At 36.5% G+C, this 72,089-nt stretch overlaps 2 protein-coding genes across 7 annotated transcripts; both read left to right on the top strand.

Annotated features, from left to right (window-relative positions):
- Nucleotides 1-17,782: 17,782 nt before the first annotated feature.
- LOC131037939 (uncharacterized) lies at nucleotides 17,783-62,763 on the top strand. Of its 5 annotated transcripts, XM_057970203.1 has the most exons (12): nucleotides 17,816-17,940; nucleotides 18,208-18,328; nucleotides 26,026-26,202; nucleotides 26,385-26,455; nucleotides 27,008-27,057; nucleotides 59,494-59,567; nucleotides 59,733-59,795; nucleotides 60,227-60,317; nucleotides 60,425-60,490; nucleotides 60,631-60,710; nucleotides 62,205-62,276; nucleotides 62,364-62,763. In XM_057970203.1, exons 3-12 carry the CDS (start codon nucleotides 26,171-26,173, stop codon nucleotides 62,443-62,445), a joined length of 681 nt encoding a protein of 226 aa, XP_057826186.1. In that variant the 5' UTR covers nucleotides 17,816-17,940; nucleotides 18,208-18,328; nucleotides 26,026-26,170; the 3' UTR covers nucleotides 62,446-62,763. The 5 variants fall into 5 exon arrangements, with proteins under 5 accessions (XP_057826187.1, XP_057826185.1, XP_057826184.1 ...); XM_057970204.2 differs by lacking the exon at nucleotides 18,208-18,328 and having other exon boundaries at nucleotides 17,783-17,940; nucleotides 60,230-60,317; XM_057970202.2 differs by lacking the exon at nucleotides 18,208-18,328 and having other exon boundaries at nucleotides 17,783-17,940.
- On the top strand, nucleotides 38,308-54,006 carry LOC131037938 (uncharacterized). 2 transcript variants are annotated; one of them, XM_057970199.2, is made up of 2 exons: nucleotides 38,308-39,949; nucleotides 47,747-54,006. In XM_057970199.2, exon 2 carries the CDS (start codon nucleotides 47,758-47,760, stop codon nucleotides 48,694-48,696), a length of 939 nt encoding a protein of 312 aa, XP_057826182.1. In that variant the 5' UTR covers nucleotides 38,308-39,949; nucleotides 47,747-47,757; the 3' UTR covers nucleotides 48,697-54,006. Both variants share the same exon structure in this region; 1 of them encodes a protein (XP_057826182.1).
- Nucleotides 62,764-72,089: the final 9,326 nt, after the last annotated feature.

The raw sequence follows: 72,089 nt of genomic DNA, 5'->3' as shown, positions 1-72,089 counted from the left end.
GTTTGATTCGGACTCCATATGCCCAATGTTTGGTTCAGACTCCATATGCCCAATGTTGAGATATGGAATCTTCTCTATTAGGACCATAATTTTGATAGATATATCTATTGATCATATTATCATGAAATTGTCCTAGCGTCATTTTCCACAAAACTCTTGGATAACATGAATATTCAAATTGAAGATATTCATATGGGTATGGACACTGAAATAAATCTCTAATATATTTCATACCCTTTTCTTGATGTAACCATCTCTTAGGTCTCTGAATATGAGGATTCAAAAATTGAATGGTTATTTGAAATCTGATCTCAGGTGTCAATAAATATTTTTTTATTTGTTCATTCACTTCTTCTGATTCTTCTGAGATATGGAAGAAACTATTTTCAGTCCAAATGCTTGGAGTTGTGGGTGTCTATTTTGCATGGATCATTCTTTGTCTATCAAAGAGATAATCATTTGCAAGGTTAAAATTTCTTTGATCCCTTTGATTGAAAGGATTGGTATTGTATTCATGGCAAATTTCCTCATACCATTATTCTTCTTTGATTCTCATTACACAAACATTACTAGTTGCCTATTGATAGCCTTCTCAAGAGAGAAAGACTACAAAGATATTTTTATTTCCTGACAAATGCTTTATTTCAAAATCAAAGGTGTTTAAAAATTGATCCCACCTGAGATGTCATCCTCTGATTACCTTATCTTTAGATTATTTCTTGAAAAATACTTTGAGGTTTTGGAGATCACTTCAGATCGGGAAATTCTTCTTTGCCACAAACATATGGAAATCCTTCCAAGGAATTTATCACAATAAGGATTCATTTTTGTGTATTGTGATAGTTTAATTCACTGCCCTTAAAACTGCTAGAGATATCTAACAATTTCCTCTTGATCATGGAATGTTTTCTCCTTTAGTATTCTTGCCCATACTATTTCATTTGCATCTTTTTCTATAATTTTGTCACCATTACCTGACAGACGCAAAGGTGGTAAAGAAGGACATTTCTTCTTAATTCTTTCAATTTCATCATCATGCTTTGTTGTCCAAGATGGATGATTCTTTCTTAAAAATTTATTTAGCTCCATTCTATCTTGAGCTATATTAGAATATAATCCTGAAATATAATCAACTAAATCAAGAAATCTTTGAAGCTCCTTAAGATTAGTTACCTGTAAATTGGCAATTCATGTTAGAATATGTTGTTGGGCCTCCATTCTCCTCCCTCGAATAAGATGAATGCCAATGAAGATAATAGACTCCTGAACAAAGTGACTCTTATTAGATTGACTACAAGACCAATCTCTTGACAAAACTAAAGAAACTGTTAGAAGTGCTTAGGATGACTACTTGGTGTTAGACTTGTGTGAATATTGTCATTCTTGTCATCGATGTCAAACCTGGTTATTCAGTTATGACCGAATGGTGTATGTCGTTGAAGCAGTTTTGGTATTGTTGATCGAGCATTAATGGAAGAAAGGTATGAGATATGGAGTAGAAAGGCATAAATGATCTACTAGAGTCATTTCCGAAAGATCTTCATCTCCTGAATCCTAAGTTGTGCTTATTTTGGTTTGTACCCTGTTCGGGTATCAACTATGTGAGGTTCAGTATCAGTGACATCAATTATATCAACTATATATGTTGTATCCATCATGGTTTATGTTCTGGCATATAGGATATCTGTATCTTGGAGTTAGGAGTTGATGTGCTTGAAGTTTTGTGCATATGGGTTTGTATCTATAGGTCTGGTTGACCCCTATTTTGTCTCAGTAATTAAGGTGTATCAGTAAATAAAATGAGTGAAGGAAGTGTGTAGAAGATAAAGTGGAAGCTAACTTTGTTATCATGTTCTTTTTAGTTAAGGCTTTATTGGATAACGTATTGGTCCGAGCAACATATTATTATGTAAATCACTTTTTGTTTGGCCAATATATAATCTTGGGTGTGTAAAGAGTTTGATATAGAAAGGAGAGTGTGTATCACAGAGTAAGAAGTGTGCAGATGACAAAGTTGTGGACAATGAAGAAGTTGCAGTTAGAAAAGAAGTTGCATGAGCGAATGAGTATATAGAAGAGTCATTATGTAGGGAGTGTTGTAGTAATCCTTAACTAGATGTGCTACAAGTGATTGGTTCAACAGAGTAGTGTAGTAATCCCTTACTGAATTTGTTGTTGGTGATTGTGGACAGTGCAACAATAATCCTTTATTGGATCTGTTGTGAATTTTGGAAGTTGTTATATGAGATTAACTTGGAACTGACCTCATGCATTAGGAGATACAGTTTTTCTCAATTCAATTCTTTTATATTGTAGTGAGCATTCTGATAGTAAGCTTCTTTTTGTAATTTAGCAATGAGCCACCCATTTTGTAAACACCATATAACTAGTTATATTATCTTGAGAGCTAACACTCTCTATGGTTTTTCCCATTTGGGTTTTCCATGTATAGAATTTGGTGTTTCATTTGTGGTTGTTTTATTTGTTTATTCTGCAATTTCTATTTCATGTTGATGAGTTTAATTGATGAAATTAACATATCAGTAAAAGCTTGTTGAAAGTTTTAGATTCTATGGAAATATTGATTCACCCTCCTCTTATTATTTTGGTCCTTTCAACCAATTCAACAATTGGTATCAGAGCTTTGGTCCCTTGCTTGAAAGCTTAATCGCTTGAGGAAGATACTTGTTGGTTGAATTGTGGCATCGATGAGCATGACTAGAGAATATCAGTTGGATGAAGAATTGCAGACAACTCTTGAAGATCTGGAAAGTGTTGAATTTGAGAATGAGGAATTGAAAGAGAATGTGAAGGTAGTGAATGAATGTGTGTAGAAGCTGAGAGAACAAATCCAAAAGTTCATGCCGAGACATAAGAAAGTTAACAATCAGTTGAAGTAGGCGAATGAAATAGTTAAAGATCTGATGCAAAAGATTGAGGAGAAGAACGAGATAGAAATTAACATATCAATAAAAGCTTGTGGAAAGTTTTATATTCTATGGGAATATAGATACACTCTCCCTCTCAATATTTCATTCCTTTCAACCAATTAAACAATTGGTATCAAAGCTTTGGTCCCTTTCTTGAAAGATTAACTGCTTGAAGAAGATCCTTGTTGGTTTAATCATGGGACCAATGAGTATGATTGGAGAATATTAGTTGGATGAAGAATTGCTGACAACTTTGGAAGATCTAGAAAGTGTTGAATCTGAGAATAAGAATTTGAAAGAGAGTGTGAAGGTAGCGAATGAATGTGTGTAGAAGTTGAGAGAACAAATCTGAAAGTTCAAGTTGAGACATAAGAAAGCTAACAATTAGTTCAAGTAGGCGAATGAAACAGTTAAAGATATGATGCAGAAGATTGAGGTAAAAGCTTGTGGAAAGTTTTAGATTCTATGGGAATACTAATTCACTCCCCCTCTCAGTATTTCGGTCCTTTCAACCAATTCAATAATTGGTATTAGAGATTTGGTCCCTTGCTTGAAAGCTTAACCACTTGAGGAAGATCCTTGTTGGTTGAATCATGGCACCGATGAGTATGACTGGAGAATATCAGTTGGATGAAGAATTGCAGACAACTCTTAAATATCTAGAAAGTGTTGAATCTGAGAATGAGAAATTGAAAGAGAATGCGAAGGTAGCGAATGAATGTGTGTAGAAGCTAAGAGAACAAATCCAAAAGTTCAAGTCGAGACATAAGAAAGTTAACAATCAGTTGAAGAAGGTGAATGAAACAGTTAAAGATCTGATGCAGAAGATTGGGGAGAAGAAAGAGATAGAAATTAACATATCAATAAAAGCTTGAGGAAAGTTTTATATTCTATGGGAATACAAATTCACTCTCCCTCTCAGTATTTCATTCCTTCCAACCAATTAAACAATTGGTATCAAATCTTTGGTCCCTTGCTTGAAAGATTAACTGCTTGAGGAAGATCCTTGTTGGTTTAATCATGGGACTAATGAGTATGACTGGAGAATATTAGTTGGATGAAGAATTGCTGACAACTCTTGAAGATCTAGAACGTGTTGAATCTGAGAATAAGAATTTGAAAAAGAGTGTGAAGGTAGCGAATGAATGTGTGTAGATGTTGAGAGAACAAATCTGAAAGTTCAAGTTGAGACATAAGAAAGTTAACAATTAGTTCAAGTAGGCAAATGAAACAGTTAAAGATCTGATGTAGAAGATTGAGGTAAAAGCTTGTGGAAAGTTTTAGATTCTATGGGAATACTGATTCACCCCCCCTCTTAGTATTTCAGTCCTTTCAACCAATTCAATAATTGGTATTAGAGATTTGGTCCCTTGCTTGAAAGCTTAACAACTTGAGGAAGATCCTTGTTGGTTGAATCATGGTACCAATGAGTATGACTGGAGAGTATCAGTTGGATGAAGAATTGCAGACAACTCTTAAAGATCTGGAAAGTGTTGAATCTAAGAATGAGAAATTGAAAGAGAATGCGAAGGTAGCGAATGAATGTGTGTAGAAGCTGAGAGAACAAATATAAAAGTTCAAGTTGAGACATAAGAAAGTTAACAATCATTCAAGTAGGCGAATGAAACAGTTAAAGATCTGATGCAGAAGATTGAGGTAAAAGCTTGTGGAAAGTTTTAGATTATATGGGAATACCGATTCACCCCCCCCTCTTAGTATTTCGGTCCTTTCAACCAATGCAAAGAGAAAAAAGGAGACCCATCAGTAAGGTGTGATCTTGATAAGGAAGTGATGGAGCCAGAAAAGGAGGTGAAGAAGGATGTGAATAGTAATAATGAAAAACCTGCTTCTGCTTGTGTATATTCTAATAATCAAATAGAAAGTACTAAAGAAGATGAGAAAAGAAGAGAGTTAAATAATATAAATGATCGAGAGTACCAGGAGGTTGGATCAGTCAGTCAGGAGAAAGTAGAAGAAAGTCCCAATGATGATGTGTCTACATCATCTTACTCAAAAGAAATTGAGGAAGACTTTAATGAAGCACAGGATTTTAACCTTTCTGATGTTGAGCCTTTGTTGCTTCTAACCAATGGAAGCCCAAAGTCATCCCAATGCAAAACCCCATCACATAGTTTGGAAATGGAAATCCTGGAAGGAAATCTTAGGAATCTTGGTACAAAAGAGGGAAAATCGAATAAGGAGGGACTCAATGGAGGTATTGCAACTAGAAGCAAGAATAAGAAAAAGGCAGATGTTGGAAGCCAAAACAAAAAGCAGGGGAGACCATCTCTAAAACATCAGAGGGAATAGGAAAGTTGGAAGAACTGTGCTGATGGAACACAGTGTTCCATTGAGTCAGCCCTATCTCCGATTAAAGTATGAAGATAATTTCCTGGAATATAAGAGGATTGAATACCCCTCACAAGCAGGATGTGTTACGTAACATTATAAGAGATCATAAACCAGATGTGGTCCTTGTTCAGGAAACCAAGATGTGTAAGGATAAAGTTGAAAAGATCAGAATATTCAAAAATAATGGAGTAATAGGATCTAGCTTGGAGGGGGCCTCTAGAGGAACTGTGATTTTTCGGAACCAAAAAACTATAAAAGGGAAGGAAATCATCTCTGAATTTAATAGGATCTATGTGCAGCTTGAGCATATCAAGGATAACTTTGTCTGGGTTTTATCCAATGTATATGCGCCTAATACCAAAACTGGGAGAGCTAAATATTGGAGAAGCCTTGCTGAAGACAGACTTAATTTTGCTGATCAAAGCTAGATTATAATGGGAGATTTCAATACTCCGCTTAAAGAGGATGAGAAGATGGGAGGCCTTCCCTTGCAGCTTGATGGTAAACAAGATCTTTTTTATTTCATTAATGATCAAGCTCTTATGGATGTGGATCTCCAAGGGATTAACTATACCTGGACTAATAGAAGAATTGGAGTTGATCTTATTCAAGTTAAGTTAGATAGAACTTTAATTTCTCCTGAGTGGTTATCTAAGTATAGTTGTTCTCTTGCATCTATTATCAAGATTGGTTCTGATCATTATCCTATTTCTTTTACTGCCAATTCGTTTTTTGCTAAGAGAAACTTCACTTTGAGATTTGAAAAAGTTTGGTTATCCCATCCTTCCCTGGAAGCTTGTGTTGCTGATTGGTGGAATTCTAAGGTTGAAGGAACGACTCTTTTCAGAATAGCTAAAAAGCTCAATATTATAAAGGCTAAAATTAAAATCTGGAACAAAGAGATTTTTGGGGATATCTTCAAGAGTAAAATTCAAATAAAATCTGAAATAAAAGAAGTTCAAGACAAAATCCAAGAGGAGGGGCTTTCTGAAGAGACGAGATCTATGGAAAATGGTTTGTTATCTAAATACCACACTATTATTTCCAATGAAGAGACATTCTGGAGACAAAGATCAAGAGCCTTGTACTTGAAGGAAGGTGATAAAAATACCCGGTTTTTCCACTTAACTGCTCTTAAGCATAGGGCAGCTAACAGGATATCCAGGTTATCCTGTAATAAAGGGATTTTAATGGAGGATAATGATATTAGAAAGGAAGCTCTGGATTATTTTGGTACCCTTCTGGGAGAAGTGGATAACCTTGACACTAGGAACCAAAATCTCCTGTTGCAAGCTATTCCTCCTACCTTGACTAAGGAAAACAATAAACATCTGTCCAGAATTCCTAATAATCAGGAAATAAAAAAGGCGGTGTTCTCTTTTCAAGGAGATAAGTCTCCTGGACCGAATGGTTTCCCTATGTTCTTTTTCCAATCTTTTTGGCATATTGTGGAGACTGATATTTGTAATGGTGTTAAATAATTCTTTGGCTCTAGAAGGCTTCTCAAATAACTGAATGCTACCTTCATTGTCCTTATTCCGAAGATCCCTGGAGCCGATTCTCTTAATAAGTTTAGACCCATTAGTCTCTACAACTTTGTTTACAAGATTTTGTCTAAGGTTCTTACCTCCAGACTGCTAGATATTCTTCCAAGAATTATCTCAGCCCAACAAAATGGTTTTGTCCCCAGTAGACAGATTCTGGATTCCATTATTTCAGTTCATGAAAATAGTCATTCTCTCTAAAAGCGGCTAACAATCAGGTTTTCTTTTTGGAGTTAGATATGGCAAAAGCTTATCATAGAGTGAACTGACAGTTTCTCTTAAGGATTATGAAAGCGTTTGGATTTGGAGAAAAATTTATTCAGCTCTGCTCTCAATTGATGGAAACTTCCTCTTCGATTGTTATTGTTAATGGATCCCCTTCTAGTTTTTTCAAAAGTACCAGAGGTCTTAGACAAGGGGATCCCATTTCCCCTATCTTGTTTACCATTTTAGCTGAAAGTTTGGGTAGATTCATCTTTAAAAATGTGGAAGAAGGCAATCTCAGAGGACTGAAACCTTCCTCTGCCAATTTTATCTTTACCCATGAACAGTTTGTTGATGAGTCAATTACTATGGGGGAAGATACCATTAGGGAAGCTAAAAATATGAAGAACGTTTTGAATATTTATGAATCTGCCTCTGGTCAAAAAATTTATTGGGATAAGAGCTCTTTGTTCTTCATCAATACCCCTGTTCAAAGACAATTAAGGATTGAAAGAATTCTTGGCTATAAAATTGATGAGATTCCCTCTACTTATTTGGGGCTTCCCCTTTGTATCAAGCCTATGGATAATTTTTGGATTAAGTTGGTTGACAGATTCAACTCCAAACTGGCTGGTTGGAAAGGGGTTGTCCTTAGCCAAGCGGGCAAAGTTACTTTTCTCAAAGCTTCTCTCCAAAACCTGCCTATTTATGCCCTCAGTTTGTTTAAAATTCCTAGAAAGTTTGTGGAAGCAATTGAAAGAATCCAAAAAAAGTTTCTTTGGTCGGGAGTGGAAGTCAAGAACAGAATTCCTCTTATTGCCTGGAATAAAATATGTTCTCCTAAGGCCTCTGGAGGGTTGGGTTTAAGGAATATTAGTTCTATGAACAATTCCTTATTAGCTAAACAAATTTGGAGAATGAAAGGGGAGGAAAGAGAGTGGAATTTAATCTAGAGAAACAAATATCTTCACATGAAACCCTCTGAGGAAGAATTCTTAGATAAGTCTTTTATTATTGAAGGCTATGCAATATGGAATGCAGTTCAATCAGCAAAAAGTTTGGCTGCTGCTGGTAGATTGTGGAATCTGGGAAATGGTAGAAGTATAAGATTTTGGGAAGACAAATGGATAATGGATAAACCTGTGGAGGAAATTCCAATCCTTTATGATTGGACAAATTGGTTCAAATGTAGGTTTGGGGGTCTGGTCAAAGATTACTGGAGAAATGGGAAATGGATTAATTTTAGCCAGTAGAGTCTAGAGTTAAAGTTTCTCAAGGTTGTGCTTTCTTCTAAAATTCTTAGAGACAACAAAGAGGATAGTCTGATATGGAAGGAAACCCCGGATGGGAAGTATTCTGTGTCCTTGGTCATGGCTATCCAAAACAAAGTGGAAGAAACTCCTATTTGGGCTAAAGTTTGGAACAAAAAGTTAGTTCCTAAAGTTAATAACTGTTTTTGGATCTTTATCCAAAACAAGGTATTAACTTTGGACAACCTTCAAAAGCGAGGATTTGTTTTTCCTAACAGGTGTTCTCTTTGTTGCAGGGAAGAAGAGTCTGCTTGCCATATCCTCCATCAATGTACCTTCAACCAGGAAATTTGGAAAATTATTTTAAGTAGGTGGAAGTTGAGTTGGGTCTTTCCAAACTCTCTTGGGGAATCTTGGCAGCAATGGCAATACCCTAATTCCAACCCAAAGATAGTGGAGCTTTGGAAACTTATCTTCCCAAATGTTATCTGAAATATCTAGAAAGAGCATAATAATAGGATCTTTAGGGATAAAAGTGCCATCCCTGAAGTGGTGGTGGATAAAATTTACAGGAGTATCTTTGAATGCATCAATGGTACTAATGATGGACCGGTTGCTAAAGAAGACTTCAATGACAAGTGGAACCTCTCAACTACCAAGCCTAGTAAGGAGAAGGGCAAAGAAGGTCTTGTTTAGTGTTTTCCACCTCAGGGATGGCTAAAGGCCAACTTTGATGGGGCTTCTAAGGGGAATCTAGGTAAAGCTGGTTATGGGGGCATTGTCAGGAATTTTGCTGGAAGTTGCCTAGTGGCGGTTGCTGGTCCTTTGGGGAGTCAAACCAGTCATTTTGTTGAAGCCTCAGCTGCATTGAACACTCTTATTATAGCTAAGGACCTAAATCATGATAAATTATGGCTTGAGGGAGACTCACTTAATATCATTAAGTGTTTGAAGGGGGAAACCGAGCCATCGTGGTATATTGAAAACATTATTTTTAAAGCTAGGGAAATCATTGCTAGTTTTAAAGCTATTATCATTGAACATGCCTTTAGAGAGGAAAATATGGTGGCGGACTGTCTGGCAAACCTAGGCGTTAACTCCGATTCTCAAATAATTTGGCACAGGGAAGATATTAATATGAGTATTAAAGAGCTCCTCAAAAAGGATAGATTTATGGGGAAAGAAGGACTGCATAATCATGATAGATTATATGAGTAATTTATGCTTTGATGGAAAGGTTATGATTACCTGGCAAAGTGGTAGAATCCCAATCAAATGTAATATCACTTCGCACACTTTGTGGGTCATCTTTTTCAAAATCTTGAGCGACAATGGGAAGAAAGTTTTGAGTTTGCAGAAGAAAAGAGGTGAAAGTCTGAATTTAAATATGGGAGGAGATTTAAGGAGGGAGGAACCGAAAAACACATCCAAATGGAAGGACATACCAAAAGTTTGGGCGAAGCTGGAAAAAGGTTCCCTTACTAGTTTCATGCAGAAGCTGGTTGATTATGACAAAGGTAGGGTTAATCTCGCTGTCTCCAAAATCTTTGAAAAATTGGTGTAATGGGTCCTTTAAAATCTATGGTGTTAGGTTCAAATTGGACGCGGGCCTCATCGTGACTGTGACAGGTATTCCCCCACTCTAGGCTTAATTTCTTTAGAGATCTCAAGGTTTCCAATAATGCGGTAAATTTGTTCCCGCGTAAGGAAAAGGAGAGGGCTAAAATTGGAAAAGCCATAGGTATTACGAAGCCTCCAACATCAAGAAAATTTGGGGCTGGGTTTTGAATGCCATAATGGAATATATAATTATTGAGGGCCGCTTTTCTAGGGCCCACTCTTATCACTTTGTGTTATTAAACCGCTTTAGACATGAGCAACTGGTATCCCTGCCCTACTATCTCTTCAAGTCCCTTTCTAGGTCTCTCAATAAACACAACAAGAATCCCTCGAATCTGGTACTCCATTGTGGGCTTTTGTTGCTCATTTATGAGCACTGTAAAACCCTTGCCATGCTGGAAAACAAGAGGTTATCCGCTTCTCCAAGGAAAGGTAAGAGAATGTTGGAGGAAGGGGAACCTAGCAAGGAGGAGGCTACCTCTAGGAAAAAAAGCAAGAGTACCATTGGGATGAAAGTCCATGAAGATAAGAATGACACTGAGGAAATTGGAAAAGAGGGCAGTGAAATGGAAATGGATGAGTCAGAGAGCGAGGACAACTAGAAAGATGAGGAAACTGGAGCAAAGCATGAAGAAGGTGAGAACAAGTCCGACAATGATAGCCCAATTCACAGTGCTAGCCTTGGCAACGACAACATCCAACCCATGGTGGATGTGGATGACAAGGATAACGAGGAAAAAGATTTGAATTCTGAGAGGGAGAAGAACAAGGAACCTGAGAAGGATATGTCAAAGGATAGTTTGAGTGAGGAAAAGGAAAGTGTTGGAGAAGGGTTATTCTTGGATAACCTTAAAAAACTTACTGAGGCTAGATTGGATAATGACAGATGGACTTATGAACTATTGAAGAACCTGGAGAAAAATGGGAAACAGATGGATGATAAAAGGAAGGAAGATGACAGGGTTCAGAAGTAGTGGAAGAAGGAAATGGAGGAGAAAGTTAATAAAATGGATGCTTAGATTAACTTGTTGGAAGAAGGGAAAGTGGCAATGAAAAACCTGCTGGGTATTATCCTGAATATCTTGTCTGTTGTCACTAAAAACCTTGAGGATATCTCAAAAGTTCTTGATAATTCTAATTCTCCCAAACCGGTGGTGGACCTTGACATGGATGAAGATGCTATCAAGATTGGAAGTGGTGAAGCTACTCCGGGTGGAGCTAGAAAGAGAACTAGAGCAATTGTTAAGAAAGTTGTTGCTGCATCTGCTGAGGAGATCCCTAATCTTAGGGAAAATATCAAAGACCTATATGGGATTAGCAATAACTTGGCTAATGCCCTAAAAAATATTAATTAGTTTCTTTTGTCGAGTCTGGCCGGATTTTGCTGGTTTTTTGGGGCTTTAGCTGGTTTTCACTAGTTTTTTTGCTGGCTTTTCTTGGGTTTGTTCCTCCTGGTTGCTTAATGCTTTTATCTTGTAAGGTTATTTTGTAAAGGGTTTCAGGGTCCCTTCAAAACCTATTTTTACCTTAATAAAAAACAATTGGTATTAGAGCTTTCGTCCCTTGCTTGAAAGCTTAACCATTTGAGGAAGATCCTTGTTGGTTGAATCATGAAACCGATGAGTATGACTGGAGAATATCAGTTGGATGAAGATTTGCAGACAACTCTTGAAGATCTAGAAAGTGTTGAATCTAAGAATGAGGAATTGAAAGAGAATGTGAAGGTAGTGAATGAATGTGTGAGGAAGCTGAGAGAACAAATCTGAAAGTTCAAGCTGAGACATAAGAAAGTTAACAATCAGTTCAAGTAGGTGAATGAAACAATTAAAGATCTGATGCAGAAGATTGATGAGAAGAACAAGATAGAAACATAACATATCAGTAAAATCTTGTGGAAAGTTTTAGATTCTATGGGAATATTGATTCACTCCCCCTCTCAGTATTTCGGTCCTTTCAACCAATTAAACAATTGGTATCAAAGCTTTGGTCCCTTTCTTGAAAGCTTAACCACTTGAGGAAGATCCTTGTTGGTTGAATCATGGCACCAATGAGTATGATTGGAGAGTATCAGTTGGATGAAGAATTGTAGACAACTCTTGAAGATCTGGAAAGTGTTGAATCTGAGAATGAGGAATTGAAAGAGAATGTGAAGGCAGTATTCATTTATATCTTTGTTCCATTCCCATTTTTTGTTGTATTGGGCAATGGTTTTTGGCTCTAGATTAAATCTAAAATTCAAGGATGAGTAGCGACATTAGTGCAGCGTGTGAGTTATGTTTTGGGTCCAGAATTTGTAATGGATGTAATGTGTTGATCTGACCGATGATGTGTGTTGTGGTATGGTCTACTTCTCATTCCTTCCCATCACTAGAATGCTTAGTGCTGGCCTATTTTAGATCTCTATCTTGACCAACTTAGAAGATTATGCTTCCCAAAAGATAATATATATATATATATATATATATATATATACATAGATATATATATATATACATATACATATATATATATATACATATACATGTATATACATACATATATATATGTATATACATACATATATATCTGTATATATACGTATATATGTATATATACGTATATATGTATATATATACATATATATTGCATTGTTATTGAAGATATGTGAGATTGAAAAGGAAGGATTTGATTATTGATGATGTGTGAAGTGTGTTGGTGTTGAGGCACCAGAAGTAGCTTCGGTTTTGTAGTGTGTGTTATAGTGGTGAATTACCTTTATTTCTTTCTTTTTTTCTTTCTTCGACAGTGAGCCTCTTTTTTTTGGGCAATGAGCCCTCCTACAATGAGCATTCTAGAAGTGGGCCACCCTTTGTAAAAATCACCTTAACTGGTGTTTTATATTGAGAATTAACATTCTTCGTGGTTTTTACCTTCTTGGATTTTCCACGTCATATCTGGTGTTCATTGTGTGTATATATTTTTCATGTTATATCTACTTTAATTAATTTTGTTGGTTATTCCATATGTGTGAAAACATTGAATAAATTATTTAAGTTGTCAACTGATTCGCCCCCCTCTCTCAGTTGCCTGGATATTCAACATTGGGTACATACATAGCATGACGGGAAAAAGGTGAAGAGGATGGTGAAATCAAACCTTGAGTCAATAAATCTTCAATTTCCTTTTTACATAATTCAGTTTCACTAGGACTCATTAGGAAATAATTGGCTTTTGCTTTGGGAAGTAATTCTTTACCTTCAATATCCTTCTTTAATGGCAAGCAACATGTTAAATTCTTTTGATGCCTTTTCAAATCTTTTGTCATGACCGTGGCTAAAAATTCTTGCTAGATTTTCTCAAGTTCAGGCCGCATGTTTACTACTTGCTTTGTGATCCACACAATATTCTTCTTTCTGGATTTGTTCAAAGTAGTTTTTCTTGTATAGGCATATTTATTTTGGAGTCTTGGTGCCTAATGATTATTCAAAGTGATATTCCTTTATGTTATTAATTAGAACTGGTTCCTAATTCTGCATGGCTTGGCTTCTGATGACACCATCATATCCATCAATTTCATAATGAATAAAAACTAATTCATCTATGCATCTGTCTGAAAATTTTATTGGTGCTTTACAGATTAGATGAGAGACATGTTTTTCAATTCCAAAAGTAATTTCAGTGTTTTCTTCTATTGATTGATTTTCAGGAAAATAATTATTTCTTGCAATGTTTAGATCAACACCAGTATCCCATAGAAAGGCTAATGGATATGATTTTTTACCTGCAAAATGTATTTGTAATTCAAGACCTGGATATGAAGTTATAGGTGGTTGTTGAAAAGATCGATATTGTTTAGTAACAGATTCACCTATATTTGGATCAATTCCTTCTACCTTAATGGCTTCTTCAATAAGGGGACTATGAGACTTTTCTTGGTGATAAAGTTCTTCCTCTTGAACTGAGACTTGTGGTGGTATTTGGATTGAAGAAATTTCATTAAATCTAGAAATGAAGGCTTCCATTTCTTTTCCTTTTGATAGCTCTTCATTAAGATTTTCATTCTCCTCATCTTCAAGCTCTTGAATTTCTTCTTTTGCTTCATGAATTAATTTTAAAAGAAATTCAGTTCTATGCCTTCGCTAAATTCTTCTTGCCATACTTCCTACTACTGGGGCTTTAGAAAAAGTCATTTGACTAAATGGTATATTTTTATCCAGATGTAGGTGTAGACATCTAAAATCAATTAAATTAAATATTTAATTAATTTGAGCCTTTCTACATAATTAATTAATTTAATTATGTTTATCCTTATTCTCATTCTTCTTAAAATTAATTGAATCAAATTTAATTAATTTTATCACTATAGTCCAATAATTAATTTGTTAATAAATTAATTATTTCCCCATTCTTCTAAAGTCATCCAAATCATTATTTCTTCTAATTCCCACTTAGTTAATTAATTTTAATTAATTAACCTAAGTATGTGATTCCTAAAATTCACTTTCTATAATCTTCATCTAGCCTAATTAATTCTTCCCTAACCATGCTTATCATTATCCTTCAATTTTAAATTCCTCCACTCATTCACTCTCCTCATGTCACATCCTCTTAACTTCCTCACTTGCACTCTAATCTCTCATTAATCCACCTAATCACCTCCTTTTAGTCATTTGCAAATTCCTAATCCCCAAGGTTAAGAGCAAGTCAACCAATTGCCATAAATAGTTTTCCCTTCTCACCTTCCAAACCTTAAATGCACCAACTTTGGTCATGTCGAAAGATTTCAAAACCTTTGCACATCCCCATGCCCTCTCTTCCAAAATTTTTTTTAATACCTTTTTCCTTTATTCTTCCCACACATCTCTTATTCTTGGAATTTTTAATTCCTCTCCCCATTACCTAAGGAATTTTATATTTCTTTTCCCTTTCCAATGTACTTGGGAATCTCTTCCCCATGTACCTTGTAGGATGTGGAGACAAAAAATGTCTTTATGGCAAATCTCTCGATCCACACACCTTGTCCTCTTAATACTCTCCCACCTTCTTTCAATCTCCACCCTCCATTTCAGATCAATCTTGGCCCTTCATTTGGACCTCCTCCAATCTATAAATGGGAGTCTCCCCCCTTCACAATTCATCACATCTTTTAAGAAAGTTCATGTTGTCCATAGAGCTCTAGAAATCATCCATAGAACCCATATGATGCCAAATTCATCCCACACTTAGCAATATCCCAAGCATATCATCCAAATATCCATTGAATCCCTTTGTTGTTGAGTAGTGGAAAGCAATCCACATCCCTCCCAAAGAACCAATCCAATCAAGTGAGAAGAGAGGCACAAAGAGGCACACTTCTCACATCATCAAAGGTTCAATCCGAAGGAGAAGAGAAGGTATAAAGAGCTCTTCATTTGCATTTTTTATTGGTTTATTTGTGTTATTATGTTTATTGTGTGCATTTAAATCCTCTAACCCTTTTCTCATCTCTAGTAGGGTTCTATATTGATGTTGTGATGTTGAAGGTCACATTTCAGATTAATGGAGCATAAATCTTTTTTGTTCTTCTAGTTTTGACAATTTGTCCTTGTTTTTCCTTAAAGTCTTATGTCCTATATTCACATTTTCTTGTATTTTTTGTATTCTACAAATTTCGTCAATGACATTGTCTAGTGATTGAGAATTATTTGTAGAATAATATTGTCCTCGCATCATTCTCACAAAGAGTGATACTTTGGTATCATCAGAATTTGATTTCGATGAGAATGGTTTTTCTGGAGAGTCAAAAAACTCTTCATTTTTAGTTGACTAGTATTCTTCTTCGTCGTTAGTCAATACTTTATCTTCCGGATCAGAAGCATAATCATTGATATATTCATATTCAACTAGATTATCCAATCTAGCTTCTTTGAGCATTCTAATCTTTCCTTTATTCTTGGCTTTATGTCTTTCTAGACATTTATTTGCATATGTTCTCCTTTACAAATGTAGCATGTTGGTTTCCATTTGGATATTCTCTGCTTTATGTCTTTCTAGACATTTATTTGCATATGTTCTCCTTTACAAATGTAGCATGTTGGTTTCCATTTGGATATTCTCTTGATTTTGTCCTTTTTGCGAAAAATAACCAATAAAAAAATATATATTAAAATAAATTTGAGCCAAGGGAAAATGATTGTGAGGATAAATGGTTAGTTTAATTCAAATTATCATAAAAACATTCAAATAACACAAAATACCATTATACCTTCACAAATCTTCACTTGCTCCTTAGATTGGACCTTTGATGAAGTCAAGGATACAACACTCTTTTGCTTGATTGGATTGGTCCTTGGTGGGGATGTGGAATGCTCTCCACTACACAACTACAATGTAAGATATTTGATGGATGGATAGAGGGATGGTGAAATGGCTAAGTGTGGAGCAAATTGGCTATAGTGTGGATGCTATGAGGATGATTCTAAGCACAAACTAACATCATGAGATTGCATGAAATTGAGATATGAAAATGAGGGGAGGAGACCCCCATTTATAGATTTGAAAAGACCAAAATGGAGGGCCAAAATCAATTTGAAATGTAGGGTGAGGATTGAATGAAAGTGATGAGAAGGATTGAGAGGATAAGGTGGTGAGACCAAGATATTTGCCATAAAGGCATTTCTTGTCTCCACACTCCTTTAGGTGCATGGGGAAGAGATCCCTAGGCACCTAGGAAGAATAAAAAGAATTTAAAATTCCTTGGGAAAGGACAAGGAAATTTAAAATTCCCGAATAGAAGATCGTATGGGGAAAATAAAGAAGAAAAAAAATTTAAAACTCCTTGGGAAGAGGGGGCATGAGAATGTGCAAAGGATTTGACATGACTAAAGTAGATGCATTTAAGATTTGGAGGGTGAGAGGGGAAAGCTATTTATGGCAAATAGTTGACTTGCTCCTAATCATGGTGATTAAGATTGTGCAAGTGATTGAGAGGAGAGATTTAGTGGGTTAATGAGAGATTAGAGAGCAAGATGATAGGTAGGATGTGACAAAAGGAGAGAGAATGAGTGAAATAATTTAAAATTGAGGAATAATGATAATAAGGCTTCTAGAAAAATTAATTAGGTTAAGTGAGGATTAAGAATCACATGACTTAAGTTAACTAAAAGATATTTAGGAGAATAAATGATTTAGGGAACTTTAGAATAATGGACAAATAATTAATTTATTGACAAGGAATAAAGGTAACATAATTAAATAAATAAATTACATAGAAAGGCTAAATTAATTATATATTTAATTACTTTTAGACATCTACAAAATTAATTATTGAACAAAATAAAATTTATGTATTCTTACAACAAATAAAATAATTCTTAAATAAATAATATTAATTTTTTAAAATAAATAATTTTAAATGTATTTGAACAATAACTCTTAAATAAATAATAATACTAATTTTTAAAATTAAATATTTTTTTAAAACATATTTGAATTATAAAATAATAGAAAAGAGAATCATAATTTTAAATATATTTGAATTATAAAAAAAATAAAAAGAGAATCATGATTTATTTTTTTAATTGCATAAGTATTTTGCAGTTGAAAAGGCGAGATTCATAATCAACCTGCAAAATGTCTACTTTTAAAGTATTATATACAAATTTTTATTTTATTTTATAGTAATTATTTTATAATTACTTGTTATCACTTATCCATCAAAATAATTTCCATAGACTGATAACTTGAGTACTACTATAGAATATTCTAGTATCTTATATAAGTTCACATGACCCTCGCTAAGTTCACATAACCCCAAGATGAACGGCCAAGATTGTTTCCATACTAAAATGCTATCAATATCTGCCAGCCTGTCCCACGCTCACGTGTTGAAAGCAGCTGAAGAGTCTTATCACCTGATTGCAATGACCGGCAACCGGCTAGACTTCAAACTGAGCCTAACAGGTGTCCGTTGTACTGTTGCTAAATGCAATTCTCTGTATCATTCAGGGAACATTTTACAGAGTATTCCAGGCGTGATCCAATCAATCATTCTGCTACCAAGGACTACAATTCAAATAAACGGTAAGTAGTTTCACTTTCCTGGCTAAATTTAATTTTTCCGACCTGATTTAGGCTTAAATTTGGAGTCTAGGAATGTTTTTAGAATCCATCAGTTTTATAATTGAAAAGAAGAGTAGCGCGCGTTGATGAGGATTGGAATTTTATGAAAGGGATAAATGCAGAAAATGTAAATTAAGCAAATGGATAACAAAGTCGATGAGTTTATTTGTTAGCAGAGAGTTTTCTTTGCTTACTCTAAAATTTATTTTCTGTTTTGGTTGTTTGAAGTTTTCCTGTGCAAAATGGTGTAAATTGCATGTCTTTGTACTGTTTCGAGTTTTCTTTTGCAAATTGGTGTAAGTTGCAACCGCTTGGAGATTTTCTCGAAAACGTGGTGCGGAGAACAGCAGTATGTATTAGCAAAGATTTTTCTGTTCTTTTTCTAATATTTCTTTTCTGATTTTGGCTGTTCGAATTTTTCCTGTACAAAATGGTGTAAATTGCATGTCTTTGTACTTTCTCAAGTTTTTCATTGTGAATTGAAACCGTCTGGAAATTTTCTCGAAAACATGGTGTGCATAATAGCAGTTTTTGTGGACTCCAAAGTTTCCCTATGTAAATTGTATCCGTTCTGAATTGCACCAGTCTTTGTACAATTTGAACTTTCTCTGCACAAACGGTGTAAATTGGACCAGTATGCGCATTATTTGAAGTACTTTTTCTGTATCGCAATGGTATTTGTTTTATTTGAGGTTTTCCTCCATCAAATGGTGTAAATTACATGAATCTTCGTATGGATTGAATGTTTTCTGTTGAAAATGGTGTACGTTGCAGCAGTATTTGTAGTCTCTGAAGTTTTTTTTTGGTAGGAATTCACCTAAATTGCATCAGTTTTGAAACGTTTTGAAAATACAGATGAATCAGGCTATGGAAGGGTTTGCATGATTTTCGTAGCTATTGACTGAAATTAGAAACAATATCCAGTGCCAATGGCTCCATCATACGAGAAATTTGCAATCTCTTGTCTTGCAACTTGCAGAATTATACCTTCATAAGTAGCAGTAGAAAAAATTAACTACGGTTTAGCCAAAAACCTAAAAATCCTTACACCTTCACTGTTATTTGACAAGAAAGCTCCCTGAAAAGTGTGTGTGCGTGTAGCAAATTTCAGCCCTTGTGAATCTCTGTTAGAATTCTCAAGTTATACCTCTTTTATGGAACAGGGTTTTATTAAACGCAAAGCAATTCTATTTTTTTGGCGTTTTTTTTCTTTCTTGTTTTTTTTGTTTGGCTGTTTAACTCTTCTTTTCCGAGCTAACTTTTGTATGTTTCATTTTCTTTGACCTCCAAAACTAAAGGATTATGTCAGTGATTTAGCCATTTTTCAATTTAATTGAAGACTAGTGTCACTTCTCATATTTGATAAGGTTAACTAACATTTTTTTTACATTTAAGTCGAAATATTCCTGCCTAGTTTCGAGAATTGAGCGAGGTTTCCTTGAGTTCTATTTGTACAAATTGCATCCTTAGAAAAAAAAATGATTTAGCAGCCAGCTATGGTACAAATTGCATCCTTGGAAAGAAAAGAAAAAAGGAAATGATTTAGCAGCTAGTTACGTATAGCTAATCTTCATTTTTACTTTGTGTGCCAAACAATATTTTGAGGAAATAATGTAAATAGGATCTCATCTATTTGGCGCTAAATCCCGTACCTTTCTTTTCTAGGTTGGTTCGGGGCCTATTAAACAGGTTATTCCAAAAGCTTGTATTGCAATTATTTTTTAGTCCATTTATTATAAAACATACACAGTTCCTTGAAAATTTTCAACTAGAATGTAAAACAATTTAATAATGATTGCAGCTATAAAATATACTTGAATTGTGAATTGTTAAAAATAAAAAAGAATTGATGGAATTTTTCAAGGAAGAACATAACTAGCTAAGTTTTGAAAAATTCCACGCCATCTCATTTTGGTTTCCCAAATTATGTATGAAAAACCAGTAAGTTTTGGCCAGTTTTGGAAAAAATCTACCTCATAAAATTTGCTTTTCCTCTAAATTTTACGAAAGGTACAATACAGGGGATTTGCTGCTCCAAGACTATTTAAATTTTAGATCACCATAAAAAGAAAGTTATGGTGTTACTATCGCTTAAACTTAGATATTTATGGTGTTATTATTATTTAAAATTGACAGGATGTTAGCTACTAAGTTATAATCTAACTGGTGTGTGTGGTGGTGTTAATCTATTGAAAAGCTACTTAAGCTCGATACCTGAACAGCTCAATTCTTTAGGGAATTTGACAGAGTAGAATTCCCCTTAAAAGTAGGTGGTATTTTTTTAATTCTCTAAGGTACAGTACTAGAGGATTTTTTATATTTCTTGAGATATAGTTCAAACGTCAACCCAATTAACCAAGTAATATTAAATATAACTTAAACAAAAGGATAATTAAACATGTATTAGAAAACATGTTTTATCCTTTTTAGTGTGTAAACAAAAGTATTGTGAACTCTAAAATCTTAGATTAAATAGAAAAATCTTAATTACATAAATTTATAATTTGCGTTATAAATAGCAAAATGTTAAGTACATAAATTTATAGTTGTGGGCTTATTTCTATGTGCTTTTAGATCAAACGAGTTAAATTTTGTTGTTGTAATATGCATTCTTCACCTTGGATAAGTTATGCTCTATGCTTGATATTACAACTAATCAATAAATTTATATGATATTAAGAATAATTAATCTTCTTCAATTAAGTAGTTAATAATGACATTTGTACACCTTGATTTGAAGTACACATTCATTACTACATGATTAAGTTAGGAGTGGAATGAAAAGGATAATTAAATATACATTAGAAAAAAAATTATATCACTTAATGTGTAGACAAAAAGTATTGCAATCTTGAAAATTTTAGATTTTAATATTGTAGAATCATAATTATTTAAATTTATATTTTTAAAATTATTTCCATGTGCTTTTATTTAAAAGTAAAATTTTGTTGGTGTAATATTCATATTCAATTTTCACTCCTTTATTGGGAGCTATTTCTACACATTTGGATTCATATCGGTTCAAATCTCACACCTTCATTAAGAGCTATGTTCATGCATAGCATTGCTTCCAATTTTTTCATGGTACTTAATTTCATTGATCAATTTTAGTTATAGTTTAGCATGGGCATCAAGACACATGGCTAGCTTTAACAAATAGTCATCTTGATTCCTTCATTGACTCTACCATTTCAATTGAAATTTAGCGATTTGATAACTTAGAGTTATTTTCTTCTAATAAGAAAATGCATTATCTGTTGTAGAGGGACCTACTATAGTCCTTGACATGTGATATTTTACATGTGTATTTCCTCTCTTCTCAAAGACACATATGGCCTTACCTTGGAAGAATTTTAGGACGTTACTTTTTCTCTCCATGGGAGTGAGCTTTTCCTATTGGTTTTCTCTCTCTCTTCTTTTGTTGTAGAGAATGGGTACCTGAAGGAATTTTTAGATTGTACATGGGTACCTCATATGATTTGATTTATCCATTTATTTATTCCTTAAGTTCCTTAAGTTTCTTTAAGAGGGGGTGTTGATGTAATTATATATTGTACCTTATATTAAGTTTATTTAGGTATTTTATTTTATTTATTTAGGTAAATTTGAAAATAAGAGTACATTGAACATTCTCTTGATTGATGAGAATCTTGTTCTATATCTAAATCAAAGTTACTTCTTTGTTGAGAGTAGTTAGTTGCTACTACTACATTATCAAGATGTGTTCTCTTGACACCATTGCTCTTACATGTTGTATTGGACCTACATGTGTTGGTTCACTAGATTCCTATGGCTAGTTCTACTCCCCTAGAAAATTAGTCATTCTAACATGTGCATCGTAGAGTATATATATTATTGGTCATTTTCTTTGTTTTTTTAATCATGTTCATACAAATATTGAAATGTTACCCATTTTGAATATTTTTTAATTTATGTTATTGCAATTTTGTTTTGTTAATAGGTTGGAACTATTGTTGTTAATATTTAATGTATGATTTAATAGGAATCCGGTTGGACAAGTGGGATCTAGGTAAATGAAAAAAATACAATAGCCAAAACAAACAAGGGGAATGAGGATCACAATATGTAATATAGAATGTTGTTAAAAAAATAGAGGAAATCAATAATTAGAATCAACCAAATCAACCATCAAATGGATGGATGAGGATATAAAATTATAATAGACCTCTGAGATGTATGACTCAAGAAGATAATATGTCTAGAGGTTATAAGTTTAACGATTAATTAGTAGATTAGTAAAATTACTCTAACTAAGAGGTCAAGAGTCAAGAATTGTCAATTTTTGCATCAATTAACTCAATTTGAGTAAGATAGAGGTGGCTTTGATTGAACACAAGTTGCACCTATATCTGTTTTTTCTCTAAATTGCACTTAAGAGGGGGTGTTGGTGTAATTATATTGCACTTTACATTAAGTTTTCTTAAAAAATTTATTATTTTTATTTGGGTAAATTAGAAAATAAGAGCACAAGTCATCTTCATGGTTGATGAGATTTTTGTTCTATTTTTATTTAATTCACTTTTTGATTGTTCTTAAATATTTTGATTTAGTCCATGGCTAATTCAATTCTAATAAAACATTTATTGTTCTAACTTTTGCATTGCAGAGCTTATATATTATAGTCCATTTTTTGCTATTTTTTTATCATGAATAAGAATTTTGGAATGATATTTCCCATTTTGAATTTGTTTTGTTTTTGTGTCATCATAATGTTTTTTTTTCATATAGATTAAATTTATTGTGTCATCATAATTTTTTTTTTTTCATAGATTAAACTTATTGTGTCATCATAATGTTAAAATGGATGACACTTTGAATAGTGTGATTACAAGGATGAAACTTTTTTTTAGAGTTTTACAACATAAAATGTGGATCAAAAACATGAAAGTCCAATTGAATGACATAATAAGAACAAATAGCTAAACCAAGTTGTAGTATTGAAAAATACTCCACTTTAAAAAAGAGGGACTATAATAAAGTTTGTGTGTGAAAGTTATAAGATTTGGAAGTTAAAAATTTGAAATTGCATAGTGAGGTATGTGGAAAAATCATTTAAACAAAAAATAGTAGTAAAGATTAGCTTATTTGAAAAAAGAACACAAAATAAAAATACCTTTGCATGAGAAGGTTGGAGCCCTTCAAAGTTAACTTCTAAATTGGAAAATTGTAATGAGAGGGGATCTATAAGGCTAGTGGCCAATATATATATTAATCCATTTTGCTTTGTGTAATTTAAGTTTTTAAAAAGTTGATCTTATTTATATTTTTGAAAGAAGGTTCTTTGATAAATGATCAATGGGATTGAAAAAGAAAATTAACAATTTAGATCACACTTAACAATTATGAGATCCATCATTAAAATGAGATGTTAATTACATTGTACATAAGATAGTTTTACAAAAGAAAGTTCTTTACATTCCATTATATGCTAAGTGGTCCTATTAGAGTAGAGTATTGATAGGACATTTAATTTGGCAATTTTATAAATTGATATAAATATTTCAAACATATCTATTGAATGAATTGAAAGATATCAATCTGAAGGTGTGTATAAGACATCTAGTTTATTAGTTTTATTAGGCTTTATGTGTAAATGGTTGTCAAATTTATGTTTAGAAGTTTCACTCGTTCCATTGTAACTCCTTTGCTATCATTGTAGTTATGTCTCTTGACACAACAATTAATTAGAAACTAATTGTTATGTGACAATTTTTACCTTTTAGTTATAAATATGGGAAAACTCTTCTTACTTTGTTTGAGGTGAATAAGAGTTAAATGTTCTTTACTCTTGATTTGTATAGATCTTCATCAATCATTGATAGCATTTTTTGCTAGATTACATTTATTTAATATAATAGACACTACTTTTTAATGTCAACTTCAAGGTACTTTTGTCTTAACTTTGCGGATTTATTTGATCTTGTTTTTCAAAATGAAAGTTGACTGAAAGCCTTCTTAAAATTCATAGATATAGGTATTTCCAAAATATTAAAACAGCAAACTATCGAGTCGATTTTTATTTCACAAAACTTGATCAAATTAGCCTGTAAATCAACTTAAAAATAGGTATAGACACCACATTTCAATTTTAGCTTCAACTTTATTTTTTATTGATTTTACCTTGTTTGGTGGAAAAAAAGCTAATTCAGGATGCCTTGTCACTTTTCAAAATCTAGAAATCTTATTAGAGATGGCTGTAGAATTTTGAAACAAAGGACACCAATAGACTAGAATTAGAAAGTAAAGGACACCAATTCAATTTCTAAATTTTGAATTGACATGGATTAAGTCATCTTTAAGTCATCTTTGTTGAACAAGATGAAGTCAACCCTCAAATCAAATCAAAGGTAAGAAGTGGTGTCTATTCTATTAAATGCTCTTATGATAAACAATATACAAAGGAGGCATGGAGATATCTTCAATTTAAGAGTGGAGCATATCAGTGACATTCAACTGAAAATTAGAAATGTTTCCCGTGGAAAACATTCGAATACATCTAGGCCTTGTGTAAGCATTTAAAAAGCTATCATTGTGAAGGAGTGCCTTTACAAACAAAGACTAAGAGAAACGAAATTAGAGAGCATCATATCAACTAAAAATTAATATAGCTTGATGTGGCCTATACTTGAGTTGCTCTCGGAGACCTAGCATTCATATTTTTAAAGAATTTGAGGAGGTCCCTTAATGAGAGGCGCAATTCATTAATTTTATTTATTTAGTTATAGATAAATGTCAGGATTGGTGCAAATCGGCTGGTTTATATACCTAGTTAATGTTCTAATATGGCTGGACCCGCTTGGCATCTAATATAATGTAAAATGTTATCTATATAAGTAGTTCTCATAGTGGTGATGGATTATATGGTATGCCAATTATTTCGTCACGGCTTTTGTAAAAACCGCTATTTTGGAGCCATGCAATCCTCTATAGTAAGAATGTCGTATGTTATAACTAATGATCTTTTGATGACGTTGATTTTTATGGCGACAACTTTTAATGTTATATGGACTAGAGTGGTAGGACTTATTGAAATTAATTGAAAACAGAGCGTAGGTCATTCAGGAAAAATCATGATTCATCTGTTTTATGGATGCTTATTTCAACGAGTATATATATATCTAAAATTAAATATCTAAGCTTTGTTTGATTGTTTTTGTTTAGAATTTTTTTTAAAGATATAGTTAGATTGGCAAATATCTGTGTAGTTATAACTACTACACCTTCACATACTAGACGTCAAAAAAAAAATGTGCTTCATATTCCTACTCCTTTTGATACATTTAAAAAAATTGCATTAAACCTTTCTTCCAATATAATTTTTAGAATATTTAATTTAATATATTTCAATAATAAAGATAGTAGTGTTTTTTATTCTAACAATTGATTAAGTATAAAATTATAAAAGCAGGCTCATGTAAGGCGCTTTAATTAAACAAAACAAAAGTGGCCAAATTCAAAATTTTATGATAAGAAACTACACCACGTATGCAGAGATAGTAGAATGGAAATAATGTTAAAATTTTAAGAACAACTCTTCAAATCATGTTCAACTCATTTAAAATAAGAGAAGTAACCATTTAAGAATCGAAATAAATAAAACCTAAAGGTGTTTACCTATTGTTGGTCTCTATCTAAATACCTACATTGCTCATCTGTGCACTTAACTGTATTTATGTGCCCTGTCTAGTCAATTCTACTCCCAGAATATCTAGATATTAATTAGCTATGAATTACAAAGTCTTTACCACCATTAAGGAAAACTGCAATTTGATTAGCATGAAAAATTATTTATTTCGAAGCTTCCTTAAGTCCACTGTGCCCTTATTTAATGGCTTACATTATATGCGGGATTGAGGGTGCGATGACTTTTACACAGTTATTGAATTGTTATTACTTTTTAGTCTAACTATGATTTCGTTCACGTTGCATTATAGATACTTTTCTACGCATTTTCATACAAAACACATGCTAGTTGTCCACCCTGTCTGTATAAATGCTAAAAGAAGACGTGGTTGGTTGCTGTAGCTTGCGTGGTTGCTTCTTTACGGGTGTCTAAGAACTTGATTAAATTCAGGGCTCAATCCAGTCACTTCAGAACTGTGGTAGAAATTAACGTTCCTTCCATTTAGAGCAATAAAAGTTCATTTTATGCAGCAGAATACTTTAAAAAATGAAGTTCCTCGAATACACACCTCTTGCCAGGTACACTGTTTGATTTCCGGTTTATCAACTTTAAATACCAATGAGCAAGGGTGAATTAAGAACTTAGTGTAAAATGAGGATTTTTGTGTCCTGATTTTGGAATCTACTACAATATTTAATTGAATATAATCATTGCTTTTTGCGTGCAAGAAGTGATATGCGCCAAATTATTTGTTTTTCAGGTTAAATGCTTTCCTAAGCCATGTAAACATTGGAGAATGTGTTCTCAAAGGTGTCCTTGAAGCGTACTCCTGTAATTATTTCTTCCTTGTGTTTCTTGAGAATTTTCAAATTACATTCTACATCTTTTATATGTTATTAGATTTTCAATCAATAGGTTACTCATAGACATGGTTTAATTTTGAGTCATCTGAATTTGTAGTTGAAATTTTCAACCAATGTCCGATTTGATGAATTGGCTCTTTAATTGTCTCAGATTATTGTTTCTTATCCTATTTAATTTGCTTTAGTAGGCTGTAATTCGTACTTAATTGTAATCAGTTTCTATAATTAAAAGCTTATTTCTTGTAATCAATGGGATAGCGATACACATATAGTTTGATATTGAGTTATCTGAAGTTTTAGTTGAAATTTTCAACCAATGGGTGATTTGACGAATTGAGTTTTTATATAGTAATCGTCTGAGATTATTCTTTCTTATCTAATTGAAGTGCATTAGTAGGCAGTTAAGTACTCTGTTTCTATAATTAAAGGCTTGTAACTTTCAGTGGAATTATTAATCAATGATTTCACTACTATTAATTTATGTCCACCACAAACTAATGTGGCCTTGTTTCTCCTTCAGGCAAGCTTGCAGGGATAGATAAGAAGTTGTCACGTAGCTTGGAGCAAGAGGCAAGTCTTTGGTTTCAAATTTCATTCGAATCTCACTCTCTAAATCCATGCTTCTTCTCTTAATCAATCTGGACACCTTTGATTGTTCTTTCAATTGTTTTGAACTGAACTACTGTTACTTAATTGGAAGTTAGTTATCCCAAGTGGGCAGTGGTTAAAGATAACATGAAACATGGGTGTGAGATTGGCAGGGGCCAAAAAACTTAGTAGTCAGGGATTCATTAGTTCATTTGATAAAATTGTGATTGAATGTTTTGGTCTGAAGGGTGAAACCGTTGTGTATTTTTACCATAATCGATAACTGTTGAATGCAATAGCTGCCATTCTAATTATGCTCCTGAATTCTGTGCTCCCAAACACAACGAGTTCGATGTTTAGAAATGAATCTACTTAGGCCTTGTTGACCAAACCTATAAATGTTTTAGATCCCTGGCTATTCAAAATATCATGCATTTATTTATCAGTCCCATCTAACATGTGGGTGCATGTTGATATGAATGACTTTTTCTTTCCAATATAGGTGTGACTGCCTATAGAGCCATTCACTGAACCTTTGCAGCTTGACATCGTTTGTAAAACCATTAAATATGATAGGAGTTCTATCAATTTGAATTTTCTGCAAGTCCAATACACAAACAGAAAAGAGCACACAACACAGAAAATTACGTTGTTCACCATTAAAGGCTATTACATGGTTCACCATTAATGGCTACATCCACAGGAAATAACTTGTATTAACAGTTTATTTATGCAAATATACAGCTATCAAATGAAGAGTTGGGAGGAGACAAAAGGTCATGTGACCGTTGGACTTCACATTCTCAACAATCTCCCACTTGAAGTCCAACCCATACAGCCATGAACAGTGACATCCCCTATGTTCCACTTTCAATGTCACATTGTAACCAGGCCTTGAGAAGATTTTAACTTTGCCAAACTTTGTTTGAGAATACTTCGAATGAGTCTTAAGCAAATTTTGTCGGACTCAATAGAATCTAACAACCGAGAATCTTCTCTTACAACTTTTATAGGTGCACAGACACCCATAAATCTGTGATTAGATATAAAACCACCTCTTTGTCTCAGAGCTTCAATAGATAACTCATCTAGAATAGCCAACACTTGTTTTAGTTCATTTACCCTTTCTATTGGCAATTGTGGATCTTTTTCAAGCTTTTCCTTACAGTAATGTTTAAACAAGTGATCTGCCTGATAACACATGCCTGATTTTTCATCTTTCACCATTAGATCTATGAATTTGTCAACATGCCCAGATGCTTTAGGCACTTCCCAATCAACCTCCAACATGTTCTTTTCTAAAGCAAAGTGTTGTTGCAAACAGGCAAGAACATTGGCTCTAACAACACATTCAGGAGGACCGAAATTATATAATCCAACAACACACCTCTATAAAATGTTTGATTTGCATAATAAAAAACAGAATAGTTATCTTGAACATTGCCAATAGCAAAAACCCTAGGAATACTTGTCTGTGTCGTCCCAGGTTTGGGGAGGGGAGCTCCAACTGTCCTAAAAATTTGGTCTTAGGCTCATGCCCTATGGCAAAAAACAATCTCGTCACTTCCATGGATTTCGCTTCCCATGTGAACATGTCCCTTGAATTCAGCTGGCTAAGCAAACCCTTCTCATTCCCCAGTGCCTTTAAAACCTCTGCATTCCATATGGCCTCGATCTGAGGGTTCTCCAATGCCCTCTTCTGCATGAACTCGGAATCAACAATGCAAATGAAGGTGGCATTCAAGTCCCGCTGGGCCTTCCGGCCTGAAATGTTGATGATCACTTAGGATCTTCGCCCCAGCCTGCATAATCTCCACCGGTTGATCATGGGTGAAGGTCTCTATCATTTTCCCAACATCCTCAACCATCAGTGCTACTTCCACTTCCCCCTGGGCCTTCCCGTCTTCCTTGCACACAACAAAACTACCTCTGAGTGCAGCTTGTTAATTCTCCTTGAATGAGGGCTTGGAATTATCACACATATAACTCAATGTCATTTCTTGACTGCCCATCTCCTTTGCAGTATCTGGACAATCACTGCCTACCTATTCTAGATTTTTTTTCGTCCTCTCTAAACTTGGCCCACTTCTCAAGCCATCTCTTTTCACTATTTCCGTTTCTTCAAACAGATCAACATTATGACCCAATTCCAAATTGTTAAAACATTTCAGGAGCAAATTCCAATTTCTCTCTCATGTTCCCATCCTCTAATTCTCTACTAGTTTGTAATTGGAAACCCAAGTCATATTTGTTTGAGTCATCACCAAATGCCTCACAGTTGTTTTTAGTATAGAAACCAACAAGATTTTCTATCTTATGGTTCTTTCCAGTAGTTTTACTGCAGACCACTGCCACCTTAGACAACTTCGTTGCTTCCTGTGCAGCTCTTTCGCTTTCCATTAACAAGATCGCCCCCCTTCTAATTATCTCCTCCACTCTTCGCAATTCTTCTGTTCATGATTCATCTCAACTCTTCTTTATCCCACTAATGTACACGGCGAAACTCTTTCACAGAGGTGGACAGATATTCCATATCACAGCCAAAAGCTATTGGTCTTTTATCAGATTCCAACTCGCCAAGAAATTCTTCAATGATTGAATCGGCTTCAGCATCTAATTGATCCAAAATTTCACACAATGGCGAATGTGAGATAGGATGAGAAACTCCCACTTCAGCTTGACCCTCTAATACATACAAGAAGGGCAGAGAGGCAAGGAATGAAAAACCGGAATCCAGTTCCCAAACATCAGCTTGTTCCCAAAGATCAGTTTCTTCCATCTCTACTCAATAACTTTTCCATGGCTTTGATACCAATTGTTAAATAATCAAGAGCAGATAAAATTGATAAACTACAGCTAAACTAAAAAAGACAAACAGAAAAGAGCAGACAACACAGGAAATTACGTGGTTCACCATTAAAGGCTATATCCACGGGAAAGAAGGAAAATAACTTGTATTAACAGATACTTAGATGCATGGTTTTTACTCGTTTATTTATACAAATATGCAGGCTACAGCTATCAAATGAAGAGTTGGGAGAAGACAAAAGGTCGTGTGACCATTGGACTTCACATTCTCAACAAGCAAAACCTGGTCCCTTGTATTTGTTATTTATCATGACAACTTACTTGTTTTTCCTTCAAAGCCATGCATTGAATGTGCTTGTGAAGGTCTAGATGGTAATGGTAATCCAGCAATTGTTTGAAATCAGTTTGCATTATTTACTGATAAATAAGATCCCATTGCGGAGTTGAACTGTTTAGACAGTATTCTTTTCTCAAGAAAGAGTTTCTCTAGTATTCAGCTGGCATTCAGGCTTTAAAGTTTATACTTACTTACATTATATTTAGTTTCATCTTACATAATAATATGATTAGATGCAATAGATTACCAAATGTGTATTGAGTTTTTAGTATTGGTGTATGTTGTCATCCTAACATTTAGAGATATCTAATGTCCTTCAACATGCTTCCAACTTTCCAGCCAAGGATGTCTATTTGGATGCACTTAATCTTTATCTCTTTAACACATTTTTTTTTTCAGTTACATTTTCAAGACATCTCAAATCAACATGCAGCTTTTTGATGCAATTTGACAATTTGTTAAACCAACATTTGTTTATAGTAAAGAGATTATGGGACCTAAAATTAGTCATGGTGAATGGGAGATCACATTAAGAGTAAAGTATTATTCTTCAAGCTTATGATGCAAATATGTGGTACACCAACACCAGAGTAATTTATAAGAAAAGTTTGAGAATCTTTTTCTTGGTAGGACTAGGTTTTGTTGCTATGCCTTTAATCCTATAGTGCACATAAGGTTATGAGTATTGTCCTAGGTGTTATATTTAAGTTGGCTTGGGTGATAACTATGACAACCAAGTATATAGAGGAGTTAGAGGTAAGTTTATTATCATCATATTTGTGAATTGTGTTCTCATTTGAGATATTTGGAGGTTTTGCCCCTTTGAAGTGGTTTTTTTTTCATTGTTATCACCAATGGTATCAGAGCTTTGATCAAGGCAATTTTTATTTATTTTAGAGGTCGTTTTGAGCAGTACATATCTCTCTGATTTTAGTGATTTTTTTCCTAATTTTTTAAGGGTTAGTGAAGATCATGTTGAAGCTACTACAATATAAATTTTGGTAAATTTCTATTTTATTTTTGTTCAATATTGAAGATCATATTATATAAATTTTACTTGGAAATTGGAACAAAATTCAAGTAGTTATTGTTGAATTAGGATTTCCATCCAATTTCCTTGAAATTCACGTCCAAGACTGCAAATCAGTGACTTTCTTTGATAGTTTTTTGCTAGGAAGTGAGATCTAGGTGCTGGTAAGTTACAGAAAAAAATTCAAATTAATTTGATATGTTTATTGTGATTTATTGCAAAATCATTTTTCTCCACCATGATGGGGCTTGTAACAAGGGGCAAAAAGAACGCCACACTTGGAAAACCTCTCAAACACTTGGAAAATCTCTAGGAAATGAAGATATGGGAAGTGAGGAGATTGGTTTGATAGATAAGGAATCTGTAAGGGAACCAAAAAGGGAAGAAATCAACACAATTAAGGAGGATATACATCATTTGAGAGGAGATATATCTAGCATCCACAGTACATTGGTTAATATTAGTACTTATATCTAGAATCAATTAGGCTCACAAGTGGATGTTTCAAGCAATCAAGGTGGATCATCTATGTTAGCTAATCTAGATCCAAGTGCTAACACTTGTATGGGATCTAGGAATTTGATTCCAAAGGTGGATGTGCACAAGTTTGATGGAAAGGATCAATTAATGTGGTTGAAAATCAACACAATTAAGGAGGATATACATCATTTGAGAGGAGATATATCTAGCATCCACAGTACATTGGTTAATATTAGCACTTATATCTAGAATCAATTATGCTCACAAGTGGATGTTTCAAGCAATCAAGGTGGATCATCTAGGTTAGCTAATCTAGATCCAAGTGCTAACACTTGTATGGGATCTAGGAATTTGATTCCAAAGGTGGTGGTGCACAAGTTTGATGGAAAGGATCAACTAATGTGGATGAATCAAATGGAGAATTTTTTGATATGCATCAAATTACAAGTCGGTGTTGTTAGTAGCAACCAAGAAGGAAGATTGAGAGGGGGAGGGTGGGGAGGGGGGTGAATCAGTCTTCACCGGAACAACAATCAAAACACAGATTTGATAAACTACAGTAATAAGATAGATAAGCAAATTAACAACACAACACACAACACCAAGATTTTGACATGGAAAACCCGGTTAAGGGAAAAACCACGGTGGGAACCTACCCACAGTAGGATGATACTCTGCAGTAGTATGTAAAAATATTACAATGGGGAATGCATCCGGAAGAAATGAATTGAAAGAATAGCATCTCCAAATGCCTGATTACGGTTCCGGTTAAGCACAGGTGTTTGCCCTGCAACATCAATCTCACCTCAAACTCAACACCGAAGGATAAATCACTTGTTCGCACACAAACCTCTCTCTAATAATGCAAATACAACATCGACACCCAAATTACATGAATGTATCACCTATATATACAAATCATCAACCTTGATAACAAGGTCTGCTAAACCCTCAACCCTCAATTACAAAATTACATCACACGATACAAAGATCGACCACTGGACCAATATAATGGTTTACATAGCATAACATGGTCCTAAAACAAATTCCCGAACGCACAACTCCACCGGAAATCATGCCAAGATCAACTGCAACACGCTACACCACCAGGAAAACCACAACACGGAAATCATCACCGGTTGATAGAAACCACCAAAAACTCGCACAACAATCGATGCAGATCACCAAAACAAATAGGACACGACTAGGAAACACTAGCAAGCACGTTAGAATCATTAGGAACAGCTGCACCAACACCACTTATCAAATCTTCATCGGTCAACATCTGAAAGCTCAAGAACACAACCAATGAGGAACTGTCACGAAGAAAAATAACTTGCAGAGCACCAATTCACGATCCATCTGAAATGAAAATACACAAGACCATCCCAAAAACTCAGCACAAGATCTGATCACATTGGAATATACCGAACTCTGCAAAATAGTGATCAACGAACCAACACAACAAACCAGATCATAAGATCTTCCCAATCTGCAATCACTGGAGAAATACACAGGAATATGTTGACATCAATGACAACAACATATCCTAGCAGCAGCAATAACCAACAATATCCAACAATCTCCTCCTTTGGCATTGATGGCAACATATGAATGTGAAAAACAATCAATGCAAAGAAAGAAGATATCTCCAGCAAAACTCCCCCTAAGATCAGGACTTAGAAAGAATTTTTTCACATGATCATTCTCCCCATTTGACAACAATGCCAAATATCTCAAAACAGAAAACCAAACTCACTCTCCCCAAAACAGCAACATGAATCACATAAATTTCTCCAAAATTATAGACTACTCCAGCAGAGGAGCAACACCAACTCACCAATCCGGATAAAGAGATAAAGCTCTAAAGTCCACCAGATTGATGCAACTCAATGCACCTAGTTCTCATCAGGAGGGGTGGATACCCCTAACTTGTCTCTCAAGTAGACAAATGTATCTGCAGACAAAGACTTAGTGAAAATATCAGCTATTTGTTCCTTTGCAGATAAATACTCCAGCTTCACCTTCTCTTCACTGACTTGCTCTCTCAAGTAATGATATTTGATTGACACATGCTTAGTCTTTGAATGTTTCACCAAATTCTTTGACATGTTAATAGCACTAGAATTATCACAGTATATAACAGTAGGCTCATCATAAATAACTCTGATATCCTTCAACATCTGCTTCATCCAAACTACCTGAGTGCAATCACTAGCATCAACAATGTACTCAGCTTCAACAGTAGATAAGGACACTGAATCTTGTTTCTTACTAGCCCATGAAACCAACTTCTTACCCAAAAAGAATGCTCCACCGGTAGTGCTCTTCCGGTCATCAACATCACCAGCCCAATTAGCATCAGTGTAGGCACAAAGCATGAAATCGTCATTCCTCGGATACCATAATCCATAGTCCATAGTTCCCTTCAAATATCTGAATATCCTTTTCACAGCAGTGACATGACTCTCTTTCGGATCAGCTTGATACCTAGCAGCCATGCACACAGCATGCATAATGTCTGACCTAGTCTGAGTAAGATATAACAGTCCACCAACCATAGATCTGTACAAATTCTGATTAGCTTTAGGAGATTCATCATTCTTAGACAATTTACAACCAGTCACCATAGGAGTTCCAGCCAGTTTGGAGTCATCTAATCCAAACTTCTTCAGCAATTCCTTCACATACTTAGTTTGAGATATGAATATACCTTTTCCGGTTTGCACAATCTGCAAACCTAAGAAAAATTTCATCTCACCAATCATAGGCATCTCAAATTCATCACCACCAAAGATAATATCATCAACAAAGACTTCAACATTAGGATGTTATCCTTTTCTATCTTAAAATACAAATTACTATCAACAACACCTTTACTAAATCCCAATTTCAACAAATATTTATCTTGTCTAGCATACTAGGCTCTAGGGGCTTGTTTCAATCCATAAAGAGCTTTCTTCAACTTACATACCATGTCTCCATCATCTGACAGTGAAAATCCATCAGGTTGTTCAATGTAAACTTCTTCTTCAAGATCACCATTCAAAAAGGCAGGTTTGACATCCATATGATATACCTTGAAATCTTTATAAGCAACATAAGCAAGCAACAGTCTAACAGCTTCAAGTCTGACAACCAGAGCAAAAGTCTCCTCATAATCAATCCCTTCTTGTTGTGAATATCCTTTGCAGACCAGTCTAGCTTTATTTCTGACAACTTCACCGGCTTCATTCAATTTATTCCTGAACACCCATTTAGTACCAATAACATTCTTATCCTTAGGTCTAGGCACAAGTTCCCAAGTATTATTCTTTTCAATCTGATCTAGTTCTTCTTCCATAGCTCTCATCCAGTTTTCATCTTTACAGGCTTCAACAACATCTTTAGGTTCAACTTTAGAAATCAAGCATACTTCTTCAACAGCTAACCTTCTAGTCATCACACCTTTTTTCTTATCACCAATAATCTAATTTTCAGAATGATTCAATCTTACATACCTCGGAGTCTTCTGATTGTTTCGATTTTCAGGTTCCTATACTCCTTCACCAGCAGCATTCAGATTAACAGTCTCTACCAGATCATTTTGCTTAGGCTCTTCAAGTTGAATAGGGGCTAAAAAAATATGTTGTCCATCATCATGACCACATGCTCTGATCTCTTTTCCAAGGTTCTCATCCACCTTCACATTTGCACTCTCCACTATCTTCCTTAGTCTCTTATTGTAGCACCGGTAGGCTTTGCTCTTTGTTGAATATCCCAAGAAAATTCCTTCATCACTTCTAGCATCAAACTTTCCTATATCCTCATCTCTTTTGATATAACATTTGCTACCTGTTGTGACCTTTTCCACACATCGCCCCATTGCTATTGGGGACCCTCTGATTTTCCTGCTTTCTAGGGTTTTGTTAGCATCCTGTGACCTTTTGTTGCAGTTTCACCAAGCCTTGTCCAATTCAGAGCATTCCAGGCCCTGACGATTGAAAGTTAGTTTTTGCAAGTTATGTGATTCCGAAGTGTGAACACCACCAGAGTGCTTAAAAAGGCCAAAGGATGAAGATCGCAATCGATTTGGACGAATTTGGACAACTTTCTATTTTTAGAAAGTTTGCTTTTTTTTGCTTTTTCCTATTTTTTAGGAAGTTTCGTTTTTGGCATTTTTAGCCCGATCCCCGGTATGGCTATTTTTAGAAAGTTTTTCCTATTTTTTAGGGATGTCTGCTTTTTGCTTTTTCGGGATGCAAACCTAGGGTTTACACTTGTATTACTGACCAGCTTCGACCGGAACTCGAAAATTCCAAGTTTTGACCTAAAAAGCTAAATCCCTAGATTTTAGGCGTTTTGCTTTTTCGGGATGCAAACCTAGGGTTTACACTTGTACCACTGACCAGCTTCGACCGGAACTCGAAAATCCTAAGTTTTGACCTGAAAAAGTTGAATCCCTAGATTTTAGGCTTTTGCTTTTTCCGGGATGCAAACCTAGGGTTTACACTTGTATTACTGACCAGCTTCGACCGGAACTCAAAAATTCCAAGTTTTGACCTAAAAAAGCTGAATCCCTAGATTTTAGGCTTTTTGCTTTTTCCGGGATGCAAATCTAGGGTTTACACTTGTACTACTAACCAGCTTCGACCGGAACTTGAAAATTCCAAGTTTCGATCTAAAAAGCTAAATCCCTAGATTTTAGGCTTTTTGCTGCTTCAGATGATCCACCTAAGCATGGATTTCAAATTTCAAGTTAATCCGGTTAAATTAGATTAAACTGTGAAATTTTGAAGTTTCTCTGAAAATTATGCTAAGTCTGGCTAACAAAGGTTTTTTTAAGTATTTTTGCAAGTTCAAACCCCACCACGATGCAAGAGAGGCCATGAAGGAGTCTTGCCTGAAGTCCGCCATGCCTTAGGAGGCTGTGTGGGTGCTCACCCTGAAGTCCGCCATGTTTGGGGAGGGCACATGGGAGCATGCTCTAAAGTTCGCCAAGGTCTAAAAGGTCAATGTGGAGAGCCCTCCAAAGTCCGCCCAAGCAAGAGGAGGGAAGGTTAAAGTCCGCCACACCTCAGGGGGGCCATGAAGGAGCTCTCACCAAAGTCTGCCATGAGTTTGAAGGAGGTCATGTGGGAGCAAAGGCTAAAGTCCGCCCCAATGCCTTAGCCAAATAACATCAATGATGGAGGCCATGAAGGTGCCTTAGCCAAAGTCCGCCATGCATTTGGAGGCTATGTGGGAGCACTCTCCAAAGTCCGCCCAAGGTTGAGGAGTAATCAAAGTCCGCCCAATGAGGAGAAGCACTAGAAGTCCGCCCAAGATGCCAAGTCAAGCAAGAGGAGCCTTGCCTAAAGTCCGCCCAAGGAGGAGCACTCTACCAAGTCCGCCAAAGTTAAGGGGGTCACATGGGTGCTAAGCCCAAAGTCCGCCATGAGTTTGGAGGCCATGGGTGTCATAGCCAAAGTCCGCTAGGATGATGGAGGCCTTGAAGGTGCCTACTCCAAAGTCCGCCCCACCTAGAGAGGCCATGGAGGAGTCAACACCAAAGTCCGCCAAGGTAAAGGATGCCTTGGGAGAGTCATGAGAGGGGACCTTCAAAGTCCGCCCCATGCCTTAGCCAAAATTTTGCCTTGAAGATAGCTATGAGGGGAGCCGACCAAGGTCCGCTCAATCATGTAGGAGGCACCACCAAAGTCTGCCTAATCATGTAGGAGGCACCACCAAAGTCTGCCATGCCTTGGGAGCAACCTCCAAAGTCCGCCATAGGTTAGGAGAGATGCCTAAAGTCTGCCATAGGCTAGGAGGGTCCTGAGGAGAGGTCACCAAAGTCCGCCCAAGGTGGGAGAGAGGTCACCAAAGTCCGCCATACCTTGGAGAGGTATCCAAAGTCCGCCAAAATTTGAAGAAGATGGAGATAAAATTCGAAAAATCAACCTACACATGGAAGGTCAAACAAAGTCAACATGATGTCACAAAATCCACAGAGATTTCAAAATTAAATCCAAAATGAAGAAATATCTAAATAAAAAAAAAAAAAATCCTCAAAATAAATCCAGAATGGAAAGTTTTTTTTGAGAATATTGAGGGAATATTAAAAAATTATTGAGATATTAATTCAAAATGGAAAGTTTTTTTTGAAAGGGAATATTGGAGGATTGATGAATATCTTCAAACTTAAATCAAAAAGGAAAGTTTTTTTTTAGAATTAGAAGTATGAGTTGGATGATTTTAGGGGTTTTGCTTAAGCCTTGTCTACAAATACTTCATTATCAAATTCATTATTACACCAAGAAGTTCAAAATTACTAAGGAGAGCTTAGTAAAGTATGTCAGTTTGAAGATCATCTGGAGAAAATTCTAGATATTGCTGGAAGTGGGATAATATTTTTGGCAGAAGGCTTACAGATTTCTGGAGAAAGGCATCTTTTTTGAATTTTCTCAATATTTTGGAGAAAAGTCTAGCCTTACTCCTATCCAAGTCAGAGGTGAAATTAAAATTGTGAATTTTTTGAATATTTTCCAGAATTTAATAAATGATTTTTTCGAAAATTTTGGAGAAAGAAAATCATTTTTTTTGGGTAAGTATGAAATTTTTTTGAAAGTTTTAACACTTGATGGTGACTTCAACCGACCTCAAGGCTGAGGGTTTGGAGGTGAAAATTCAATTTTTGTGGCTAAGTATGAGAGTGAAAAATGGAAAATTTTCCAATACTTAGCCATTTCGCAGCCCCGTTATTTTTTTTCAAAATTTTGCAAAAATTTTCTAACTTAAAGTTTTCATCATTCATCTACAGGTCTTAAGCACCATGAAGTTCCAGGTAGATAAAGATGCTCCTCCAGAGTCGAGGATGACTTACAAGTGGAAGAACATCAGTGACACCAACCTCGGACACATCAACCTGAGGGAGTTTAAGAAGCGAATGTTTGGTCTGGACAACCTTGTGCCTACCACCATTGCGCGAAAAATGATGAAGAGTGGTATCGTGCAGGCTGCCGGCTTCCTCCCCACCATGCAGTGCAATGAACTAGTAGTTGAATGTGCCAAACACTACAACCCCATCAGTAAGGATATTGTTGCACCTGATGGAAGAGTGTTGGCGAATGTCAGCGATGAGGCCATCAGAGAAGCCTTCAGGATCCCTGAGTACCACAACGCAGTATATATGACCAAGGACGAAGCTGACAGTCTGTACCACGACCACCTGGAAGAATATGATGCCATAGTTAATCATTCCTGGCTAGACAAGCCGAGGAAGGGCGCCTCCAAACTCCAGAGAAAGAGCCTAGCGCGAGCATACTTCAAGGAGGACATTGGGGACATGATTGTCTTGCTCAATAGAATAATAGGAAATCCTCAGGGAGCTCCATTCGAACCCTGGATGTATTATTTCATTAATGAAATAATCAATGGAGTAAAAATGATAGACTGGGCCCGTATGATCAGCGACAACCTAGACAACCAGCTAAGGAATCTGGAGGCGAATAGGACTTTCTTCATGAGTTCTTACTTGTTCTATTCTTTAGCCAGGACCTATAGGTACAGAGGTCTCACTTGTAGAGGAGAAGTTGGGAACAAGGAGAACCAATTTCCGGTATATGATTGCTATCCCCAGCTCCATATGGAGGAGAAGTTCCATTTCAAAAGGGTGAATGATACCTTCTTGATGCACATTACCTGGACCCTTCAAGGTGGCCTGCACCAGAGGCTCTCTCAAGAGTCTATGGACTTCATCGGTCGGTTCGGGTGTTGGTACATCCAATATCCAAAGTTCACTTACCTCCAAATTCAAGGATTCTCTGGGCCCCCATACAAGCTTCCAGCTTACCCTACCAACCGAGTGGTGTTGCTCGAGGTTGTGAGACAATTGGAGGAGTATATAGTGATTCAAAGGGATAAGCAGAAGAAGGCAGGGACATCCTCACTTACAATTGGTAATGGGCTGGAAACATGTCCATCATCATAGGCTGCAGCCACCGCTGAGAAAGAATTGGCCTGGTATCCCTTCTACCAATACAAGTCAAGAAAAGATTTCGATCCATTCCATAGGATAAAGAAGATCGAAGGGACAACGTTTGAGCACTGACTGGATCTAGAAGACTACTGGGCTAATGCAGCCGATAGTTTCGAGATCCGGAAGAGGTTCTGGTCAAGAATTCCTTTGAGTATGGTGAGAGCAACGGAAGTATTCAAAGTTGCCGATCAGGTAGAAGAAAGCGTAGAACTTCAGCAGTCGGGTTTTGTTGTGACCATTTCACACATCGCCCCATCGCAAATGGGGACCCCCTCTTTTGCTTGTTTTTCGCTTGTTTTTTTGCTTTCGTTTTTAGGGTTTTGTTAGTTAGTTAGTAGTCTGGATTTAGGGCCAAGCCTTAGGGTTTTAAATTTTGCCTTTTCAAGCCAAAATCCAGTCATTTTTGAGAGCTTTTGAGCTTCTTTTCTAGAATGCAAATTTTGAATACAATGAATTCGCCAAATTGGTCTAATTTTCAATTGGAATGTTCATGCAGAGCTTAAACTTGTCTAAGTGTTGACCGTCGATATGAATTTTTGTTTGATTGAATATTTTGACCAAATTTTGACTTTTTTGAAGTTTGATCCTGGGCATTGGAATTGATTTGTTTTCACCTCGTGAAGTGTTAAAATGTGAAAAATCTTGTTATTTTGGCCTGTAGGAGCAAAATCGCTCCTGTCCCTCAGTGAAGGACGGGAGCTCAATTTCAAATATCTCATCATCCTTGCAGAGTCCAGACAAATTTTACGTTTGAAGTGATGGAGAACGACAAGATCTTTCCATTGAATATAAATTGAAGATTTTCATGAGCACAGAAATGCCTCCAGGAAGAAAATCGCTCCTGTCCCTCAGTGAAGGACCGGAGCTACGATTCAAATTTCGTTTTGTCCTTGCAAGATTTTGATAACTTAACAATTTGAAAGGGTCCGAAGGAAGATGCTTTGCCAAATGAATATAATTTGAGATGCAAAAAACGAAGGAAAATGACTTATATTGACTAAATCGCTCCTGTCCCTCTCCAAGGGACCAGGGCGAAGTACCTTGTAGCTCTCGTCCCTCTCCTAGGGACCAGAGCGATTTCCTCCATTTTGCAAAATCCAGACAAGGGTCAAGGTAAGTTTACGTTCAAAAACGAAGGAGAACATGAGATGAATGCATTGAATATAAATTGAAGATTTTTGGGACGTCCATACCAGTGCTAAATGCCTAGTTCGCTCCTGTCCCTCAGGAAGGGACCAGAGCGATTTTTGATATAATTGCCTTTTTTGCAAAGTTACAAACAATGTAAAGGCATGGGCGGATAGAGTGAAGAAGGACGAGTCCGTTGAATATAAACTTGGAACCAGGCAAAGTAAGATGATGGCCACAAGGGAAGGATCGCTCCTGTCCCTCTCCAAGGGACCAGGGCGATACAATGGTGATGATACGTCCCTCCAAAGTTCAAGGTCGTTCCTCCAAGGTTCAAGGCCGATCCAAGTCAAGACGAAGGGTGGCGAAGACATTTCAAGGCATTTCATCAAGCGCAAGGTTGTGAAGGTCATCACATGGAAGGATTTGCGCTCTAAGACCCAGATCGCTCCTGTCCCTCTCCAAGGGACCAGAGCGATACCTACATAATGGCGTGGATTTCAAAAGGCAAACAAGTTTCGAGCAACCAAGAAGGTCGAAAAGACGTCATTTCACGCAATGAAGTTGATTGCAAGTTGGTACAAACAAGAACAAGCACATAATGATGAACTTCGCTCCTGTCCCTCAGGGAGGGACCAGAGCGATATTAGATGTATTGATCATTTCATACAAAATTCACGTAAGGACAATATATTGCAATGTTCTGGAGGGTCCATGGTATGACAACAAGATGATAAACAAGAGTTTTGAACGTCCAAACATCGCCAAATGGTGTAAAGGCCTCACATCGCTCCTGTCCTTTGGACAAGGACCAGGGCGATCCTATCAAAAGCGCTCATATTCCTCCAAAATCGAAGCAAGGCGAGGTTAAGCAAGACAAGGGACGGCGTTTGGAAAACATCACAATGAAGGATCGAAGGTCAAAAATGCATATTGAACGTGAAAAAATCAAGATCGCTCCTGTCCTTTGGACAAGGACCAGGGCGATCCTATCAAAACACTCACGTTCCTTCAAAGATCAAGGCGAAATGAGGATAGGAAATGCGAAGGACATCGTCGGGAAGACGTTGCAAAGGAGATCGAAGTTTAAAAATCGCCAAGATCAAGGAGAAATGTGGATCGCTCCTGTCCCTCTCCAAGGGACAAGGGCGATGATCCTTATAACATCGAAGGTACCTTGCAAAAGCGAGTGGGACGTGCGCAAAGGACACAAGCATTGATATTTCGAAGATCAAAGATACAAGATGAACATGAAGACATGGAGATCGCTCCTGTCCCTCTTCAAGGGACAAGGGCGATGTTAGATAAAACACATGACATTCTTTGAAAGTCACGTTAAGACAAGGACGCACAAGGTTCTAAATGACGTTTGGAAGATGATACAAGGAAAGGATCGTACCAAAATGGAAAATTTCAAGCAAAAAACTTAGAATCGCTCCTGTCCCTCTCCAAGGGACCAGGGCGATAATGATCATGAGATGCATTTGCTCGCACAAGAGAGGCATTCAAATTCGAAGGACCACCAGATGATCGATTTGGGACGTGAAAATGAAGGAGTTGAACGTTAAAAACGCAAGAATCTAGACCAAAATCATGGATCGCTCCTGTCCCTCTCCAAGGGACCAGAGCGATGAGGTACGTCCTTTTATTTTCATATTTTGGCGCCAAATTAAACAATTTGAATTTCTTTAAATGCTAAATCAATTTAAAAAATCGAAAATCCATTTTTTATTGGCATTTAATATGGCGTTAACATTTATTAATTATTTTTGCCTTATTTAAAAATCGAAATTTGCAATTAAAAAACGCAAGGCATTAAATAATTATTTAATCGATTTGAGCGCTCATTTAAGGGGGTCGGCCTTGTCATGTTATTGCAAATCATTTAAAAATCGTTTGAAATGGTTTTATTTTTATTAAGTCGGCCTTAGTAAATGAAGGATGAATGCGCTATATAAGGGGGGTAGAATTATCATTTTCTACATCATTATTTTACCTTCCTTTATGCGAATTGAGAAGAGGCGAATGTAGTGCGAGTTTCATTCATCCAAAGGTGGTGCGATTTCAAACCAAAGGTGGCGTAGACATTCCCAAGGTGGTGCGAGGCGTGCGAAGTGTGTTTGAAGAGGTGTGAATTCCATCCAAGGTGGCGTAAGCAATTAAAGGGTGGTGCGAATTTGAAGACCACACCAAGTGCGAGCTTGAGGATACACTAAGGCAAATTTGCTAAGGACTTGGAGATTTGTTAGTGCGAATTTGAAGATCCATTTGAGACCACGTCCAAGGCGATAAGTGAAGATCACATTCTATCCAGAGGTGGCGAAGTCAATTTTGAGGGGATCATATTGAAGATTATCTTTATACCTCAATTTTGCCTAGGCAAATTTTGTTTTTGCATTCTAGAGTTAGCTCTCTATCGAGGTATGGCGATTTAATTGTTATTGCTTTATTCATTTATCGTCATATTTCAAATTTTGAAATTTTGAATCTTGAATTTCTCTTGGCTCAATCGTTGTATTTTAGGAAATGATAACTCTAGAGACTTATCATGAGGTTTCCTAAAGTTTATCTCTCTTATTTACGTTATTTATTGCAAAAATCTATTTCTTATAATGAAATGTTGTGTAGGTATGGCGACCCCAAAGGCGGGAGCATCCACCAGTCGCTCGGCTCTCATGAAAGAAGATCAGAAGACCGAAGAAATGGAGACCAAGATCGTGTCCAAGTGGAGCAACATTGGAGATACTAACTTGGGGAACTTTAGCACAAAGAAGTTCCGAGAGGTCCCTTACATCGGCAAGCCATCACCTGTCGCCCGGAGAATAATAGAGAGTGGCATCATTAAGGCGGCCGGTTTTCCTCCAGCCATTCAGTGTCACGAGTTGATGATCGAGTGTGCCCGTCATTACAATCCACAGTCCAGGACAATTGTGTCCAATGAGGGAAACATTTTGGCGTACCTTTCAGAGGAAGCCATAAGTGAAGCCTTCCATCTTCCAGAGCACAGGGACATGATATACAAGAGCATTGAAGGAGCCAGATCAGTGTACGATGATGATCCAGATGCTTGCCTAAGCATAATCAACAAGAACTGGCTACTTAAGAGTCGTCCCCGTCTGAGCAAAGTACCAAACACACCACACAGGATTGATTTCCAAGAGGAGTACAGAGATTTGATCACCATGCTCAACAGAGTTACAGGAGCACCTCATGCCTTCTATTTTGAGAAATGGATGTTTTACTTCATCCAGGCGATTGTTCAAGGAAAGGGTACAATACATTGGGCTAGGATAATTAGCCATTGCTTAGACGTACAGTTGAGAAGACTCAGGGCTACTAAGTCCTTCCACATGAGTTCATACGTCATCTATGCCTTAATCAGGAGCGTTGAGTACGCAGGACTACCTCACAGAGGAGTGATTGGAAGAGGACCCGGCGAGGTCAGAGTTTGTGAATCCTATACCTACTTGCATCATCCACCAGGGAAGAACTACAAGTTAATCAATGATACTTTCACGATGAACATCACAAGGACGTTGCAAGGAGGGATCCACAACAGATTATCTCAGGATGCCCAGGAATTCATCAAGAGGTACGGTGCTTGGTTCATTCAGTTTCCCAAGTTCACTTACATTAGAGTGTATGGATGTCCTTTACCTCCATACATGTTGCCGAGGTACCCGACAGATAGAATTGTGTTACTTGAAGTAACAAGGCAGTTGGCAGCATATGTGAAGGCATTCAGACACAGACATCAGAATGGAGTTCAGGTACCTATTATTTTGGGTAATTCAGTTGAGGTATGTCCTAATGTCTTAGCCATGGATGACGCAGAGAAGGAGTTAGCCTTGTATCCTTTTTCATCTTTTGCTTGGAGGAATAGTTTTGATCCACATGGACATTTAGAGGAGACGGTCGGTAGAAGATTTAGACATGAGTACCAGATTGAAGATTTTATGATGAATCTCCTAGATGATCTCGAAGTGAAACGAAAGATACATTCTAGATTGCCTCTGGATTTCATCAGGAAATGTAAGATTTACAGAGTAGCCGACCAAGCTCAGGACAACGGCAGGCACATCCAATCTTCATATGATAGAGAAAGCAAAACAATAAGTTTGAATTGGAATGAGCCCGAGGCCGTGGATTTAGATGAATTGATGGCACCAGTCTTGTCTTGTACTCGCAGATGGGTAGATGTTCAGCATCAGAAGTTGAGAGAACAAGGCATAGCCATGTCTTTTACTTTGGAAGAAAAGCCAGCTGAAGGTGGAGCCAGTGTTAGTGAAGGCAATCCTAATCCTAGGAATTCAGGTGAAGGTAACCTTCGATGTGCCAGTGAGGGCAATCTCCATTCGAGAGGTTCAAAGAGAAAGGAAAGATCAGAAAAGAAAGAGCCTTCCAAGAAAAAGCAAGGTGCCAACAAAGATCAAACACCAGGTATTTCTTCCAGGCCAGAGGATAGAACAGTTCGAGTGGAAGAATCCATGGAATCGATGGTACAGAATGACAGACAGGAAGAAGAACAGGCACAGCATGTTTCATCCGATGGATCTCTCCAAGACTATGATTTAGATAATGATAATGAAGTAACATCTCCTCCCAGACAAGAAGAAGTAGTACACAAAGAAATTCAAGTTCAAGAGACAAGATCAAATATCCCAGATTGGTTGAAGGAAAGATTGACTAAGGTGATCGTAATAGAGGACGAGGACAGTGCAATTGATTTAGAGAGCCTCGTGGGACGTTCACATATGACAACAGAGAAGAAGAAGGCTACAAAGATGTCCAAGATGATTCGAGATGAGACTGGATCTAGAAAACTGCAGATAGCTACATCGGCAGCAGACAAATATGAGGGTGAGATCCTAGCAGAGGACTATCATATACAGACTATTGAGTTAGGACCATCCACAGCAGAGCAGACTTTAGATGATGCCACCGACACATTTGAGGCATTGAAGGACAAGTTTAGAGAAGAAGTAGAAAAGAATAGAAAGCTTGAGAAAGAGGTCGGTGCATGGAGGACATATTTCAGTCACATCAATGAACCTTTGGGACGTCAGGATCCAGTTAGATCACCATTGCAGGCATTGCCCCTTCAATCAATCAATGAAGCAGAAAGATTCAAGAATATGGTCCAGCGTACATGTAGTTGGATGGATAGATCTCACGCGGTGGCCATTGAGTTTGTTACAAGGATGTCGAAGATCACCCATCAGGCTATCCAAGTTCTTGAGATTATTCACAGATTGATGGCAACAGTAGCTGCATTTGCCCATACCAAGGACGTTGTCATCCCTGTCTTGAAAGTTATAAGACATACATCCAGAAGAATTTTAGCACAAGAGAGGATCTTAGAAGGTGATTCTCACAGTTTGTTTCAGTGGTCAACCTTACTCCATATAAAGAGTGTTCTCTTTGAGGATATCAGTATTAGATGTGGTCAAGTTGAGGAGGTGATCAATCCGATCCAGGACAGAGTATTTGAGGTACTTCGTACCATTCTTGGCAGAAGGATCGAGGTCGAGACAGATGTGGATTTACAAGAATTTGAAGATAGAATCAAGATCATCTTTCGCAAGGACGCAGATGTTACAGATGAGCAGTATGATCAGATGTATGCTACCATGCTCCTGATTGATAGAACAAAGGATCTTGAACCTACTTGGGACACAGCTCTTCTAGATGCATTTGATCAGGTTATCCACTTAGAAGAGAGTATCAAGAATCTTCCCGAGATTCCAAGCACAGAAATCGAAGGAATCGTGACAAAATTCATTGCATATGCTAAGAAAGAGAATTGGAAAGGGAATAAGATTCTAGATGAAAGGTTGTTACAGATGACATGACATCTTATTTCTCATTGGTTGATACCTCCTAGATTTTTGTGCCAAATTTAATATTTGGCTATGTATTTAATATTGTTCAGTAAAAAGGAGGTCATTTGTAACAAACCCTAATTAGGGTTTAGGTGTCATGATCTTGTCCATTGATTTACTTTCAATCTGGACCTTTCATTGTAACTGGGGATGCTATTTATACCCCATTTTTCATTTCATTTGGTAATAGAGAATAGAGTTAAGAGTGAAATAGAGAGATTAGAGTTGTAAGCAATTTTTATTTTGTAGCAAGATTGAGTCTTGAAGAGAGAAATTCAAGCAATTGTTGTATATGATGACTTGGAAATCAATAAAATATTGAAGTTATGGTGTTTTGTTGCAAATTTCATAAGTTATCTTCATGGTTGTTGGATGTACTTGAATCACGCTCAATCGAAGTAGTTTGTTAATTTGAAAGGCTAAGTGTGAGATTTGATATTTGGTAGGATTCGCAATCCAAACCACTAGCTTCTTGCTGATTGTAGGAACGCCTTGCGTGGTCGACTGGAAAACATTTTGAGTCATTAACCTTCAAGCATTTTCGCATCTAGGATATGTACCTTCGTAGTAGTGTCCTCGGTCTTTGATGCATTGAATACCATTATTACCTTAGAAGATCGCACTAATTTCAATTGAGTTGTTACCTTATGGCAAAATTGAAGTTAGTTGATTCTTGCCAAATCTCATTCATGCTAAGTCCTTCATAGGGTTAGGCTAGATTAGACTTTCTTAAACCCTGTCCTTTTTCTATTTTTTTTGAAAGTTCCTTTTAGACTAGTAAAATCTTCGAGCTTTGAATACGTAAGACGCCTTGGAGGAAACAGCAAATCACATCATACCACTAAAAAGCTTGTCCACACGTGGAGACCCCACTAAAAGAACCTTGGAGTCCATCTAACTGATCCTTTTCGCAGATCTTCAGCAGTTAGAGACTATTTTCTCAAGAGAGGATAAGATGCCTGTCGGTATTTTATTCTGTGTATGATTGTGTACAAAATACACGTCAACAGGTTTTTAGAAGATGAAGAATGAACCCTTAGTCTCCATAGATTGGATAGAGGGAGAAAAATCAGATCTAGCAGACCTCATGAGGTCGGTGGTTGAGTACTCAAGGTGGTGGGCGTCTGAAAAGACAAAACAATTGAAGGCGAAAGGCGTGGTTCCAACTTATGAATTAATGGGAGTAGATGATACTCTGTCCGTCCATCCTTGTACCTCCGTCGGTGATGCTCGGAATCCAGAAAGTGTTGGATCTCGAAAGAGAAAGGAGTTGGGTGGAAGTTCCACAAAGGTCACAGGGAAAAGGGCTATAGGTGAGAGAAGAGAATCCAGCGAAAGTCACTCCATCCTAAGTGCTGCTTCCATTGCGCCTGATCAAAGTACAATTGGGGAGCAAGAGATGAACATCTATGTGATTGATGATGAAGTAAGAGTGCTTTCCCAGCCAGTTGAGGAAGTGGTGGAGAAGGTCTTCCGAACTCCAGACAGGGGGCAGATTGAAGCCCCTACAATCTTCTTGGATGGCATACCAGCGAACCCAGGAGAAGCAGACAATGAGTTTGATCGGAACACTGAAGAACAATCAACCATTCCTGATTGGCTGAGAGCAAGGATAAAGGCCAAGGTTCCCAAGGATGCCCACTCAACCGAGGAGGTTACCGCAACATTCCTGGAGAAGGTGAGTGAACCCGCTATAGCTAAACCGCCCAAACCAGCCAGGAAGTTTTCCCTGATTCAGAGAGACAGTGCCGGATTCAGGACAGTCCAGATAGCAGTGCCCAAAGAAGGGAAGACTAGGGACAATGTCACCGCAGATGACTACAAGATTACCACCATAGAGATGGGTAAGCCTACCCAGGACCAAGAGATCCAATATTTTGATGACTCCTGCAACGTTCTAAAGACGAGGCTGGCTCATGAAAAAGAAAAGAGGAAGAAAGTGGAAGAAGAGAACCAGTAGTGGAAGAAGTATGTTCTCCATCTTACCAGCCCGCTCAACCATGAAGTCCCGGCTACTCCACCACAGCCTCTTCAGCAGGGATCAATGAAGGACTATAATGATATGAAGGGATCATACACTCAAGAAAAGGAGTGGATTTCAGACGCTGTGATACGTGCTGACACCCTGGTAGAAAACTTAGTATCAGCACATGAGGCAACTTCTTTGTTGATTGATCATATCCAGGATCTAGCATCCAATTGGGAAGAAGTGGATGAAATTCAGAATGAAATACTCCCTCACCTGAAGGTTATCCGAGGCATGTCAAAGAAGAGCTTAGTGGATGTAGGCATCATACAGACAGGAGACAGGTACGACTTCGGCATGTGGTACCATGCTCTGGTCACTCGGATTGAGGTTCTGAAGAAATCCGAGGCCAAGTGTTCTGAGACAGAGGCAAGGGTTAGAGAGATCCTGGGCAAGGTATTCCGTGTGGTGTCAGAGATCTGGCAGAAGGAAAGCCTAAGGGAGAAGCATTTACAAGCAGAGAACCTGAGAGCCAGGATTCAGGCAAGCTTCTTCCGAGATTTAGGATGATTAACAAAGGCGATCTTTCGAAGACTGCAAACTTCCTCTCCATCGATGACAACTTCCTCACCCAAGCAGTGGAGTGGGAAGGCATCCTTGCCACATGCACCGACGATGTGGATCTCATCGACTTCCACATTGGCGGTTTGCCAAGTGTCACCATGGAGGAGGTCAAGCTCGTGGTGTCCAAATACGTTGAATCTCTGAAAGAGGAAAGTGGCCACTCACCTCAGTAAAATTAGCAGCTGCGCCACTTGTCACTCTTTCATTTGCTTGAACTGATAGTATTTCAGGAAACCCTAATTAGGGTTTAGGACTTTCAATCTCGGCCCTTGATCACTGTTTGATCTCGGCCATTCATTTATTTTTGAGAAACTATATAAGGTTGTCTCCTCTCATTTGAAAAGGGTGAGGTTTTTGATGTATTGTTGCTTAAGGTCATTTCCAGATAATATATTGCATGTGCGCTGCTTTGTAATCTCTATTATTTGAATGATTTGCATGGTTTCAATTGCCTCAACACTTAGTTAGAAATAATTTAGATTTGCTTTCATTGTTGTTAATTTGAATGAAGGATTTGATAAGTATCAATTGATGGTGTATTTCCGCTCATACTTTTGGTAAATGGATGATTTCCATTCTACCGTGCAAAGTTAGTCTGAGCCCATCCCCTGTGCATCTCAACATCTCGATCATAAGCACAACCCATTGAAGATTGCACCAGCCTTGTGTAGTTGTCCCTAGTGTGGTGAAGCAAGGTTTGGTTTCTCGAAAGCACCCAATTGATACCATCTCTAGAATTCGTAGGATTAGATTAGCCTTCTTGAACCCTATCTCTTTTTCCCTTTCTTTTGAAAGTCTAAATCCCAGAAAATCCCCCCCCCCAAAAAAAAGAAGAAGAGCCTAAAAATTGCTAAATCCATCTAAGTCCAGCAGTTCAAGAATACTTGTCAAATGTAAGTCCCCCTTGAAAATTTCAGCATACACTACCCAAGAAGCTATTCAACTAAAGTCGCTTGTTCACACATATAGACCTTGGAATCGGTAGTGATTTTTCAGGAGAGGATAGAATACCTTCGGGTATCCTATCCTAATATTTGGTAGATGATAAAACAGACACCAACACTACCAAATACTCTGAAATATCTCACAGTAGGAACATGACCAGACCAAAGCTCATAAGGGGTTTTACCGGTATCTCCTTTGATGTGAACTTTGTTGAATGTGTAAACAGTAGTACTAATGGCTTCTCTCCAATATATCTTCGGGACATTTCCTTCAATCAGCATAGTCCTTGCAGCATCCAAAACAGTTATGTTCTTCCTCTCAACAACTCCATTCTGCTAAGGGGTTCTAGGAGCAGATAATTGTCTTCTAATCCCATGCTTCTCACATAATGAATTGAACTCTTCGGAACAAAATTTTGCACCTCTGTCAGATCTCAAGCACTTCACCTTCAATCTAGATTCAATCTCAACCTTAGCTTTGAATATCTTGAATTTATCAAATGCTTTTGATTTCTCCTTCAAAAAGACAACCCACATCATCCTAGAATAATCATCAATTAGCAACATAAAATATCTATCACCCTGCACACTTCTAACATTTGTAGGTCCACATAGGTCAGTATGTACAAGATCTAGGTCGGTTTGCTTACCCAACTGACATTCCTTACATACTGGATTAGCAGGCTTAACAATCTTAGGCAGATCTCTAACAACATGTGTAGATCTGATCTTAATTATTGAATCAAAATTTACATGACACATTCTTCTATGCCATAAGCAACTCTCATCTATTTGATCAATCAAACAACTTTTTTCACTAGCATTCAAATGAAAAATGTTTCCTTCAGTCTTAGTTCCAAATGCAATCTCTATACCGAAGGCATTTAAGATCTTGCATTTTCCATCCTTGAATTGTAGATTGTAACCTTTATCAACCATCTGTCCAACATTCAAAAGATTATGTTTCAAACCTTCAACATACAAGACATCGTCAATGTTATGCTTACCACCAAAAGAAATAGAACCTTTCCCATGGATCACGCAGGCTTTGTCATCTCCAAATCTAACTATTCCACCATCATATCTCTCCATACTCACAAATTTGCTTTTATCACCGGTCATATGATGTGAACAACCACTGTCAATAACCCATTCGTCTTTCTCTCCAACTTTAGCAGCTAAAGCTTTCTCCTCAATAGTATAGCTAGTGTAATTAACAGGTACATGTCCATCTTCCTTAATGGCAAGAAATATAACTTCATCTCCTTCCGATTCATCATCTGTAATATCTTCATCAACAACATAGTAATAGTTCTTCTGATTTCTATACTTCCGGTTAGGCTTGTAGGGCTTGTCATACTTCTCATGCTTGTCATATCTATCATTCCTATCATGCTTGTCAAACTTATCATGTTTGTCATACTTAGCCATTCTCTCCGAGCATCTAGAAGCAAAATGTCCTATCTTATTAAAAGAGAAACATTTCAAAGGCAACTTTCCATCATACTTACCGACACCTTTAAGCAATCTCCGGGCAATCAATGCTTCAAGTTCATCCATCTCTCTTTCTTGCTCTTCCATCTCTCTTCTCTCTCTCTCTTATATCTAGATATTCTACACTCATTTGGATCATATTTCTGTTTACCAAATACAGATGCAAATGCTCTAAATGCAGTCTCAAACTTTCTATATGATTCTCCAAACTCACTCAGCTCAAATGCAACAATCTTTCTAACCAGCATATCTCTTGTCACTGTAGTCACACTCCGGATCTCATCAATAGCAGCAACCTTATGTTTATAGGCAAGAGGAAAAAATCTCAACACCTTAGCAACAGTTTCATCTTCCTCAATGGTTCCACCAGCACATCTGATACCGAGGACAAGATCATTCACCTTAGCCATGAAAGAGTGTATGTTCTCATCATCTCCCATCTTCAATGTCTCATACTTTACTTTTAAACTCTACAAATTAGCAACCTTCACCTGTTTATCACCTTCATACAAAATCTCAAGCTTCACCCAGATCTCTTGTGCAGTCTGAAGTCCCATTACATTTGTCATCTCAAAATCAGTCAGGGCACTAAGCAATGCTTCCTTTGCTCTAATATTATGTTCAGCTTCCTTGATCTCATCAAGAGTAGACGGTCCATTCGGAGGAACAGTATAGGCATTTTTTGATCTTCACCAAGACATTTCAAGTGCACTTCCATCCGATCCTTCCATATAGCATAGTTACTTCCATCAAATCTCAGACTATCCTTAAAGATTACACCTTGAGCTGCCATCCCGGATCTCCTCAAGCGGTTAAGCTTCTATTGGAGGATCTAGCTCTGATACCAATTGTTAGCAGCAACCAAGAAGGAAGACTGAGAGGGGGGTGGGGGGTGAATCAGTCTTCACCGGAACAACAATCAAAACACAGATCTGATAAATTGCAGTAATAAGATAGATAAGCAAATTAACAACACAAAACACAACACCAAGATTTTGACATGGAAAACTCGGTTAAGGGAAAAACCACGGTGGGAACCTACCTACAGTAAGATGATACTCTACAATAGTATGTGAAAATATTACAATGGGGAATGCACATGCATTCAGGCACACTGCCTAGAGCTCATTGCTCAAATATAATGGCCTAGAAGGCTACAACCCTCAGGGAAGTCTCACTGACTTACAATAAGATTCGGACTACAATCCGGAAGAAATGAAGTGAAAGAATAGCATCTCCAAATACCTGATTACAATTTCGGTTAAGCACAGATGTCTGCCCTGCAACACCAATCTCACCTCAAACTCAACACCGAAGGATAAATCACTTGTTTGCACACAAACCTCTCTCTGATAATGCAGACACAACATCGACACCCAAATTACATGAATGTATCACCTATATATACAAATCATCAACCTTGATAACAAGGTTGGCTAAACCCTCAACCCTCAATTACAAAATTACATCACACAATACAAAGATTGACCACCGGACCAGTATAATGGTTTACATAGTATAACATGGTCCTAAAACAAATTCCCAAACACACAACTCCACTGGAAATCATGCCAAGATCAACCGCAACACGCTAAACCACCAGGAAAACCGCATAACATGAAAATCATCACCGGTTGATAGAAACCACCAAAAAATCGCACAACAATTGATGCAGATCACCAAAACAAATAGGACATGACTAGGAAACACCGACAAGCATGTTAAAATCATTAGGAACAGCTGCACCAACACCACTTATAAAATCTTCATCGGTCGACGTCTGAAAGCTCAAGAACACAACCAATCAGCAACTGTCACGAAGAAAGATAACTTGCGGAGCACCAAATCACGATCCATCTAAAATGAAGATACACAAGACCATCCCAAGCAATATCCCAAAAAATCAGCACAAGATCTGATCACACCGGAATATACTGGAGGATATACCGAACTCTGCAAAACAGTGATCAGCAAACCAACACAACAAACCAGATCATAAGATCTTTCCAATCTGCAATCACCAAAGAAATATACAGGAATATGTTGACATCAATGACAACAACATATCCTAGTAGCAGCAATAACCAACAATATCCAACAGGTATAAGGTGACAATGGCTTCCTTATATTTAGAACTAGAGAAATTCATTTGATATCGATGGCTGTGTGCTTAACAAAGGAAAATGGTTCATACTATCACATGGTCAGTTTTTATAGAGGAGCTACAATCACAATATAGCAATAGTGTTGCAGACAACTACTTTAGCCAGGTAGCTAAACTATGAAAAATAAGATTAGTCAAGGATTATTTTTATCAACTGTAGAATGTATCTTTGTGTAGATACACTACATAAGAGAACTTAAATGACTTATTTTTGGGTGGTCTCAAGGATCACATTTAACATGAGGTATGCATATTTAGTATTAATTATATATTCAAGTTATTTTTTCTAGCATGCAAGGAAAAAGATAAGTTTTTAGTTCTTAGAAGGCCAAGGCTCAATGGCAGAATAGAGAAGAATATTTTAGTGCAACCATTACTCAACCTACTAGATTGACTACTTAACAAATTGAAAAGAAAGAGATAAAAGGGTTATGCTTTAACTGCAACAACAAATACGGTAGAGGACATAAATTTGTAGAAAATAAATTGTTCTATGTTGAAGGGCTAAGTGAGGAAGAAGATGAATTATTAGAATTTTACAATGGGCAAGGACCAAGAGATCCCAAACAATCATTTTATTTTTTTTGCACTCTTAAGTTTTAGCACTCCACAAACTCTCAAGGGAGAGGGTTTCTAAAAGAGAGTAATAGTGTTGATAGACTCTGATGGCACTCATAACTTCTCAACAAAAAGTTAGCTAATTGTTTAAATTGTTTTATATATTTGACTCTAGAATTTCAGGTCTTGATTGCAAATGAGGGTACTCTTAGTTGTTCAAGGAAATGCCCTAGCATTAAATTATCCATGGGAGATTGTCATCTTGATTTCCCAGTGTTTGCTATCTCCATGAATGTAGATATTGTTTTGGGAGTACAGTGGCATACTACTTTGAGAACAATTGAGATGAACTTCTAGGAGCTATTCATGTGTTTTCACTTAGAGGGAAGGACAATAGAATTAAGAGGGTTGTGTGCAAAGTCTGCCCAAATGGTAAGATCTCACCAAATGTAAAATATGCTTATGATGGGGGCAGACAGGTTTGTGGCCCAATTATCTTCATTAGAAACATGTCACTCAGGATACTACACTGCTAAATCTGCAAGTAGTTGTAGGTAAGCAGTCAATAGCTTTTTGGGGAGAGTCCAAATGGTTTGCATCCTAAAAGAGATCATAATCAATTCATTCAACCAATACTAGGGATCCATATGTATTAAAAAGTGAGATTGAGAAGATAGCTTAGGAGATGCTAGAGGCTGGTAGTGTTAGGCATAGTTAGAGTGCTTAATCCACTCCTAGGGTAATGGCGCACGAAGGATAACATTTGGAGGATGTCTCATAATTATAGAGAGCTTAACGAATACCCTATAAAATATAAGTTTCCTATTCCAGTAATTGATGATTTGTTAGATGAGATTAATTGTGCATGTTATTTTATAAAACTTGATCTTTGTTTCGGTAATTATCAAATTAGAATTAGAGACGAGGATGTATGCAAAATTATTTTTTGAATCGATTAAGCCACTGTAAATTCTTCGTAATGCCCTTTGGTCTCACAAATCCACCATCCACATTTCATGGCTTGACGAATTCTATTTTTTGGCCATTTCTATGAAAAATTGTTTTTGTATTTTTTGATGACAATATATGGTAAAACTTGGGAGGAACACTTGTGTCACATGAGAGATTTAAACTTTAAGGTGGACCTTTATAAGATCAAGACCATTATAGAGTGGAAAATACCTGTGACGTCAGGAAGCCGTGGAGTTTCTTAGGGCTTATAGGTTATTATCACAGATTTTGTAAAGAATTTGGTAGTATTACATCACCTCTCACAATTTTGTTGACGAAATATTCCTTCCAGTGGAATGTGGTCGGTTAAGGTCATTTGAGCAGCTTAAGGAAGCCATGTGCACAACTCAAATACTAGCTACTCTATATATTTCTAAAACATTCATTATGGAATTTGATGTTTTAAGAATGGCATAGTAGTTTTCATGCAAGAAGGAAGACCCATAGCATTTGATAGCCATCAACTTAAAGGTAAGAATTCGCTGAAGCAAGTTTATGAGAAATAAATATTGGCTATCTTGCATGCAATCAAACAATGGACACTTTATCTAATGGACAAACATTTAAGGTAAAAACATATTATGATAGTCTCACATATTTCTTGGAATAGAGGTTGTCATTTGAAAAATGGTTCACACAGACCTAGGGATGTGACTTTGAGATCATATATAAGAAAAAGCAAGGAGAGTTTTGTGGTTGATGCTCTAACACGGAGGGATGAACCCATATAGTCACTATTGTATGCCATTTCCATTTTACTAGTATATTGGGTAAATGAGGCAAGAGAAGAGTGGGAGAACGCAAACACTCAAACTCTCATTGAGAAAATCCAATAGGATTCAAGTGTTTCAGACAAATATGGATGGAAAGGAAATGTTTTATGGTACAAGGACACATTGTACCTATGCAAGAATTCAATACTTTTAAGTTTAAGGTGTTTGGTAGAACTAAATGCTTCTCTAGTAGCTGGGCACTTTGGATTCTTGAAAACTTATGTTAGAATTAAGCAAGATTTCTTTTGAGAGGGGCTAGCAAGTGATGATCAAAAATTTGCAACAGAATGCATGATATGTCAATAAAATAAAGGGGAGACAATTAATACTACAGGTCATCTGGAACCCTTATCTATCCCAAGTTAGAGGTGGGAGGAGGTATCTATGGTTTTCATCATCGGTTTGCCCGAATTTGAAGGAAAAAATGTCATCATGGTTGTTGTGGATTGTCTCAACAAATATGTACATTTTTGTGTTTTGGTACACCCAATGGTAACAAACATCGTAGCAAAAACTTTTATGGATACTTTAGAAACTACACTAGACTTCAAAAGTTATAGTAAGTGATCATGATCCTATATTTACAAATAATTTTTGGATTGACTTTTTTTCATATTTGGGCACTCAGCTTACTCGTAGCTCATTATATCATCCCCAATTTAATGGACAAATTGAGGCGGTCAACAAATGCTTGGAAGGGTACCTACATTGTTTTGCTTCAGATAAACAAGAGAGATGGGTGCAGTGGCTGCCACTAGCAGAATAGTGGTATAACACTTCTTTCCATCCTTAGTCTAGGATGTCTCCATTTATGGCTTTATATGAGTACCAATTGTCTTCATTCACCTCTTCATTGCCGGCACACCCAAAAAGGTTCAAACAACTGGAAAACATATGCAACATCAGCCAGAGGTACTTGCTAGTCTCCAAGAGGACCTAGCAATGGCACAAAATGGAATGAAGCAATAGGCTGACCAGCTCTGTAGTGAAAGGAATTTTGAAGTGGGAGATTGGGTCTTTATGCATATATATCCAGATAAGCAAATGTCTCTAAAACAACAGCAAAAAGATAACAAGATTGCACCCAAGTACTATGGTCCTTATGAGGTGTAGCAAAATATTTTTGTGTAGCATATAAACTAGAGTTACCCATGTCAACACAAATACATCCAATTTTTCATATTTCATGCTTGAAGAAGGTTGTTGGGTGAAGAGTTCTAGCATAAATTAAGTTATTAGAGCTTGATGAGGAGGGCAGAATATTTTTTGGATCTTGAGGAAATTCTCCAAACAAGCACCAAGAGGTTGTTGTGGTCAAGGACAATCACAAAGTATTTAATAAAATGGAAGAACTCCCTGTTTGAAGATGCTATTTGGGAAAATGAGGATTTTGAGCAAAAGAATCCACAGTTGATCAATGCTGAGGACAATGCTTCTTTCAAGAAGGGGGCCATGTTATGCCCTTAGTCCTATTGTGGGCATAGGGTTCTGAGTAGGCAGCATGCGGCTATCTTAATTATTAGAGCTTGATAAGGAGGGCAGAATATTTTGGATCTTGATGAAATTCTTCAAACAAGCACCAAGAGGTTGTTGTGGTCAAGGACAATCACAAAGTATTTAATAAAGTGGAAGAACTCCCTGTTTGAAGATGCTATTTGGGAAAATGAGGATTTTGAGCAAAAGAATCCACAGTTGATCAATGCTGAGGACAATGCTTCTTTCAAGAAGGGGGCCATGTTATGCCCTTAGTCTTATTGTGGGCATAGGGTTCTGAGTAGGCAGCATGCAGCTATCTTAACTCTTAATTAAGTTATATAATGATTATTATAGTCATATATGGGTAGTTATGTCATCCTAGGTGCTATATTTAAGCATTGAAGTCGGCCTTCGTGGCAGCCATGGCATAATTAGGTATATTTAGGGTCTAGAGAGAAGTTCATGATCATCATATTTGTGAATTGTGTTCTCATTGGAGATGTTTGGATGTTTGCCCCCTTGAAGTGGCTTGTTATTCTCTATTATTATGGGGTATTCGTAGCATATTTCCTATTGTATACCTTTCTTGTACAAGTTGTTTGATTACATCTGTCTTGATTCCTACCTTGACAAACTGCAATATATGTTAGTATATGGGAGGCACCGTATCCCTAATTGAACTATAGTCATTCTCAAAATGTGGCATGCACAAATGATGAAAACACCTATAACGCTGGTTTGTGAAATCTTCATTTTAAATCATCGGGCATCTCTATTGACAGGCTCCTATTCTTCATTTGTCCTTACCATGAGAATATAAAGGACACCATATGTAATAATATTTAATAGAACTACATCAGGGTTACATGGATGGAACTTGTCCATTCACTAAGCAGTAGCATCAAATTTGGCTTTTAGGCCAAGCATTTGCTCAAGGTTGTGATTGGTATTATCATTACCCTAGGACCTATTTTCTGACATTGTTGGAATAAGCTGCATTGCTCCCTGACACAGATTAGTGTTGGATGCCATCAGATTAGAATTGAAAGATAGTACTATATCCATAGAGACTGATGGGATAGCTTGATGTAGAGATAGAGGAGCACTCAATTTCTTGCTACCTAATGCATTATTAATTTTTATTTTAAGTTTCAGATGACTAAAATATTCTCTCTTTCAGTATAAGATAAAATATGTTGGGCTTTATGTAATAAGGGAAACAGTTTGTAATAGGAGGGCTCCTCTAAACTGCAGATGCATGACACTGGATACTCACCTTAATGACTATCTTCTATTCTCTTGACAACATAATTGATAGAAGCACTTGGATGCAAAACATGATCATATACTTCTGAGGCAGAATGATAACATCTAGATCCACAGAAATAGTGTTAATCTTGTCAGTCCTCTTGATATGTGGAATTTACAAACATTTCTTGAGCAATTTTGTCACACCGTAGATCACTACATATCTAGTACGAGGAATCTACTTGACATTCCTCTGATTTTCCTTAGCTAGCTGCTAGCATCTTCATAGCTGTATGGTACTTGTGCTATAGTTATGTGCCCTACGTACGTTTTCCTTTTTAGTAGGTTGTCTGGAGGTGCATTACTGTCATTTTGTTACATGCTTGTACTTTTACCAGTTCCATCGGCTGCTTTGATCTTCATAGAACTGAAATATAATTCTTCATTCTTTTTTTTCTTTCCAACTGGTAATGGGATGGGCATTTTTTCATTCTCACAGGTCTTGGACTATCTGTTAGAGTCTTCTGAAAGCCATTCCTCTTCTCCAGTAGGGCCTCTCTGTAACTCAACAAGGTACTGTGTAAAAAATTCTTGCTAGAAAAAAGTATTTTCTTTTTATTACAGGAATTGAAGCAGGTGGTGTTAAAACCAAGAATATATGGTTTTCCAGCTGGTGGTTGCTAGTACATTTTTGGCAGTCTAGCCTTGACAACTTACAGCTTGTCACTCTCTTTACAGTCGCAGGACATTGATTCACCTTATATTGACTCTGAACCACATGTACCCAGACTATGACTTCAGGTAAAATAAATTGTGAAGAAATTCTTTGTAACTTGATCACAAATGTTATGCATTTTACTAGAATATGCTGGGAGGGATATCTGGGTACTGCCAATGTGAGGCCTTTGAATGACATGGCAAACCCAACACATATCCTTCCCCATGAGTTTAGGAAGTGGTGTCAAGGGTTGACAAGCAGTTTAGTAAACTGCTGCTCTGAAAGGAGCTTCGAGTTCAATTCTCTCCATTTCCTATGACACAATTCATTTGATGTTGAGTTCTCAATTCAGTTATACTTAATGTAAGTAAACATCTACTGCAATTTGAATGACCACTAATCATACATTATTACATACAGCTCTCTTATTCTGTAGAGAGACGGAAGGTTGACACTTGTGCTTAATTTTGGTTCTGACTTGTTCATTTTTAATCATTATTTGGGCTCTATCAAGAAGCATGATCCGAGCTCACCATTTTTCCAAGGAACAAGGATTGAATACTGTTAGGCAGAAGATGGAAAATTACTTGCTTGAAGCTGAAAAGGTAGTGGCATATCTAGTCCTGTTTGGATCATGGCTTCTATTCACTATAAAATTTAAAATGGTTTTTGTTTGACATCATGCATTTTGTTTCTTCTTTTCTGTTGGCAGGTGTGGGCAGCAGATAATGGGGAGGATGTTTCTTTTCTAGATAGTATTTGGAAAGCAATTGATGAGGTCTACATTTCTTTTACCTCTGCCTTATTCTACATTCAATCAAAGCCCTTCATGTTGAATTGCCATTGCCTTTCTTCTGGAAACTAGTACCACCGGATGTCATAAGATATTTGCAAAAACTAACAACTCTATGTGTGCAGGTAATTGACATTGCTGATAGTGAAATTTACAGCTACATGCCTGAAGTCGAAGGGGATGACATCTTTGAAAGAGGATCAATGTATGTGCTCCTTTCATAACCGTAGTCTGCAAATTATGTAGCGACTTACATTAGAAGTTGAATCCATTAATCATTAAAAAATTTATGACAATCATCATCATAGGTAATCAAACGCATCTCTTTATTGCTGTCCACTGTTATTTGTGGTTTGAGGAATAGGTACCAACCTTTAATCCTTGCATAATGTTAGAAGAGAAATAGGTCTTGGTGGCCTGGAAAATTTCCTACATAAGACCTCTTGGTTGTGGGGAAGAGCATATCAATACTACATGTCATGGAAATTATAAATATTTATACTAGGAGAATCGAGATACGATTGTATATATCTTCTCCTTCTACACAAATATGTCAATTGGTTTACATAATTTTATAGCAGTAAGGGCAACCATTTCTACTCTCTTTTCTTGTGATTCAGTAGACTCTCTTGTTGGTTTCTTAAAATTTGGTAAAAGCTGTAGTACCCTATACCCAGGGAAATGGATGTGTAACTTTATACGAGTAAGAAAGGGCAACCATCTCTACTCTCTTTTCTTGTAATTCAGTAAACTCTCCCTGGTCAGTTTCTTCCGATGATTTGGTAAATTTGGTAAAATCTGTAGTACCCTATACTCAGGGAGTTGGATGTTGTATTTGACCCAATTCGAACACTATGATGGTGCTGTCAAAAGAAGCCCGATAAACCTGTATAATAACAGCGTGCATACAGTTTTGTAACAATAACAGAAGAAATAGAGAGCAAAGATGATACAGGGTATTTCACCAAAAACTCTACACAGTAAAAATTTCTCTATTGCAAAACTCAACTGTTTTCCAATACAATAATCTCTCCTACTTTATCCTTAAGCATGGTTGGATATAAATACATTGAAAGTGGTTTTAGACATTGCATAAAATCATTCAAAAGTCAAACAGGGGTGCTTCAAAACGTGAGTGAAAATAGAAAACCACAAAAATACCTAGACTCGTCTGTTCTCCAATACAGTAATGTATCTTTCCTCCTCTATCTGTTCTCCAATACAATGATGTATCACTCCCCCTTTATCCTTAAGAATGGGTGGATAGATATAAATACATTGAAAGTGGTTTTAAACATTGCATGAAATTATAGGTCAAATCATGCCAAAGTCAAACATGAGTGCTTTAAAACATAGGTGAAAATAGAAGAAAACAAAATATCTAGACTTTTTCCGAAAAAGGTTCAAATCAAAAATTTATTTGACTAACAAGGTTGATTAAACATGGTAAGTTTAACATGATTTTCCAACCGATAGTCTCCTTGGATTTGAACAGAAGCTCCATTACGGACACCTGAATACTTTGACTCCTTGAGCTCATCCCATTTGATGGTCTTTAATCCCTTCTTATTATGCTACATATTAGTTGAATCTCTTTTTGTGCCTCTATCAAAATTTTGTCTTCCTTAAATGTAATGGAGTACTGACTAAAGGTATATATGAATATCTGTCAGCTAAACATATCCGGTGTTTGTTGCAGATGGTTTTTCAACTTCTTTTTCTACAACAAGAAGCTGAAGCGAATTCTCTGCTTCAGTTGCCGGTCTCTAAGGTAATATCTTCTAAATTTTCCCCAAAATGATATGTTGAACAAGGAAATGAAATATCCAATGATTAATAGGGTATTTTCTGTTTGCAGCAAGCTTGCCATTGATGATTCTTCTGCTGATGAGATGATGAGTGATGAAGAGGCCATTTTTCAAGGCATGGACATGGAGTGACCTATGTGTGATACGTGTATATAAAGAAGGATTCAAGACAACTTGTATATTGCAGGTTATCGTGATTTTTAAGCGATGTGTGGGATTTATATACTCGAACTGTGTATGATTTTGTACAGGGTTCGAAAAATTTGCCTCGTGATGCTGAATGAAATGATGTCAGTTGACATTATACTCACAAAAATGAATAAGTCACACTAACAACAACATTTAGGTTGACTGAATAGACAATCTATCTAGATAAAAGTGTTGAGATTGGAAAAATAAATGCAGTTGTATAAATATGATTTTTAGCTGAGTTCACTTCCATTTTTTTTTTTTTAAATCCATGTAAAGACGTGGAACATTTTAAAGAATTGGTTAACAGTGTGAGGGTCAAATCCCTTCTTCGTCATCAAATCTGTGGATAGATGGATTCAACAATAAAGAAATAAGGTTGAGAATAAGGAGTATACAGTAAGCTCTCATAAAGCTCTCATAATGACAATGTTGATATAATGTCATTATGTTCATTTGTAATTGAATATTAGATTTGATCAATGAAATTCGAAGAATTTGATGAAAGGTGAGGGTCATGTTTTTCTTGATGGTACAATGTTGATAGAACTATTTCTATTTATATAATTGAAATATTTGTAATTGAATTTTAGGATTGCTCAATAAAAGAATTTGATGAGTGTGAGGGTCAAGTTTTTCTTGGTCATCAAATTTCTGGATAGATTGATACAACAATGAAGAATGAAGGTTGAGAACAAGGAGCGTGCAACCTCCTCTTAGAATGATGTAATGTTGTTATGATTACTTTTATCTATTTCTAATCAGATTTCAGAATTGCTCAATAAGTTTTTAAAATTTATTGAGGCGTGAGTACAAGTTTTTCTTGGTCATTGTATCTGTGATAGATTGATTCAGCAATGCAGAATCAAGTTTGAAGATACATCAAACACTTACGATGATGATTCAATAAAGATATATTTACCATGGTAGCAAAAATCGTTTAGGGAAAAATCGGCAAAGAAACTATTTTTTTAAAAATAACTTCAGGGCATTTCCATAGCATAAAGATATAAAGGGCAAATAAAAATAGAGTTTAACATGTGAAGTGTAGAAAATAATTTTTTGTTTATTATATTTATATTACTGATTACATAGGCAAATAATCAGTTAAGTTTTAAAAAAGGCAGTTTTGAAGTGATCCAAGAATTTCATTGTGATTGAGGCAAGGAGTTTTGTAGGGTTAATTCAATATTTTAGAAAGCTTATCAAATCATATTCCACAAGGGCAATGCTTTATATCATAGTAACAAAAATCATTTGGGGAAAAAATCGGCAAACCAAAAGTATAAGATTTTTTGAAAAAATGGGTAAGAAATTGGATTTTAAAAAATCGTAAAAATTTCTAAAAAAATAAGAAACTATTTTTTTTTTTTTTCAAAACTTAAGGGTATTTCCATAGCATAGAGATATATAGAGTAAATAAAATAGAGTTTAACCCATGAATTGTTAAAAAAGATTTTGTTGTTTCTAAGTGTGAGATCAAAGATTAACTATGTCTATGAAGTAGTTAAGATCAAAATTTATTAGACTGAGATCCAACTATTGTTGAGAATTTAGTAAAAGTGGAAGCCATTTTGAAGTGATCCAAGACTTTCATTGTGATTGAGGCAAGGAGTTTTCTAGGGGTATTAGCTAAGTCTATGAAATAACTGAGATCAAAATTTAGTAGACAAAGATATATTGTTAGGAATTTTATAAAAGTGGAAGCCATTTTGAAGTGATCCAAGACTTTCATCGTGATTGAGACAAGGAGTTTAACCCATGAATTGTCGAAAATAGAATTTTGTTGTTTATATTCATATTGCTGATTACATAGGCAAATATTCATTTAACTTTGTAAAAGAGTAGTCACCAAATACACCAAATAGTTGTCGAAGTTTGAGATCAAAGATTAGCCAAGTCTATGAAGTAGCTGAGATCAAAATTTATCAGACAAAGATCCAACAATCGTTAGGAATTTAGTAAAAGTGGAAACCATTTTTAAGTGATTCAAGACTTTCATTGTGATTGTGGCAAGGAGTTTTCTAGGGGTAGTTCAATATTTGAGAAAGCTTATCAAATCATATTCCATAGTTGCAATGCTTTATATTCCCTAATGGCAATTGGTAAGTCTTTTATATGGGGTAGAATTCAACAAAAGGCATTTGTTTAGCTGAAGTAAAAGATTAGCAAGCCACTGGTTTTGGCAATACCTAGCTTGCAACTACTATATTAGGTAGAGACAAATCTTAATGATTGTGTGTTGAAGGCTCTTTTATTACAACTATGTAAGCTTGTTTGTTGTCATTCAAATTTATTTCGTGGAGCAATTTAAATATATTGCTCCCATGATGAATTGTATGTCTTTGTTTGAGCAAAAATTAACTATATCAATTATAAATTTAAAATCATATATCTCTATCTACATATATTTCATATGTCTTTGAACGTTTAGTGTTGTGGTAGAAAAACTCCATTGGTGAGGTAGCCACCAAGGTTCAAACCCCTACTGGGCCATTGAGATCATGGGCTTTCTACCTTTGTTGGGACATTAAGTTCGTGAGTTTGAACAAGTGAAGTGTGGAGAATGATGAACCCCCAAACTTTTTCAATGTTGATTCCAAATTGACTCTGATTTTGTCTCAGACCAACCCTATTTCCAAGCAATTCAGTAATTTCACACGTTTTTCTCGGGTTTTGCAAGTTTTTACAATGTTTTTTTTTCACTTTTTTGCCATTTTTGGGGGGTTTTTAACATGATTTTAACGTGATTTAAGTGCAAAAAAATCTTTGAAAATTGGTTCAATGCTTGGTCAACGATTTTTTCATGAATCGGGATTTTTTCGAGGAATAAATCGGCTAGCTCCAGGATTCAGGATTAATGGGGTATAATCGTGATTTTTTGCAGACTATTGCTTCATTGATATTTACTTTTATCTATTTGTAATTAGATTCTAAAATTGCTTAATAAAATCTTTTCTCGATATTTAGATCCTTTCCAAATGATTCATACGAGTTACTGTTAAATATTTTTTAAATATTTTTTACACATAATTTGAAATAATTTAATATTTTATTTAGTTAAAAAAAAGCCATAAAAGAGTTTGAATTTAGAAATAGAGTTAAAATGATTTGAGGAATTCACTTAATATTTTGTGTTATGCAGGTGCATTATTGGTTAATTCTAGATATTTCTAGAGTATTGGGTATATGAAGGAATTTGTTATTCGTAACCTCCAAATAATTGTAATAATCCAACACATAAACTAAATCTATTTGGATTAGTATATATCTGGATGGTTAGAATAAGTAGTTTGGAAATTTCTAAATAGGGGAGGATTTGCACGAATTTGTTTGGACTTTAATTTGTCTTCTTTGATGGATAGGAGGCATTGTATTCAACATAAAATCAAGCAGAGTGTTGGGTATATGAAGCCCAATGGTCACATGACTGTCTGCCTTCCTATTGTGACCTATTCACACATCGCCCCATTGCTAATGGGAACCCCCTCTTTTCCAGCTTACTGCGTTGTTAGGTTAGGGTTTTGGCTGCTTAGTGGGCAATTTTGTGTTTCCCGTGCCCGAGTCTCGGAGTTTTGATCATGCCTAGTGTCATTTAGGGTTTTGAGGTTATAGGATCAAGTTGCAAACGTTGGAATTTTAATGATCCTAATTTTGTCTAAGTGTTGACCTTCTTGAGTGTTAACGTGTTTTTAAACACGCGCATCGGTGATTTTAAAGTGCTAAGGTGTTTCCAGACCTTTTGGAGTTGTTTTCTCGCTCCTAGGGAATCATTCAAGTTGATTTTGCACTTTATCCTGACAAATTTCCTTGTGTTTCGCTCACATTTTTGGAGAATTTGCCTAAGTCCAGTTGAGTTTTATCAAGTTTCAGAGTTTTCTAGCGATTTTGTGTGGTTAAAATGTCAAATTCCTAAGGGAAATCCATATTCTAAGGGTTAAAAGGTCAAAATTCCATGCTAGAGGTGCTTTTCCCCTCATATTCTTGACTACCCATGGTTTTCCCCACTCAAAATTCACACTACACATGGTTTTCCCCTGAAATCCATACTGGCTATGATTTTCCACCATTGTTTATCCATGCCTGGGTCGTTTTTCCCTTGGAAGCATCAAGTTTGACTAAGTGTCAGGATTTTGTCCTGACTGCCTTCGTTTTTCCACTGGGAGTGCAGACTGGAGTGCGGACAAGAGTGCAGATGAAGTTGAGGAGGATTCCATGCCTGGATCGATTTTCCACCAGGTATTTGTGACAAGTTAATGCGGATTTTTGTGCAGACTCTCAGTCCATACCCAAGTCAATTTTCCACTGAGAGCAATATGATGAGTTTTGAGTCCAGATTTTCATCCAAACTGAGATTGAAATTCCACCAGGGAGTGTTTTTTGCAAATTAAGTGAATTTTTGTGTGGATTCTTTATCCATACACATCGATTTTCCCCTAGCCTATTTTATGTGCATTTTGATGAATTTTAGCATGGATTTTTATCCATACTGATATCGATTTTCCCTTGTGGGGAATATTTTGGTGTTTTAAATGATTTTAATGGGATTTTTAATCCCCATCTATATCGATTTTCCCCCAGAGGCTCAATTTTGACTTAATTGAAATATTTTAACTAAATGAGCCCCATTTTAATTATTTTTAAATGATGATTGACGATTATTTAAAATTTAAAAACAAAATTAAATAACTTGCAATGAGCATTTAATGTTTTTACCCTTCTAGAAGCAAGTTAGTTTTACCAAACAAGTATATAAGCAAGTGTTTTATCCCACAATTCTTGTGTGGTAAAAGTGAGAGGCAAAAGCAAGTATAAGAGAGGAGTCTCCAACAATATTTTATTATTAAGTTTGTCAGGTGTCTCCATGTTTGGCGAAGTGTTGCAGTGAAGTGTTTGATTGAAAGCCTCCATTTTTTCTAGCTTGGCAATCCTTTCCATTGCTACCATTGAGGTTTATTGCCTCTATTTCCAAATTTTTGACTTTTTTTGGTGAAAATCATGATTTTGTTGGAAGGTGGCGATTTTGGTGTTTGATGAGCTTTGCCGATTTTTCCACCATTATTGCTTGTTGTTCCAGATTTGAGTTGCAGATTGTTGGCAGATTAGAGGTGCATTGAAGACATTTTTTTTAGATTTTCCATGGATGGCGCCATAGCTAGAAATTATGATTTTGATTTGGCAAGTGTTTGTGCCATTATTTTGGTGAATTCCCTTCAGACTTGGTGGCTGCCATCATTCCTAGCTTGCTGATATGTTGCAAATCAGAGTTTGTCCTCCATTGTTGCAGCTTGTTTGAACTCCACAGTTGGCTGAAAAATCAATTTTCAGACTTATACCTTGTTCCCAGCTATTTTGTGCCTTAAGTGATTTTATCCAAGGGGTTGATTGGAGGCATTTTCAATCAATTTTCAAAGTTATCTTCCATTGTTGCAGACCTGCAACTCCATTGTAGGGGTGTTGTCCTCAGAAAATATTTTTTTCCAGCCACCACCTACTTACCTTTCAATTTCACTTGGGAATCATTTTTGCTTCATTTCGGAGTTTATTTCTGAGTGTTTTATCATTCCTAAGGGTGTTGGTATGTCTGAAAACTTCATTTCCAGATTTGTTTTCAGACCAAGTTTTGATTTCCAGCCCTACATACATGCTCATATTTTCTTATGCTTGCCTTGGAAGGTTGATTCTCATCAATTTATGCATATCTAGGTGATTACAACATATTTTAAAAGTTTAATTTTCAGGTTGTCTTCAGATTTTGTTGACCTCCATTGTTGACTGCAAAAGGTGTCCTCAGACATACTGTGTGAAAACACAACCTTTCACACCTTTCCTTAGTCATCGTTGATCAGATATACTCCTTTACACTTTAGTTTACACAATTTCTAAGTATAAGGAGGTATTAATGAATTTTATAGAGGGTTTCCATGCCCTAGCGTTGTCACATTTTGAATCTAATTGTCAAGATCTACCAAGAGTGTTGACCATTTTCCTAACTTTATGCTCTAATTAGCTTAAAATCTTTAGAAAGTTGGGAGTATTATTTATTTTCCTAAGTTCTAACTTCAAGCTTCGTACAGGTGCAATGTCGAAGTCTGGATCTAAGGAAAGGAAAGAACTACTAAAGATGTTGGAGACTGGATTCTATCCAGAGCCCAAGATTTCATCCAGATGGAAGGAGATTAGAGATACAAACATGCATTACCTGGATCTGAGATAGATGCGACAATGGATGTTCGGAGTCGGAAATAAGATTCCTTCCCCGACATATGTAAACATTATGAAGACTGATATTTTTCATGCCGCTGGATTTCCATAGTCCATACAGTGCAGTGAGCTTATCCTGGAGTGTGCACGATGTTATGATCCTCTCATGCGAATGATTAAGATTCCTAAGGGAGTTGTTATTGCCTACCTTGTTGAGGATACTATTGCTAAGGTGTTCGGAATTCCACGCGGAATAGATATGAAGGATGCGACCAAGGATGAATACAAAGAGTGGTACACGAAGAAGATGGGTGTATGCAAGAATATGATAAACAAAGAGTGGATGATTGAGCCTAGGCTTCATCATTCTAAGGCTCCCAAGACACTCATGTGCACAGACTTCAAAGAGGAGTATAGTGACTTAGTATTCCTACTCAACAGAGTGATGCAGATGCCACAGGGTGGAATATTCGATGGATGGATGTTCTATTTCATCTAGGATTGTCTTAGAGGGACATTGGTAAATTGGTCTAAGATAATAAGTGACAATCTAGACTTTCAGTCGAGGAATTTAGAGCGGTCGAAGTCATTCGCCATGACTTCCTACCTGGTATACCTACTTGCACGGTTCGTTTCATATAGAGGATTGATATGCAAAGGTGAAGTCGGGAATGGGCAAGGATAGTTCATAAGTCATGAATGCTTCCCCCAGCTGAACATGTATAGAGTTGAAGACAATAAGAGAGTGAATGACATGTTTACAATGTACATCATGCAAATGTTGCAAGGCGGAATCCATATAATATTTTCTAAGGAGGAAATAGAGCTAATAGAGAAATATGGATCATGGTATATTTAGTTTTCCACTTTCACGTACCTTAGGATCCATGGGTTTCAATCCGAACCCTATAGGCTTCCCAGGTATCCGTCCAACATAATGATCTTGTTGGAAGTGGTGAGACAACTTCTAGAGTTTGATGCCATTCAAAGATAGAATCATAGGATGGACATGACATTCCCTATTTCAGTTGGGAAGACGTCAGAGGTTTGCCAGTCTGCCTTAGCCGCCACCATTGTGAGTGAGGAGCTTGCATTCTATCGATTTGCAACCTTCAAGAAAATAGAAAGATTTGATCCAGATAAGAAAGTTGGAAGGATCATGGGAGAGAAGTTCATCCACAAAGTAGACATAGAAGATTATTGGGCCAACCTGATGGTTGCGAAAACAGTGAAGAGAAGAATGTGGTCCAAAATGTCAGTGGATTTCATGAGGAAGTGTGGAATTTTCCTCATTCCTGATCAAGTGTTAGATGACAAGGATCATACGCATCCACAGTATGAGAATGAAATGAAGAAGGCGATCCTATTGCCTAATTGGTTAGAATCAAAGGAGATTGATCTGAATGTATTGATGAGAGAGGTCTTGAGTTTCTCCCACGCATGGGTAGATATTCAGATGAATAAGTTAGTTGATATGGGTGTCCCCTTCACTTATGAAAAGATGAAGCCGAAAGAGTCTACTTTCGAAGATGATTAGAGGACCATCAGTGATGTCAAGATTCATGCAGACGAAGAGAGTCAAGCTCCCAAGAGAAGGAAGAACACGCCAGGAGAAGTCAAGGCTAGAGGGAAGAAGATTGAGGAGGTGAAGAAGAAGAAACAAAAGACTATCATTCCTCTGCCTATCAGTCCTTCACCACCTCTCAGTGTCTCATCAATTAAGGTGATTGAAATAATAGAGCAGAATAGGGAAACCCAACAATTTTCCAACACATTAATACTACCAGAGAATATTCACAAGTTACATGCCACAACAACATTTGCACCTCCAAATGAGAATGATGATCAGCCGGGATCCCCTACTATCCTTTTGGAAGTTAGTTTGGGAAATGAGATATACGATTTGACAAGGAATAATCCTGATGATGATGATGTTATCTCAGCATTGAGAGGACTTGATCGAGAAATGTGTCTCGATGATGGTATGGAGATGGCCGCTATTCCTAATTGGCTTATGAGAAGTGTATATGGTGAAAATGGATAACAATAATAACGATATTGAAAGGCTAAATGAATTCAACCACAAAACCCTAGCCTAACAACAACAAAGATCCACAATAACATATGAAGATTACCTAAGACAATGCAAATCAAATGAAATCACAAAGATTATACCATCACATGTCCAATAGGGTTTGGATATCCATTCTTCCTATCTCCATTGATCTTGCTTGATATAATTGCTCTCAGATTTTATGTGCACAAGAGCTCAACAAAGAACGGAAATGTGGTTGCAAGTAGGATCACATATGCTCAAAAGCATAGTGTAGTCAATTGATCAAGTAGTTAGGGTTTGATAATGAAGGAAGCATCTCTTTATATAGAAGACACTATATGAAATGGAGGGATAAGATTGAGAGGTGTAAAAGGAGGTCGGCTATGATTAGAGGGTAGGTAAAAGAAATAATAAAATAATGAAAGGGGTAGGTAGTGTATGAATTAAGAGATGAATGACTGTGTCATGGGTAGAAAAGGTTAATGAATTAATTAAATAAATAAAGATTTATTTAATTAATAGAAGAAGTGGGATCAAATTAAATAAATAAAATATTTATTTAATTTGAGGAAAAAGGATAATTTAAATAAATAAATGAATTTATTTAAATGAGAAATAAGGCTAGAAGAGGATAAATGAATTAATTAAATAAATAAAGATTTATTTAATTAATAGAAGAATTAGGATAAAGTAATTAAATAAATTAAAATATTTATTTAATTAGATTGGACAATTTTAGGTGTCTACATTTTGCCCCTCTTTGAGACAACGCGGCTTGTCGCGTTGTTTCAAAGAAGATAATATGAACTGATACAGAGTTGCCCCAAGATGGGAATGATATGCCCCCTCGAGAGATTGGATGAAAAAAAAATGTCTGAAAAGATCGCAGACAATCTCTCGATAAGAAAGATAGGATAGAATGGATTGACCGGATAAAGTGACAGAGTCACGGGATAATGAAGACTGACTTGGGAAACGAGGGCTAGGGTAGTCTATAAGATAGACCGCAAGGGAAATACATCCTCATTGTCATTTACACTTCCAAGAGATTAGAGTGCAGAGAGAGAAAAGAGCAACAACAGTCAGCAGCGATGGCTTTGGTTCATAGATTCGACCGCGTTCACCGATTCCAGAGGCCAGCAGAGGCAGGAGAGCCGATAAGTACCACAAAACCTCCTTGTACTTTGATGCATTTATTGTTGTCATTAATGCATGCTAGATAGGGTAATAAATGCGCTTAGAATAGGGTCCAAAAAATGTCAAAAATGTCTAGGCGCATCTGTGTTGGTGCCAAGCGCGTCTATGCTCATGAGGTGCGTTTGTGTTT

Source organism: Cryptomeria japonica, chromosome 9 (assembly GCF_030272615.1).
Source record: "Cryptomeria japonica chromosome 9, Sugi_1.0, whole genome shotgun sequence".
Taxonomy (NCBI): Eukaryota; Viridiplantae; Streptophyta; class Pinopsida; order Cupressales; family Cupressaceae; genus Cryptomeria; species Cryptomeria japonica.
Note: the sequence above shows the minus strand (reverse complement) of the source record. Positions and strands in the feature narration are given on the sequence as shown.

Coding starts and splice junctions, on each gene's coding strand:
- LOC131037939 (XM_057970200.2), top strand. CDS start 17,843: ATGCAATTCTCTGTATCATTCAGGGAACATTTTACAGAGTATTCCAGG. Junction 60,318..60,424: donor ACTTGCTTGAAGCTGAAAAG/GTAGTGGCATAT, acceptor TTCTGTTGGCAG/GTGTGGGCAGCAGATAATGG. Junction 60,711..62,204: donor ATCTTTGAAAGAGGATCAAT/GTATGTGCTCCT, acceptor TGTTTGTTGCAG/ATGGTTTTTCAACTTCTTTT.
- LOC131037938 (XM_057970199.2), top strand. CDS start 47,758: ATGAAGAATGAACCCTTAGTCTCCATAGATTGGATAGAGGGAGAAAAA.